Source organism: Sphaeramia orbicularis, chromosome 5, assembly GCF_902148855.1.
Source record: "Sphaeramia orbicularis chromosome 5, fSphaOr1.1, whole genome shotgun sequence".
Taxonomy (NCBI): domain Eukaryota; kingdom Metazoa; phylum Chordata; class Actinopteri; order Kurtiformes; family Apogonidae; genus Sphaeramia; species Sphaeramia orbicularis.
The window spans coordinates 56,196,144-56,268,232 of NC_043961.1; the positions used below are offsets into that span (position 1 = coordinate 56,196,144).

General features: G+C 34.6%; 1 protein-coding gene across 1 annotated transcript; it reads left to right on the forward strand.

Annotated features, from left to right (window-relative positions):
* Positions 1-4,528: 4,528 nt before the first annotated feature.
* On the forward strand, positions 4,529-58,100 carry lrrc38b (leucine rich repeat containing 38b). Its single transcript, XM_030134696.1, has 2 exons — positions 4,529-6,093; positions 57,333-58,100. The coding sequence occupies exons 1-2, from the start codon at positions 5,466-5,468 to the stop codon at positions 57,578-57,580; spliced, it is 876 nt and encodes a 291-aa protein (XP_029990556.1). The 5' UTR covers positions 4,529-5,465; the 3' UTR covers positions 57,581-58,100.
* Positions 58,101-72,089: the final 13,989 nt, after the last annotated feature.

Below are 72,089 nucleotides of genomic sequence, written 5' to 3' on the forward strand. Positions count from 1 at the left end.
AAAAGGAGGTGCAAATGGTTTGGATGCTTAATCGTGCACACATGGAAGTGGTTAGGAGACATCGAAATGATGAAACAAGATGCAGAGAACGCATGTTTCACCCTGGTGTGAACATTTTTGAAGTGACACACACACACCTTTAAAATGAAAAATAAATGAATGAACGAATGAGTCATGTAATACCTTCTTTGACTAAACTCCTCCAACTTTACATTTCCGTGCGTCTGGATCATTCAGTCACTGTTCCCATTAGCGCTGGCGTATCCCAGAGCAGTTTCTACAGCGTGTTGTCTCCAGTAACCCTCATTTAAACAGGGCGATCTCCAAGACTTTGCACCTGTTGTAATTTCCTCAAGCAATCTTGGTAAATCACCTGCAAACCGTGGTCACATCGCACATGCAAAATTCTAGATTGCTCAAGCAAATTACTACATGCAAATTAGGATCTTAATAGATCCGGCCCAGTGTGTTTATTTATAGTCTATATAAGACCATTTACAGCCATGTGTTCCAGATCAAATGCACTGACACCTAGTGTTTTTCCTGTCCCAGTTTTGGTCCTAATTTTGGCCCCAATATTTTATTAAAAATTCATTCATTTTGAGAGGGCTCAGAGCAAGAGTATATATTTTTTGCATTTATCTGAGGTCATCAGTAGGTATATACTGGGGGGGAATATGTCTAAATCTCTCTTTTATTATTGGGTCTTAAAAGCTGGAAAAGTGCCAGGTACCAAAATGAACCCAGTTTCATAGAAGCACCTATAAATGCATTTACTCATTTGCTGATAATTAGACAAATAAAGCTGAGGAAAGCTGCATTTTGTTGCAATTTCACAAAAAAAAAGAAACAAGATAGGATTTGTTTGCTTCTTCTTAATTTTAATAGAAGACAAAACACAATCATATTTCCTTACATTTATACATCACGCAATATATGACAGTTGCATTTTTTTTGTGTGCATGTTTTGCAAATTCATCTCACCTTCCATGACACTGCAGGAAAAGCATCTGAAACAGCAGAAGCACTGAAATGAATATCAACACCGAAACTGTCCTGTTTTCTGCTCTTAACAAAGACTCACTGATTAAAATCGTCCTTTTTGATGACTCGTGTTTCTCTTCCCTGTGGCGTATTATCGGTGACGCTGCAAACTTTCTTGGAAATTTCACACTTGCTGTGTCTCTACAGGACTAATTCACTCTCAACATGTAACAACCTTGGTCTAATTGCATTTACCGGTGGGAGCAAATCCCATCTGAGAGTCACTGCATATTTTGAATTAATCAGTCGTTCTCCATCATGGTTTGAGAAAAATACCATCTTCTGTTTTTAAGTGAAGCTGGTGCATGTATATGTAGAAATGGGCAGGTTATTCTTATTCTTCTTCTTATTTTTTATTTATTTATTCATTCCAATCTAAATGATTGGAAAGGAGCAGGATGAAGAAAACTTATAATACCTGCCCCTTTTCTTAAAACATCTGCTTACATCAGATAAGTTGCTGTTACAGCTAGTACAGTAAACAGGTTACATAACAGTCAATGAAAATAAAACAAATCCAACATCCATAAGTAAGACTATTTCATTACATGCTTTTATTAAGCTTCTCTATTCTTTCCTTATACAACCTTTTAAACTGGAAAAAAAAAAATTGTACAGCTCTTCTCTTCCATTGCCAAAGAATTCCACATCCTGACACCTACAGCACAAATACACATTTGCTTCACATTAGTCCGAACCCTTTGCTGTTTCAAATTAAACCTCCTTCTATGTTCTTCATCCTGTGATACTAAAACAAATTATCGCTGCAAATCTGAAGGCAAAAGTCCGTTTCTCGCTCTAAACATAATCAACTAGAAAAGCACTCGGAGAGCGCAGACCTCCGCCAAGTGCAAAAATTCCCCACATAATCGGTGATACAAATCCTACATTTATTTTTTAAAATAAAATCCGCCTTCTGGATCAGATCCGGATCAGCCTTTGAAATGTGATAGAGGACCCCATTGTCAATTCCTGAGTTAAATTTCATGAGTTTTGGTCAATAATTAAGCGAGATATTGGGAAACGAAAATTTTGGCCCCATTTACCACAATGTTAATGAAAATTTCAAAGTGATCCAGAATCCAGGATGTCTTCCGGATCACCCCCAAAAGTTAATCATTTCTTCCTTATCCCATTTCCAACAAACCCTGAAAATTTCATCAAAGTCTGTCCATAACTTTTTGAGTTATGTTGCACACTAATGGACAGACAAACAAACAGACAGACAAACAAACCCTGGCAAAAACATAACTTCCTTGGCGGAGGTAATAATGTCCTTAATTCAGCTAACTCTGTAAACTTAAACAATCCTGATTTAATAAACAACTCATTTGTATGTTCCCTGAAATTAACATTATACATGATTCTTATTGCTCTTTTTTGTAATGAAACCAATAACTTTGTGTTACTCATATATAGGGATGTAACAATTACCGGTATAATGATAAACCGCGGTAAAATTGCAGACGGTTAGTATTACTGTTTAAATTCTAATTATCTTGATAACCGTGTTTGATTACCGCACTTTTAGAGGAAAAAACCCCATGTAAAGATCTGATTTTATGTCAAATATTTGAGTATAGTTTTAATTTATTACAATTTTAATTGTATATACCTAATATTTGGAACCAATATTCACTTTTAAAGTCTTTGAAAAGGTTTGTTAAGCATCTGTGTGTTATTTATGCAATAAATTATATACATTTTTCAAATCAGATTTTATATATACAGGGTGACTCAAAAAAACGGGAACTTTTTGACAATCCAATAAAACCAAGAGTGATGGAAGAAAAATATTTTATTCATAGTAACTGAAACCTTAAAACATGCCATTTAAGAAACAATGATGGAATTTTCATTTTTTTAAAAATTACTTCCTGTAGATGGCGTCCTCCTGTACGAATGCATTCTTGAAATCTGCTGTTGAGATTCCTCATTGACCGCTGCAACATCTCAGCTGGGATACTGTGAATTTCATCCTGAATTCTCTGTTTTAACTCATCCAGAGTTCTCGGTCGAGTCGTGTACACTTTACTCTTCAGATAGCCCCACAAGAAAACATCACAAACGGACAAATCTGGTGATCTAGGGGGGCCAGGGAACGTTACCGAATCTTGAGATCACACAGTTACCGAACAATTCTCGCACAGTCGCCAACGGTTACTAAAATGGGGGTGTGTTTACTTGCTCAAGGTCACTGTCTCGCAGTGCTGCCACTTGCTCATGTCTGCCAATACGCACTTCAAAAATTCCCGTTTTTTTGGGTCACCCTGTAAGTTTTAAAAAATGAAAATTCCATCATTGTTTCTTAAATGGCATGTTTTAAGGTTTCAATTACTATGAATAAAATATTTTTCTTCCATCACTCTTGGTTTTATTGGATTGTTAAAAAGTTCCCGTTTTTTTGTGTCACCCTGTATTTTTTTGTATTTTCTGGCCTTTTATGTTTTCATAGTAGGTTAAAGTAAAAAAAAAAAAAATAGACAGATGATATAGATGAAGTTGTGCTGAAAAAACAAAACCCAAACACGGGTATAATAAATATTTGTTTGTATAGTATATAAAGGTGAAATCAAAAGGACTGAAAAACGGACAAAATAGGCTCAGACCACTAAGGGTTAATATTCGAATGTTTCTGCAACAGAAGGTACATTGTGCCAATTATTTTATTTGTTGGGTTTTTTTTTGTTTTTTTTTTTCAAAATACAACTTGGTTAAATTATTTTAGTGTGTGTATTAGTACTTTTTGAACATTTTGAGCACAATAATAATACAATTCAATAATATGAGGATAATAATAATAACCGTGATAATTCTGGTCACAATAACTGTGATATGAAATTTTCATATCGTAACATCCCTACTTATATATGTGTTGCCCCATACTTCAATACAATAACTCAAATATGGCAGAATAAGTGAACAGTATAAAATTTTCATTGCTTTATAATCCAACACATATTTTGCTTTACTCAATACTTTTTTTTTTTTTTTTTTTTTTTTACATAAGCAATCTGTGACTTCCATGATAATTTTGGTTGGTGGGTAAGGTGACCTGCACTATTTTTTTTAAATAGTAAATTAATTTAACAGCATCTGAGAGTAAAATAAGTTAATGGAAAAGGATGAAGGTTACTGCTGCATATTTAAAAGGTCACAGTTTTCTGTTTCTAGAAACCCATAATGAAGACATCTCAGTAAAACGAGACTGGATTATTCTGCTTCTGTTTAACAAGCTATTTGTCAAAGCAGTTAGCCTTGGTGTCAGTGCAATTGCATGTTATTCAGACTGCAAGAAAAGAGGTGAAATGAGGATCCAGGAAAAAGGAAAATATACAGAAATAAAACAGGTCGCTACATGACTTCCATTGTATTTTCCAGATGGATCTTTTCGTCATTTATTCACACACTATAGGAAGTGACATCACATGTTGACAGCGTGGTTCAGTCACGCCTCCCTGGAAATAAGGAGAGAGGGGAGAGGGCATGAGATAAACTGTGGTGGATTCACAGACAGACGTTGGATTGGCATGGCTGTGTGCAGCTCAGTACTGCGATCTGCATCCACGAGGCTCCTGCCTGGACATTTGGATTCTCTCTCCACGGCTCCACAGCCTTGACACGGTGCTGGACAGCAGTGTAACACTTGAGCTGTGCGGCGCTTTCACAGCATGTTGCAGGGCATTGGAAGGCAGAGAGGGAATAATAAGGGGGGATAACCTTACCACACATGAGCGATGTACCGTGGGCTTCTCTCTTCTGTCTCATTTCAGATCGTCCGGCTTTTCTACACAGAGACCTGGGACTAATGGAGGGATGCAACCATGTTATTCTTTGCTTGTCATGCTTGAATCACAACTCCTTCTCTCCTTTTGTGTCACAGACCTTATTGTCTTTGTCTGTCACTGCCGCCAGATCAACTGTGGGGTAACGTGGCGGACAGATCCCCCTCCTCAACCCCCCTCTCCCTTGTCTGTGCCCCTGGCTTCTCATCACTCCGAGTTCGCTCGTGTCTATTTACCTCTCTTAAGCTCCCCTCCCCTCTCTGTTAAGCTCAGTGTTTCTACATCTCCTGCTTCCCACTGCTTACTATCTCCCTCTCTTTGCTCCTTCAAGGCAGGCAGTCTGCTCTCCCGTCCAAGCAGCTTGTTACATGATCTCCTGAAAGACACTTTTCGCCGTCGCTCTGCCGCCTCACAATTCCCGAGCTCCTCCAGATTTCCCTCTCCACAACGACAGGATGTTCCCGCACGAGGATTGATCCACTTTCACCCCCTTTCATTCTCCCCTTCCCCTCCCTTGTCCTGATCTCCTGCCCTGTGACCCTTTCCCTCTCGTTTGCTACCCCCACCCACCCTCTACTATTCTATTCATCCTCGCCCTGAGCCTCTTTCCCCCTAACTCATTTCACCCCCTTGACCATGTTGCCATGTGTTAGCTGGCTCCAACTTATCCTCATCTTGCTGTCCTCTGTCTTATGGACCCGGGGGGAGAACTGCCCAGTAACCTGCCTGTGCCCAGACCCTCACACTGTGGACTGCAGCGGCCGCGGACTGACCCGTCTACCCGATGAGATCCCCTTGGATGTTCGTCGGCTTTTGCTGGCTGACAACTGGATACCCCGCATCCCCTCAGACTTCCTGGTTCTGTACAGTGACTTGGTCTACCTGGACCTCAGGAACAACACCCTGTCCCACATAGAACCAGGGACCCTAAGTACATCTTCCAGGCTGGTTTTCCTGGACCTGGGCAGCAACAACCTGACTGAAATCCCCAAGGGGACGTTTGGGGAGTCCCGAAGCTTGATCAAACTACGCCTTGGCAACAATCCATATCTTAGCTTGGTGAATGAGGATGCTTTCCTGGGCCTCACCTCTCTGAGAGAACTGGAACTGGAGCGTAATGCACTGTCTACCCTAAAGGTGGGGGCGCTGAGTCAGTTGCCCTCCCTAAGGGTCGTGAGGTTGGAGGGCAACCCTTGGGTGTGCAACTGCAACTTTGCAAACCTGTTTACCTGGCTCATGGAAAACAGCCACAAGCTTCCAAACGGTAAGAAAAAAAACCATTAAAGTGGCATTCACTTTCCGTGGGGTTGACCCAAATACTTCCCATCTGAGAACAACATACAACTGTATTATTGCAAATCCATTACCATAACACCACTCCTGTCTATTTATGTTGCGCCTGTAGGAGAGGAAACCCCCCCTCCCTCTGCCATGTTCTAATTTTGTCCCTTTCTTCTTCCACCCCCATAGCATATTATGTGTGAGACTGAGTGTGTAATATGAGACAATAGCACTTGTTTGAAAGGGAAAACTACAGGGATGCTTTTTAAGTTGAATCGTTTCATAATTAAAAACCACTCATAGTGACAATACGCAGCTTTGTCTACACGTAGTATTTACTTTGGCTTCCATACGTATTATACAAACCGAGCGTTGACCTTCATAACACGATGGATTCAAAGTGACTGATTTAGCTTCGGATCTACTTATTTAAAGCATTTCGCACAAATCTGTAATTGAGCAGGATTATGTTTTCGCACCTTCACCTGTCTTTTTGTGTTAATTCCGAGGCCTAGACTTGGATGTAGACTCTGCGACTGTGTTTTCTGCCCAGAGGGTTGAGTTAGGTAACAGGAAGAAGAAGTTTTTCGTGGATGTCTGAAGCAATCTTTATGTGCACACACTCATCTGAGGAAAAATAGACGTTACGGATTTTCATCTCTTCTCTTGTTTCTTTAAAAAGATGAGATCTGCTGAACTGGAGCTGATTGGTCTCTAGATCTACATACAGTGGCTTGGAAAGGTTCCTAAAATAAAGCATAGGAAGTAGGGATGTAACGATTACCGGTATAACGATAAACCGCGGTAAAATTGTAGACGGTTAGTATTACCGTTTAAATTCTAATTATCCTGATAACCGTGTTTGTTTGTTTTACCGCACTTCTCCGGAGAAAACGCCTATGTAAAGATCTGCTTTTATGTCAAATATTTGAGTATAGTTTTAATTTATTACAGTTTTACTTGTATATACCTAATATTTGGAACCAATATTCACTTTTAAAGGTTCATTAAGCATCTGTGTGTTATTTATGCAATAAATTATATACATTTTTCAAATCAGCGTTGCAGATTTTCATCTCTTGGGATGTAACGATTACCGGTATAACGATAAACCGCGGTAAAATTGTAGACGGTTAGTATTACCGTTTAAATTCTAATTATCCTGATAACCGTGTTTGTTTGTTTTACCGCACTTCTCCGGAGAAAACGCCTATGTAAAGATCTGCTTTTATGTCAAATATTTGAGTATAGTTTTAATTTATTACAGTTTTAATTGTATATACCTAATATTTGGAACCAATATTCAATTTTAAAATCTTTGAAAAGGTTCGTTAAGTATCTTTGTGTTATTTATGCAATAAATTAGATATATTTTTCGAATCAGCGTTGCGGATTTTTGTCTCTTGGGATGTAATGATTATTGGTATAACAATAAACCGTGGTAAAATTGTAGACGGTTAGTATTACTGTTTAAATTCTAATTATCATGTTAACCGTGTTTGATTACTGCACTTCTCCGGAGAAAACGCCTATGTACAGATCTGCTTTTATGTCAAATATTTGAGTAGTTTTAATTTATTAGAATTTTAATTGTATATACCTAATATTTGGAACCAATATTCACTTTTAAAGGTTCGTTAAGCATCTTTGTGTTATTTATGCAATTAATTATATACATTTTTCAAATCAGATTTAATTTTTTTTTTTTTTTTATGTTTTTTTTTGTCCTTTTATGTTGATATAGTAGGTTAACCCTTTCATGCATGAATTATTAGAACCTTTGTCGAGATCTTTTCTTGGGCGTTTTTATTCCTCATTAGGTATGAAAAAACAATGCGATTGAGTTTTTTTTTTTTTTTTTTTCATGGATTTACAAAAATGTCCACTTGGCTAAACCGTGCATTTTATTCTTGAAGCACAGAAACATGTATTTAAAACCCAATATCAGAAAGTGATATGAAAACAATGAAATAAAACCATTTTTAATGCTGCTATTCTGATGTTTTCTCACATTTTAACCTACTCTAATACTAGTTATGACTCACTTGATTGATTGATTGATGTATTTATTTCGAATATGAATGTCAAAACAGAAGAAAATAAATAAACAAAACACTTAAACATAAGACATATAATACAGATTCAAAAAGGAGTGAGAAGAACTACAACTTATAAACTCCCACCCCTTCTCCTTATATAATTAATAACAATAATAACCTTCCTCGTCTAATCATATCTATACACTATGCCATAATATGACTGATACTAGTAAATAATTAGGTTTCTGGCTTTATATTATTATGAACAAATATAATATGATTTACATAAACACATAATACAATAACACATACATGTAAATACATATTCATATACATATCTATACGCACATATACACCTACATATATACACACACATACACACCTATACATACACATACCACATACTTGTACATCTTTATATCACACAGTAATCCCCAAGCCCTCCCTCATCCCTGTACCTCTGAAAAATTGTGTCTTTGTACCTCTGTAACTCTATATTAAGTCTATAATTTATAGTAAACATTTCTTTGTATAATATATAAAAGCAAAATCAAAAGTATTGAAAAACTGACAAAATAGGCTCAGACCACTAAGGGTTAATACTTGAATGTTTCTGCCAACAGAAGGTACATTGTGCCAATTATTTTATTTGGCTTTTTTTTTTTTCAAAATACAACTTGGTTAAATTATTTCAGTATGTGCATAAGTACTTTTTGAACATTTTGAGCATGATTTCAACAATACCGCGATAATAACGATAACCGTGATAATTTTAGTCACAATAATCGTGATATGAAATTTTCATATCGTTACATCCTTAATAGCAAGTGATAGAAATAAAGCAAGTTCATGAATCAGCTGTGTTCTTATCCTACAAGAAGATCACACAATATATATAAAAAAAAAACATTAATCAGAAGCCTTTACTTCTTATAATTCTGTGTTTAATTCAGCAGTAACCATGTGTAACCAGCTGTATGTACTGTGCAGCATACTAACACATGTGTCCTTAACAATACAGCGGACACAGACAGCAGTTACCCAGTGCGTGGGAGCAGAGGAGGCAAAAATAAACAAATCTGTCAATTCAACCACACATGAGTAGTAGCTCACGCTGCTCTCATATTCAGATCAGTGTAGATTCTCTTCTCTGCACGCGTTGGCTTATCTGAAATAAAGGTTAGCACATTATTGTGGCATGACAATCCGTGTATAATATAGGGCTTTAAGGCTAATATGTAACATTTACAAATTAAAATCTATTTCCCCTTTTATTATCATTATGTTCAAGTAACATTTAATACATTATGCCATCTGCAAACATGATTTCACAGGGTACAGCATTCAAATAATATCATATACCAGGTCTTTTGAATTTGTGGCAAAAATGACACAGTGACAATATATTTAGAGCCATAATTCACTTCACCGATATCCTATTTGTTGTACATATCTGTCATCTGTAGTGTAGAGTTAGCTTTTGTATATTCTTTCTGTATATTTTGTTCATCTCAGGAGTTCTAGTATTACTTTAGTAGCACGTGTATTAATATTTTATTCTGAAGCCTTTGCACAGTCCTGCTTTTTTCTTAATAATCTGTGATATTTTTATTTTATTTTATTTTTCTTATACAATCCCTTCTGCACCAAGTGTTTTGCTGCTAAATTGAACTGAGCTGCTAAACTGATTTTCATTGTTCCTGTGACAGTGACAATAAAGATCTATTCTATTCTATTCTATTCTATTCTATTCTATTCTGTTCTGTTTTTTACGTAGTTATCTCTCATCTGTAGTATAGAGTTAGCGTTCGTATATTCTTTCTGTATATTTTGTTCGTCTCAGGCGTTCTAGTATTACTTTAGTAGCGCATGTGTATTAATATTTTATTCTGAAACCTTTGCACAGTCCTGCTTTTTTCTTAATACTCTGTGATATTTTTATTTTATTCTATTTTTCTTATACAGTCCCTTTGTGTTTTGCTGCTAAACTGAACTGAGCTGCTAAACTGATTTTCATTGTTCCTGTGACACAAATTTTCCATTGGACATCTGCTCAAAACTGTACCTATATTTAGTAAATGTCAAAAAAACAGAAGTGCGTAATGTCGGCTTTTCCATTAAATCACAAATGCGATGATTTCTTTATTTATTATCGCGAGATGACATGAGAAATCTTTCCATAAACATGGCGACGAATGTAAATATGGTGTTGATTTACAGACATATTCATTATTATTATTATTATTATTATTATTATTATTATTATTATTATTATTATATATTACCCCTCTATCTCATACTAAATTAAAAAATGATCGGGTTTCCTGGTGTGTCCACGCATACCGTGACATGTTTGTTCTTCTTCGCTTGTTGTAACGTACGTCAACATCTGTTTTTTTAATTCACCTGACTAGTTGCGAAAAAACGTCTTTCCATTGCAGTTTTTTGTGATATACCATTTGCACTACGCCCGAAAAACCACCTCTTGCCAGTGCAAAAACTTTAATTGAAAAATGAGACTTTTGGCGAAATTGCCATTTTTCCATTCAGTAAATTTTTATGCGCAAGTTAAATTTGCGCAATTTGAGGGTTAATGGAAAAGTGACTACAGACAATAAAGATCTGTTCTATTCTTTACATAGTCATGTAAGGTGTTATGACATTCTGCAGATAAATATGTTTTTGTCACTGTTCCGAGGTTGTTTTTTTGCTGTAAATTGTTGACCTGTACCACATTTTCTATAAAATACTAAAACACTGGTGTAAGACTGATTCTAGCCATTAAGAATATCATTTTAAAACTGTAACCAATATAAAAAATAGGCTAAAATTTCCTTGGGGGGGTCAAATGAGTGGCCATTTTTGTCAAAAAAAAAAAAAAAAAGTTGTAAGAAATGCATAGAACTGTGTTGAAATAATGCTAATCCATTTGTGCACAGACTACTGATATTATTTGACAGTGGAAGCTCTATTTTCAGAAATATTGGATTTTGAATAGCACGTGTATGTGAAAACTTTTACTGGTGGACGGACGTGACATTACCCATGATGCTCTGGTCAGTACCAGTACTTTATTAGTAATAAACTTATAGACTTACTATTGCTAATTCTCCTCTTATTCATAAATGTTAGTATTGTGGGTCTAAAACAATAACAGCTGACACAAAAACACTAAATGTGTCAGTGGACGGATGTGACATGGTTGTTGTGGATCCCATCATACTGATGCTCTGCAGCCATGTCACCGTTTCCACTAATGATCCCTGTGCAAAAACTAGGATCAGAATTATTTATTGTATAGTTTATCATCATACTAAAGAGGAAATGACAATATAGAATTGTTATTTCTGTATAAAAATGCTTATTATTAGAAAACTGTTGATTTAAAAAGTGACGTGTGACATTCTTAATGTATGTATTGGCGTAACATAAGCAGGATGGATCAGCACCATACTCCATATTGCAACCTGTAAAAATAAAACATGTGATATGTAGGAGAGAATCTTGTAAGAAAAATTGTGTAACCTAAAAGAATAGAATATTTGTTTTTCAGGAAAATTGAGTTCAAATATAACTTGGCCATTTGTGACATGAAAATATAGCATGAATTGTGATGAAATTGGACATTTTTGAGCTGAAAACATAGTTCATATGAGCATCAACATGTTGAACAGAACTGAAATCCTGTAAATTTGCATAACTTGCATTTACCAACACAAAGTTCCTTTGGGGATTCACTTACATTGATTTCTTATGAACAAAGACAGAAATAAGACCTCTAAGCACATTTTAGCTGAAATACAACCATAGTCCATTTATTTTACTTTCTACTTCATGACAATGACGAGGTTCTATATGTAACGTGAGCTGCAGATTTCATTACAGATATTTGTCCATTTGTGAGGTAATAAAACTGAAATCCTATTTGTGACCTGGCCTGCCAAAGCTTTAATTCAGCTCTCACATACAGGGGTTGGACAAAATAATGGAAACACCTTAAAAAAATCAACAAAATATAATTTAATATGGTGTAGGTCCGCCTTTTGCGGCAATTACAGCCTCAATTCTCCGAGGTATTGATTCATACAACTTGTGAATTGTTTCCAAAGGAATTTTAAGCCATTCTTCAGTTAGAATACCCTCCAACTCTTTTAGAGACGATGGCGGTGGAAATCGACGTCTTACTTGAATCTCTAAAACTGACCATAAATGCTCAATAATGTTGAGGTCTGGGGACTGTGCCGGCCATACGAGATGCTCGACTTCATTAGAATGTTCCTCATGCCATTCTTTAACAATTCTAGCTGTATGGATTGGGGCATTATCATCTTGAGGTGAAGGTGTTTCCATTATTTTGTCCAACCCCTGTATATACAGTGGCTGGACTAAACTGCTGACAACTCACAAAGGCAAAGTCTGTATACATTTAGGCCATGGTGTACTCTGCTATTGATATTACTCTCACTTTTTTCTCTGGTCTTCCAACATTTGCCCCAAAAACAGACAAGTTTGGACCTGCGAGGAAGCAAAGTTTATAAACTGGCAAGAGTCCCTAATTTTTCCCCAGTCAGAGTCTGCAAATGCATTAATCACAGGTTCTAAGTGTTGTCAACTGCAAGGCGTAATGAATTGCATTAGCCTGCTGGCCAGGCAGACATCAACAATAAAGAAGCCGGTGGCCTAGCCAAGCAGCCGCAGCGGTTGCCAACTGGCCCCAGTGTATACGCACTCCCAAATTAGGTTTGTAATGCATATCTCAGTTCATATGCTGCTCTTACATCCCCATCAGCGAGTGTTTGGCTTAGGGACCCAAGAGACCAAGTCACAAGCCTGGACCAAAAACAAACACTGAACATCACTGTGCAATGATCCAAGACTCTTACATTTATTTATTTATTTTTGTGTTTTTATTTGTCTTATCATCGCCCGGTTCCTGCAGTTTCAGGTGATGTGTGGAGTGGACTTTGTAATGCTAATAACACAAGAAGTCTGGACGACAAATCATAGTTTTAAAAAGGGAATAAAAATATGGGATCTTAAGATCTGTTCTTTTGAAGCAATGCAAATGAGCTCTGTAACGAGTCAAAAAGGATGAAAAATAGTCTCACAAACCCCATGATAATCTCAAAAAGACACCTTTGTGTTGAGTTTGTGGAAAAGTAGCTTTATTTTCCTAAATGCAAGGCAGCCAAATGTGAGATATTTACACATGGAGTACACAGCGAAACAGCTGATTCATCATGGATGTGTTTGTTTGGTATCTTTTTCCTCAGTTTGTACATTTGATCTGTCACAAGTACACTGTAAAAAAAAAAATCTGTCATTTAGCAGAATTTTCAGTTTATTTTACAGATTTTTTCTGTATTTTTAAGATACAGGAAACTATCAATGAAATGACAAAAATAGACTGTGATTTTACACGTCAAATGTAAAATAACACGAAAAACTGTAACTGTGAATAACCAAAATTTTTCAGTTTTCTAAAAGATTTTTTTTTCTTTTTTCACAGAAAAATACAGTTAAAGTACATTTGCAAATGTATCCTAATTTCACAAATATTTCTTTTATGAGATTAAACTGTTAATTTAAAGTTTAATACTGTAAAAAAAATAATAATAGAAAACAAGATAAAATTACTGACAATTAACCATAAAAGAAGTATTTGTTCTGTAAGTTTAACAAGACTTGTTTGTTAATTGACAAATATCTTGCGTAATTATGGGAGATTTCACAACAAAAATGTTGAATAAATGTATTTTTGTGAATGTATAACATGTATAAGCACTGATAAACTGTCCAAATACAGTTTTTATCAGTGGATTGTACAACTTAAGTCTCATTGAAAAGTATTTATATATATATTTATAGGTAATTTGATTGTTTTAATACATGAAAATATTCTTTATTGAACATTAAAAAGTAAAAAAAAAAAAAAAAAAAAAAAAGCAAAATCTCATGTAAAGTTAGGGCAAAAAAACCTATATTTGAATAATGGAAAATTACCGTATTTTTATGAGATGGTTATTTTCCGTTATTTTACAGTATTTTTTCGGCGCCCCTGCTGCCAGAATATTACCCTTTTTTTTTTTTTTTACAGTGTGGCAGGAATCAATCATGTTCTAAACTAGATAATAAAACTCTAAGCACACAATCTCATCATCAGTGTTCCTTCATTATGAGGTGCAGGGTAGTAGGTGTGTCAACATAATGTAGCAGGACTGATGGGTGACTTTGATTTGTAAACACAGCCGCTTCACACATGCAGTCATCATACTGCCAGACCTAATTAACGTAATGACTGAGCTCCTGATCACAGGAAAATGCAGTGACCTATTCTCCGGAATGTTGTATTGAAAGCAGTTACGCAATAACAGATGGACGGTCATTAGCGAATGAGGCTGACTTGATAAGCTTTTCAGTATGTAGAAGTCCAACAACCGTCACCACCATTTTTTTTTTTTTTCCTGTTTTTACTTAATTTTCTCTATAATGCATGTAAAATTAAGACGAAAATAACTTTATTTTATTGTCAGTGCTTTAACCAAATAACCAGATGTTGCATCCTCATGTGTCTGCCCTTATACACAAAACATACTGGTTACAAATTTCACACAATTGCAAAAAGACACAAAGTAGGGCTAAAGCGACAACATACACCTGGAAAAACCATTTATTTAACATATTCACACCGACACTTACCGGGATAATTAATACTGTTGTTAATCTTTTTTTTTTTTTTTTTATCAGTTTTTTTTATTTATTTTCATTGGGCATCTCAGAAATACAGTTCACATTTTATGATATAAGATTTTGTGACACACAAAGTATAAACCCCACCCCGCCAGAACCAATGGCGACCCCCAGACCAACCCAACCTGGATTTCAAAATACGAAAACCAACTAATAAAAACAAATACACATATATAGATGAAAGAGAATATAATTTATAGATATAAACAGAATAGTGATCAGGAAAGTCATAGACAATTATGTTGCGCTCTTTCTTTAACCATAATATAAACACTGTTGTTAAATTTCAGCTTTAACGATAAATATACAAGGGTAGATGTAATGTAACATACAGTGTATTTTAATAAAAATTGGAGAGGCCATTATTCTAACATCATAGACAGGAGTAGGGGTGTAAGAAAATATCGGTTCTGCAATATATTGCGATATTTCATTTCACAATACTGTACTGATATTAAAAAGTACTGTATCTATATTTTTAGGTTTTTATTCAAATGCAGGTATTGTAGGTTCATTTTTGTTTTTCTTTTTTGTTTACATTTTCTTTATTATTATTTAACACTCTTTTATTAAATAATGTTCGTACTTTTGTTGGGATTGAACTTAAATAATGTTCTGATGTTAGTTCTGAACCAACAGAACAGGGGTGTCAAACTCATTTTAGTTCAGGGGCCAGATTCAGCTAAATTTGATCTGAAGTGGGCCGGACCAGAAAAATAATAACATAATAACCTATAAATAATGACAACTCCAAATTTTTGTCTGTGTTTTAGTGTAAAAAAAAAAACCCCAAACATTAAATTATGAAAATCCTTACCTTTATAAACTATCCAAAAAAAAAAAAACCTGAAAAAACTGAAATTTAAATTAAGAAATGTAAGAAAATTTTGTGCAATTTTAACAATATTATTCCTCAACTTATTTCTACGTGTGCATTATGGATCAGATCTACAAAGATACCTAACACTTAGTAACAGGCAGAAAAATTGTTCAAATTGTGCTTAATTTTCTTTAGACATTTCAGGTTGTTCATATTTGTTCAGGTTATTCACATTTTATTGTTACAGGATAGTTTGTAAATGTAAATATTTTCACAATTTAATGTTATTTTTAGCACTAAAACAAAGAAAAAAAAAAAGTTGTTAATTCTAGATTTTTTTTGGCTTAATTCGAGATTTTTTTTACTTAACTGAAGTTTTTTTTTTTTTTTTTTGGCTTAATTCAAGGTTTTTTTTTCACACAATTGAAAATTTTTTTTTGTCTTAATTCAAGATTTTTTGCTAAATTTGAGATTTTTTTTTGGCATAATTGAAGATTTTTTCCTTAATTCAAGCAAAAATTTTTTTACTTAATTCAATTCAAGACTGTGGAATTTTTGCACTTGGCAAAAACATCCCAGGGGCTAAACTGGACCCTTTGGCGGGCTGCATTTGGCCTCCGGGCTGCATGTTTGACACCCCTGCAATAGAATATGAACATTTGAACAAGATCTTAAACTGTAATTTCTGTAAAACATAATTTAAGTTTTAACACAAACATTTTGTGATATAGCATTAGATCCTGTTGTGATCAAATAAAAATGTGTTCAGTATCTGTGCAGATTTCTGGTGTAATTCAATTCTTCAAAGAAATAATCATTTAAAAAAAGAAATGAACAAAAAACAGCCTTTTTAACAGTATCATGATATGTCGTGATATATCGTATCCAGATTCTAGTATTGTGGTTTGTATCGTATCGCCAGATTCTTGCCAATACACACCCCTAGACAGGAGAGCTGCAAGATTTCTCACAAAATCAGTATCACTAAAGACAAGTTCAGCTTAAGTTAATATTATTCTTGTTGCCACTTCAGCTCCTGAGGCAGATGTTATTCATGAGGTGTTCTCCTCCTACATTGAAATCATGTCAGAATCATGTGTGAGGTATCTTTGGTTCTGTCTGTGGCCTGCATAACACAGCAGCTGCAGAGCTCACGCTGTAAACCTAATTCCCTTCCCATTTTTCACATCTTGATTTCCCCTGTGATTTTTGAGTTCACAAAGCTGTGCACTTTTCTGTTTGCATAACTTTGATTACTGCAGGTCAGCAAGATGAGTGGGAGGGAGATGCTAAAAAATCTAGTTTTTGGATTGCGGAAAAACAAATCTCTTTCCTCATGGATGCATCTTTTTTTAATCACATGCAGCAGAGGAGATGATAATTGTTGTCAGATCACAGTTATTGACTTGGGTTGTTGCAGTATCTCCTTTAGGAAAACAGTCAATTGTTTATTTTCAGCTGCAGGACGTGATTTTACCGATAAACATTTGTCTGACGGCTAAAATTTGCTTAGAGGTCTTATTTATGTCTTTGTGCATAAGAAATCAATGTAAGTGAATCCCCAAAGGAACTTTGTGTTGGTAAATGCAAGTTATGCAGATTTACAGGATTTCAGTTCTGTTGCAACATGTTGATGCTCATAGGAACTATGTTTTCAGATCAAAAATGTCCAATTTCATCAAAATTAATGCTATATTTTCATGTCACAAATGGCCAAGTTATATTTGAACTGAATTTACCTGAAAAACAAATATTCTATCGTTTTAGATTCCCCAATTTTTCTTACCAGATTCTCTCCTACATATCACATATTTTATTTTTACAGGTTGCAATCTGGAGTATGGTGCTGATCCATCCTGTTTATGTTACGCCAATACATACATTAAGAATGTCACACGTCACTTTTTAAATCAACAATTTTCTAATAATAAGCATTTTTTATAAAGAAATAACAATTCTATATTATTATTTACTCTTTAGTATGATGATAAACTATACAATAAATAATTCTGATCCTAGTTTTTGCACAGGGATCATTAGTGTAAACGCTGACATGGCTGCAGAGCATCAGTATGATGGGATCCACAACAACCATGTCACATCCGTCCACTGCCACATTTAGTGTTTTTGTGTCAGCTGTTATTGTTTTAGATCCACAATACTAACATTTATGAATAAGAGCAGAATTAGCAATAGTAAGTCTATAAGTTTATTACTAATAAAGTACTGGTACTGACCAGAGCATCATGGGTAATGTCACGTCCGTCCACCAGCAAAAGTTTTCACATACATGTGCTATTCAAAATCCAATATTTCTAAAAATACAGCTTCCACTGTCAAATAATATCAGTAGTCTGTGCACAAATGGATTAGCATTATTTCAACACAGTTCTATGCATTTCTTACAACATTTTTTTTTTTTGTTTGACAAAAATGGCCACTCATTTGACCCCCCCTCCTAGGAAATTTTAGCCTATTTTTTTATATTGGTTACAGTTTTAAAATTATATTCTTAATGACTGGTTTCAGTCTTACACCAATGTTTTAGTATTTTGTAGAAAATGTGGTACAGGTCAACAATTTACAGCAAAAAAAAAAAAAAACAATCTCGGAACAGTGATAAAAACATAATTATCTGCAGAATATCATAACGCCTTATATGACTATGTAAAGAATAGAATAGATCTTTATTGTCAGTAGTTGCTTTTCCATTGACCCTCAAATTGCGCACATATAACTTGCGCATAAAAATTTACTGAATGGAAAAACGACAATTTCGCCAAAAGTCTCATTTTTCAATTAAAAGTTTTTGTGTCGCCAAGAGGTGGTTTTTCGGGCGTAGCGCAAGTGGTATATCACGCAAAACTGCAATGGGAAAACCTTTTTTCACAGCTAGAGTCAGGTGAATAAAAAAAAAAAAAACGGATGTTGACGTACGTTACAACAAGCAAAGATGAAGAAGAAGAAACATGTCGCGGTATATGTGGACACACCAGGAAACCCGCATAAAAGTTTACCGAATGGAAAATATAGCTTCCACTGTCAAATAATATCAGTAGTCTGTGCACAAATATATTTGCATTATTTCAACACAGTTCTATGCATTTCTTACAACTTTTTTTTTTTTTTTTTTGACAAAAATAGCCACTCATTTGACCCCCTAGGTAAATTTTAACCGCTGAGTACTTTGTGTTTTCGGTACTTATTGTACATTTTTTAGCTACCAGTCAGGTTCATACATGTTTTAATGGCGGGATGAGTGTAAACATGATCCACTGCTGTCACCAATGCTCTTGGGTTAAGGATGAACAAAGGCCATGTATAATTCAGAGTGACACAGTTCTACGGCACATTGGCCAGGGTAATTGGAGCCAGAGTTGCCTACAGGGCAGGGCAGGCCAACTCCCATGAGAAACCCAGGCCCGTCGTGGCATTGCTATCAACACTAGTCATGACCTGAACAGTTTCACTACAAAGTAGCAGTTCATGTGACAGGGTCAGAGTCTGAATTTTCCTTCACAGCCTATCGAGTTGCTCCCCAGAGACCTGTTACCACGCTGCATAAACAGCTCTGAAAATATAACGCCATTGACCAGCACTACGGAGCACACACCACCGCTGCCTAACATGACATTATTTGCTATCTTTACTTACCCATGGGCATGTGATGAGAAAATATCTATCCTATTAACACAGGCTGACAGCTTCTTTTATCTTGGCCTAATTTAATGTTTATTTAAAGTTTGGATGTGAGAGAGATAGTGCTGGCAAGGGAGAGCGGAGTGTGAAAAGGTGGACAGAATTACACGGTGTGATAGCATCAGCTGCTGCATGAACAGAAGCAGAAACAGATCTGTCTGTGTCAGAAATAAAAGGCGAAAAGCCAAAAGCTTTATTTCACTGGCAGTGTGCAGCATGGAGTGTGATGGATACTTTACTTTGTGCCTGTGTGTGGTCGGGTGTGAAGCATGAACTGCTAAGACCTGCATATTTAGCTGTTTCATCACTACGAACGAGGGGCCGACCCAACACTGACTCTGAAGTAAACAAGGAGACAATACCATATTTGGATATTTGGAACCAAAATACATTTACAGTCTGAATTCAAACCCTTAGACTGCAACATTTTCCACAATGCCTACGTAATATATAAGGTAATATTTAGACTAAATGATAGACTCTGTCATCTCATTTCAATTAGGGGTGTTAGAAAATATCGGTTCTGCAATATATCACGATATTTCTTTTATGTTTATGCATTTGGCACACACTTTTTTCCAAAGCGACTTACAGGGGAAAACCAATCAAATCACTCAATCAATCCAATTTTATTTATATAGCACCAGATCACAACAAAAAAGTTATCTCATGACACTTTATATACAGGGGTTGGACAAAATAATGGAAACACCTTCACCTCAAGATGATAATGCCCCAATCCATACAGCTAGAATTGTTAAAGAATGGCATGAGGAACATTCTAATGAAGTTGAGCATCTCGTATGGCCGGCACAGTCCCCAGACCTCAACATTATTGAGCATTTATGGTCAGTTTTAGAGATTCAAGTAAGACGTTGATTTCCACCGCCATCGTCTCTAAAAGAGTTGGAGGGTATTCTAACTGAAGAATGGCTTCAAATTCCTTTGGAAACAATTCACAAGTTGTATGAATCAATACCTCGGAGAATTGAGGCTGGCCTACGCCATATTAAATTATATTTTGTTGAATTTTTAAGGTGTTTCCATTATTTTGTCCAACCCCTGTATAGAGTTGGTCAAAACCAGACTCTAAGCCAATTTCACTGGTCTACAATTTTTTAGAAATGATTTGCTTCAGACATTAAATGTGCTAAATGTTACGTATTTTAATAAGATTAATTGGAAAACGTATGACAAAAGTGCCGGTTTGCTAATGTTTTCAAGGTATGTGATTAAGTGTTATTACACATATATATTGGTTTATGTACATTTATATAATAGTTTTAAAAATCTTCCACTAAATAGAACCTGTAAAGTGAATGTATTCTAATGTGCAGACAGTGTTTTGAAGTAGATCTTGTAACTCTGAGACAAATATTCCTTTTGAGTCAAACCCATTCTCTCGTTAATTCTTGAATTTCACATTTTGACCCAAGGCTGTATCTTGGAAAGTTCAGCCAACCAGCATTTTTGACTTGATTTTTCTTTATCAGTGACTCTCATGTGGTAAAATTTCACTACTTTTATTCTGGAAGCATTTTCCTTGTAGACCAGTGTTTACAGAAACCCAACAGAATCCAGAATCTTTTCACAATACTGCATCGATATTAAAAAAGTACTGTATCGATATTTTTACGTATTCACTCAAATGCAGATATGGTGAGGGTTCATTTTTGTTTTTTGGTTTTCTTTATTGTTTATATCTTATTTATTATTATTTAACACTGTTTTATTAAATAACGATTATTTCAATCATCATAAAAGCACTTTTTACTGTCTGAGAGGCAGAAGGTAGTTCCTTTGTTGGGACAAAAAAAATGCTCTGATGTTAGTTATGAACAAAAAGAATTTGAACATTTGAACAGGATCACTCATTCGAAAGATGTTAACCCTGCATTTCTTGTTTGCATTTCCAATAATCGTGTATCTTTCAATGAGATGTGCAGCGACCTGTCAATCAACTGGGGTGACACTGGCGCCTGAAGTGTCCAATCAGGTTCAAACAGAGCCCTGGCTCTGGCACTAAGTTAGCAATATTTTCCTCGTTATGACCCGCCCTACTCTGCCTCTGATTGGCTCATCAGTCCTCATGCCTAAAGTTAACCAATCTAATCCGTGAAGGTACCAAGTACTAGCCAATTAGAAGCAGAGTAGGGCGGGTCATGGCTTCACCATCCAAGGGGAAAAAATGGAAATCTGGCTGCAGATACTGCTGAATGATGCACATCAGGGGGATTTAGAAGTGGGTATACGCAACGCTGACTGAAAAATAAGTAGGTATATGTTGTCTACCAGCGTATACCCTGGACTAGATCTCTGCCTTATGGTTTTTTAGAGCAAGGGTTTTGTTTTAGTTTAGGTAGAAATAGGGATTGTATTCATAATCAGTTGTACTGTTTGGTTAATGTCTTGGGCCCCTGTTTATAAGCTGTGGATAGCTTCTGGGGTTACCCTTTTTACGTAGTCATATCTTGCTGTAAATTATGAATACAAGTTGCATGCATATTTTATTTTATTTTTTTTTTTCAACTTTTTTTTTATTGAACATCACCACAGAAAAACAGATGTTCCAGTTGTTACATTTGTTTTATTTTATTTTTTTTACATTCTGCTAGATCCTAAAACAAAAACAACAATGACAATGTACAAGGAACAATTTTTCACAGTTCCCATCCCAGATGTAACCTAACCCCATTCCTCACCTACCACCTCCACCTCCAGCCACGGTGCATATGTATTTTTAAATGATTTGTAAATAAAATGTGAACTAAACTGAACTGAAAGTGTCAAATTACATTAAACTCAACTCAGTATATTTCTAAAATCTTTATCGTCAGCTTTCACAATGAAATGAAGGAATTTAAAGTAAGTACAGTACAACCTAATGCATTATTCTTCTCTCATTTGATTGGTATTAGGTGCTTTTTTAAAAAAAAATTTAACTTATATTTTATTGTTTCATTTTTGAAATTTACAACACAAAAATTTAGAACATAGTGTCAGTTGTCGTCCTGTATATTCTCCATTTTTTCAGTCAGTCTTCACATGTTACTTGTTGTAGTTTTATGATATAAGTAAGTCTCTCCATGTTGTGAATTTCGTCCGCGATGTCTCTCCAGTTATTTAGGGTGTGTGTGGGGGGGTCCTCTTTATATCATTTTCATGTGATGGCAGTTTTAGACACTACCGAAATGATTTTAATCAAATATTTATCCTTACTTGGTTTGTTTTTTCCTGTTAAATGACCCAAATATAGCACAGAACCAGTATTTTCCCAAGATCTTGGCTGATATTATTCCAATATTGGGATAATTTTGAGCTGAGGTTGAGGTAATGATAGTGAAGCCTTTTTGATCTTTGGCGTTATAAAAAAATCTCGTTATGTTTTTCCAACAAAATATTTTCCGTTTTTTAGAATTAGATGTAATCACTTGAGTTTCACATATTTCATACCATGTGTCGTCACTGTATTAGGTGCTTCTTATTTATGATGCGTACTCAAATTATTATTATTTTTTTTTTACAACAAATACAAATATTCAAGAGAATTAGAATATCAGATCTGACAGTTATCATGTTAAGTAATATGTGCTTCTTATAAACTATGGCAAAAACCAATAATAGTCATGGTTTATGTGAAAATACAGCTAATATTGTTCATATTGTTATTTGGAACATACTGTTTTGTGCATTTCTGTCTGTGGGATCAAGTTATGGAATAAACTTGAGGATACTTTAAAGTCATGTAAGAGTATACTGCTATTTAAAAGACAATACAAACAAATGTTAATCGACTCATACAAATGCATTGAGTAATCAGACTACTTTCATATTTTGATATGTTTAATGGGAGATATTAATGAGGGGTTTCTATGTAGTTTGAGGCTTACATATTATACCCTGTATAGTTTAGTCTTTATTTGTTTATGCTTATTTCTGGCAGAATGGTTGTGCAATAGTGATATAACCAATATAGAGGTGCTATTACTAATTATTTCTTGTAATTTAATGTGATAAATAGACGATGAAGGAAATATATTTGGTTATGAATCTGACACTGAAAGTAAAGAAGGGGCAAGACTAGATAAGCTATTGCTTCTTTCTGTCCGTTCTCAAACTGTGTTAATGAGTTGATTCATATGTACATTTATGTTAAATTTATTGTATTTCGTTACTTTTTCTGGGATTAATGACCATTGATAGGTGCATATGTAACTGACTTCTTGATTTTATTGTTTTGTATCATTCTTGTTTCTTTTATAGTTCAAAGTTTGAGACAAATAAATAAATAAATAAATAAATAAATAAAACTTCATATAGGGTGACTTGAGGGGATCTTTTCATGAACAATACAATCATGGTATTTTCTTTTTTTTTTTCTTTTTTGACAAATTTCGCTGAATACTTTTCCAAATCCTCTAAAATCATATAATTCCAACTAATTTTCAGACCCTGGTGCTAAAAGTACTGAAATCACATTTTTGGACAATTCAAGTTGAGCATATAAACATGTTGTATTTGTTCAGCTAAGTCCACCCTATAAATGTTTTAACAGACTTTTTTTGTGACTTCAGTAGCACCAGGGTCTTCAGTTTGTGTTATATCTCATCTTATTCTCATGCTCATTTGTTCGTTTATTTCGAGCATTTACAGAATACATGCAAATTCAAAATTCCAAAATCATTCATCTACACTCGAAAAGGAGTGGGAAGAAGAAAAACTCATTTAATCCCACCCCCATTCTCATCATCAGATAACTTAACACAACGGAGTAGGTTTGATTTTGGCATTGGTGGGGACACAAAAGTGCTCGAAGGCAGTACTCCTGAAAGTTGGTGGTTTTTTTTGCATTTGCAATAATAATTTCATGTCATGTCAAGCTGATCAAACAAGCAAACAAAAAAAATTCAGTTAGTGACATGTTTATAATGCATTTCTGAATATCTAAAGATAATATAAGAATTTAATGCATTCTACAAATTCTCATGACTAACATATGCATTATTATTAGGGATGCTCCAATATCGATACGAGTATTGGCATCGGCTCCGATACTTAGTGTGTGTACTCGTACTCGTACTCGTACTCGTAAAAGATATCCGATACAAATGCACTGATACCACTTACGGCCGTGTGACATTCACAGTTCAGTGCAGCAGGTACAAGGAGGAGGAATAATGTGTGTGGAGTGTGAAGAGTGTGGAGATTTTTCAAAATAAATGACGGTGATAAAAGTAACGCTGACTGCAAGTAACGTTACAGACACAGACAGATGCGCAGGCAGCGTTCTGTCCGTCCTCTGCGTACATTCCATTTGTTTTCCAGGTGCTGGCGGATGAGTACCCAGAATGAGAAAACCAGCGGGGGTATGGAGTGGTGTGGACCCCCACCAGCGGAAGTGAAAACAAAACTTATCGCTCTTTTCTCTTCCTGCTGAAGCTAAGCTGTTAAACCTTACCAGCGAAAACGCTGCAATATTAGTATCACATTAGTGTTGCCTCTGTTGTCTCCATGTTTCTTATTACAGACTTTCTTCTTCTCAAAAAACGTTCCTCTTCTTCGTGGTATTTGTCCAGTATGGTTAATTCAGAGCAGCGCCCCCTGGTGGATTAATTGAGAAACGCTCATTTCAACACTTTAAATGTCAGTAGCAGCACTTTGTTCCAGTCAGACTAATGACAACGACAATAAAGCACATTTACAAAAGGAACTAACAACTGGAATGGGATTATTAAGGACTCGTATCGGTACTCGGTATCGGCAAGTACTCAAATGTAAGTACTCGTACTCGTACTCAGTCTGGAAAAAAGTGGTATCGGTGCATCCCTTGTTATTATTGTTTAACCTCACCTGTGAATTTCCAGCCTCTCCTCCCCTACCTCCTCCTCCTCTCTACTGTTTGTCACCTGACATAAATATGTTGATACATGACATATGAACAGATTAGGGATATAATGATCATACAGTTTGATGGTACAGTTATTGCCTGAACAAAAAAGGCTTTTACTTTTAATTATTACATGTAATTTATTCCCCAAAAATATGAATAAAATCACATCTAGAATCACATTTACAATCTGAGGTCTTATTGTATTTTCCCCACAAATTTTCTTTATTTGTGTTTTTTAAACAGTTGCTCTCTTCCATAGAAATACATGAAAATAATAAGTAAAATGACTTTTAAAAAGTGTTTCTGTTTGGCATTAAATAGTGTCTTTTATTACCTCCGCCAAGGAGGTTAAGTTTTTGCCAGGGTTTGTTTGTTTGTTTGTCTGTTTGTTTGTTTGTTTGTTTGTTTGTCTGTCCGTTAGTGTGCAACATAACTCAAAAAGTTACAGACAGATTTGGATGAAATTTTCAGGGTTTGTTGGAAATGGGATGAGGAAGAAATGATAAAATTTTGGTGGTGATCGGGGGTGGGGGGGCCCACGGGGGGGGGGCACTGATCAGCCTTGGCGGAGTTCTGCGCTCTCCGAGTGCTTCTAGTTCAGTATCTGTGTTGAGCCTCTACAGTTCTAGACCCTTAAACTAACTTACAGTTTGACTCCTAAAGAAGTGTCTTCTGTCCAGTGTTCTTTTCTTTGACATTCTTCAAATCCTATTTACCGGGCACACACACACACAGGGGCGCGCACGCAAACAAACACATGTACAAATGTACATGTAAATGACACCTCTGATATTCAAATCTGTCTAGCTAACGTGACTCAGACAGAACAAATGCCAAACATATTGAAAACGTAAGTTAGCAGTCCAACTAGCAGGTTCCTTTTACAAGTAGATGGAGTGACAGCAGGAATGGCCAATCACATGTATGTTAGTAAAACCACAGAGCGAATCAGAGAGCAATATTTATGTTAGAGGTGGGACTTCTAGCACAGACCGACTGTTAACCCTTTGTGTGCCATAATCATTGACTAAACACTACGGACAGTGGCTGGACTGATAGGGACTACACAGTAGTGGCTGGAGATTGGTAGGGACATGTCCGTAGTGTCCCTACACAATTCTACACCCCTGACTTAACATAATAACATCTTAAATTAGGGATGCACCGATACCACTTTTTTCCAGACCGAGTACAAGTACGAGTACTTACATTTGAGTACTTGCCGATACTGAGTACCGATACAAGTATTTAATAATCCCATTCCGGTTCTTAGTTCCTTTTGTAAATGTGCTTTATTGTCGTTGTCATTAGTCTGACTGGAACAAAGTGCTGCTACTGACATTTAATGTGTTGGAATGAGCGTTTCTCAATTAATCCACCAGGGGGCGCTGCTCTGAATTAACCATACTGGACAAATATCACGAAGAAGAGTAACGTTTTTTGAGAAGAAGAAAGTCAGTAACAACAAAAATGGAGACGACGGCGGCAACACTAATGTGATACTAATATTACAGCGTTTTCACTGGTAAGGTTTAAAAGCTTAACTTCAGCAGGAAGAGAAAAGAGAAAAGAGCGATAAGTTTCATTTTCACTTCTGTTGGCGGTGGTCCGCACCGCTACATACACCCGCTGGTATTCTCATTCTGTTCACGCATCCGTGAGCATATGGTAAACGGATGGAATGTACGCAGAGGACGGACAGAACGCTGCGTCCGTATCTGTCTGTGTCTGTAACGTTACTTGCAGTCAGCGTTACTTTTATCACCGTCATTTATTTTGAAAAATCTCCACACTCTTCACACTCCACACACATTATTCCAACGCCGCGTATCTACTGCAGTGAACTTTGAATGTCACACGACCATATGTGATATCGGTGCATTTGTATCGAATTACTTTTACGAGTACGAGTACACACAGTGAGTATCGGAGCCGATGCCGATACTCGTATCGGTATGGGTGCACCCCTATCTTAAATACTCACTCCTGTCCTTTGACTTCAAGCCAGAACAATGAACAAAATAGGCCTGTACCAAATTAGATATAAATAATATTGAACCGAACAGAATAGAACTAGTTTTTTCTGCTCTCGCCACTGAGCGCATTAGTCTTCTGCCTTCCGCTGTGATCCATTTTCTTTATTTCCCGTGGTACAGTGATGCCAGTGAGTGTCCACGCAGAAGGAATCCCCTCCTGAATGACTCACCCTCTCTCCACTGTCACATGACTGCTTGTCATTTTGTGCATTCGTTTCACACATTCTCCTCTGTGTTCCTCTCCAGCTCTTGGCCCTTTTTTTCTCCACCCATACTCTACTGCAAGCTTTAATATTGTTCACACTGGTCCGGTCTGCAGAGGCGAGGCCGGCTGTGGAGGTTTTGTCTGTGCCACTGGTGCAGAGATCAATCTGTGCAGTCAGTGTGGTGTTGAGGGAGGGAGGAGAAACAAGCCTCTGATATCAGTCTGTCACAGCTAGGTAGATCAATCACAGCGTAGACAGCAGATAGCCTATCCCCTCGGCTGGCTGTAATCCTAAATGTAATCCATCAACCGTCCGCGCCAGGAATGTAACATAGCTGCGCCTTCGTACCTGATAGTGTAACGGCGTGATTTGTGTTCTTTTACTGTACTGGAGTCAGTCCAGCCACACATTCTGGGATCACTGTGGTGTTAAGGTCATTTAGAAATACACTACTGATTAATATTGACTAATTGATTAATATTGGAATCTACTAACTGGATTTTCATGTCATTACCCCGCCCCCTGAAGGAGAGGCAAGGGGTATCATTTTTAGTTTTGTTTCTTTGTTTGTTTATTTGTTTGTTAACACTCTAGCAGCAGAACTATTGGTTGAATTCATACCAAATTTGGTTTATATATTACCAGTGACCCGGAATAGATCTCATTACATTTTGGGAACAGTAGGTCAACGTTCAAATTTTTTATGAATTTTTCAAATCTTTTTTTTTCCTCATTTACTTATAATGGGCAAAAATTTTAAATGCCTGTAGCAGCAGAACTATTGGTTGAATTCATACCAAATTGGGTTTATAGGTTTCCAGTGATCCAGAATAGTTGTGATTACATTTTGGGAAAAGTAGGTCAAAGTTTCAAATTTTTTATGATTTTTTTTTTTTTTTTTTTTTTCATTTTTTCCCCCACATTTATGTATAATTGGCGAAATGTCAAATATCTGTAGCAGCAAAACTATTGGTTGAATTCATACCAAATTGGGTTTATAGATTGCCAGTGATCCAGAATAGATGTGGTTACATTTTGGGAAAAGTAGGTCAAAGTTCAAATTTTTTATGAATTTTTCGACCCTTTTTTTCTCCCCATTTATTATAATGGGTGAAATTTCAAATGCATGTAGCCGCAAAACTATTGCTTGAATTCACACCAAATTTGGTTTATATATTACCAGTGACCCAGAATAGATCTCATTACATTTTGGGAACAGTAGGTCAACGTTCAAATTTTTTATGAATTTTTCAAATCTTTTTTTTCCTCATTTACTTATAATGGGCAAAAATTTTAAATGCCTGTAGCAGCAGAACTATTGGTTGAATTCATACCAAATTGGGTTTATAGGTTTCCAGTGATCCAGAATAGTTGTGATTACATTTTGGGAAAAGTAGGTCAAAGTTTAAATTTTTTATGATTTTTTTTTTTTTTTTTTTTCATTTTTCCCCCACATTTATGTATAATAGGCGAAATGTCAAATATCTGTAGCAGCAAAACTATTGGTTGAATTCATACCAAATTGGGTTTATAGATTGCCAGTGATCCAGAATAGATGTGGTTACATTTTGGGAAAAGTAGGTCAAAGTTCAAATTTTTTATGAAGTTTTCGACCCTTTTTTTCTCCCCATTTATTTATAATGGGTGAAATTTCAAATGCATGTAGCCGCAAAACTATTGCTTGAATTCACACCAAATTTGGTTTATATATTACCAGTGACCCAGAATAGATCTCATTACATTTTGGGAACAGTAGGTCAACGTTCAAATTTTTTATGAATTTTTCAAATCTTTTTTTTTCCTCATTTACTTATAATGGGCAAAAATTTTAAATGCCTGTAGCAGCAGAACTATTGGTTGAATTCATACCAAATTGGGTTTATAGGTTTCCAGTGATCCAGAATAGTTGTGATTACATTTTGGGAAAAGTAGGTCAAAGTTTAAATTTTTTATGATTTTTTTTTTTTTTTTTTTTCATTTTTCCCCCACATTTATGTATAATAGGCGAAATGTCAAATATCTGTAGCAGCAAAACTATTGGTTGAATTCATACCAAATTGGGTTTATAGATTGCCAGTGATCCAGAATAGATGTGGTTACATTTTGGGAAAAGTAGGTCAAAGTTCAAATTTTTTATGAATTTTTCGACCCTTTTTTTCTCCCCATTTATTTATAATGGGTGAAATTTCAAATGCATGTAGCCGCAAAACTATTGCTTGAATTCACACCAAATTTGGTTTATATATTACCAGTGACCCAGAATAGATCTCATTACATTTTGGGAACAGTAGGTCAACGTTCAAATTTTTTATGAATTTTTCAAATCTTTTTTTTTCCTCATTTACTTATAATGGGCAAAAATTTTAAATGCCTGTAGCAGCAGAACTATTGGTTGAATTCATACCAAATTGGGTTTGTAGGTTTCCAGTGATCCAGAATAGTTGTGATTACATTTTGGGAAAAGTAGGTCAAAGTTCAAATTTTTTATGATTTTTTTTTTTTTTTTTTCATTTTTTCCCCACATTTATGTATAATTGGCGAAATGTCAAATATCTGTAGCAGCAAAACTATTGGTTGAATTCATACCAAATTGGGTTTATAGATTGCCAGTGATCCAGAATAGATGTGGTTACATTTTGGGAAAAGTAGGTCAAAGTTCAAATTTTTTATGAATTTTTCGACCCTTTTTTTCTCCCCATTTATTTATAATGGGTGAAATTTCAAATGCATGTAGCCGCAAAACTATTGCTTGAATTCACACCAAATTTGGTTTATATATTACCAGTGACCCAGAATAGATCTCATTACATTTTGGGAACAGTAGGTCAACGTTCAAATTTTTTATGAATTTTTCAAATCTTTTTTTTTCCTCATTTACTTATAATGGGCAAAAATTTTAAATGCCTGTAGCAGCAGAACTATTGGTTGAATTCATACCAAATTGGGTTTATAGGTTTCCAGTGATCCAGAATAGTTGTGATTACATTTTGGGAAAAGTAGGTCAAAGTTCAAATTTTTTATGATTTTTTTTTTTTTTTTTTTTCATTTTTTCCCCACATTTATGTATAATAGGCGAAATGTCAAATATCTGTAGCAGCAAAACTATTGGTTGAATTCATACCAAATTGGGTTTGGGCCAGTGATCCAGAATAGATGTGGTTACATTTTGGGAAAAGCAGGTCAAAATTCAAATTTTTTATGAATTTTTCGACCCTTTTTTTCTCCCCATTTACTTATAATGGGTGAAATTTCAAATGCATGTAGCCGCAAAACTATTGCTTGAATTCACACCAAATTTGGTTTATATGTTACCAGTGACCCAGAATAGATCTCATTACATTTTGGGAACAGTAGGTCAACGTTCGGATTTTTTATTGAATTTTTCAAATCTTCTTTTTTCCCCATTTACTTATAATGGGCAAAAATTTTAAATGCCTGTAGCAGCAGAACTATTGGTTGAATTCATACCAAATTGGGTTTATAGGTTTCCAGTGATCCAGAATAGTTGTGATTACATTTTGGGAAAAGTAGGTCAAAGTTAAAATTTTTAATGATTTTTTTTTTACATTTTTTCCCCCACATTTACGTATAATGGGTGAAATGTCAAATATCTGTAGCAGCAAAACTATTGGTTGAATTCATACCAGATTTGGTTTATCGATTGCCAGTGACCCAGAATAGTTGTAATCATATTTTGGGAAAAGTAGGTCAAAGTTCAAATTTTTTATGATTTTTTTTTTTTTTTAATTTTTTTTCCCCACATTTACGTATAATGGGTAAAATGACAAATATCTGTAGCAGCAAAACCATGGGTTGAATTCATACCAAATTGGGTTCATAGATTGCCAGTGATTTAGAATAGATGTGGTTACATTTTGGGAAAAGTAGGTCAAAATTCAAATTTTTTATGAATTTTTCAAACCTTTTTTTCTTCCCATTTACTTATAATGGGTGAAATTTCAAATGCATGTAGCCAGAAAACAATTGCTTGAATTCACACCAAATTTGGTTTATATATTGGCAGTGACCCACAATAAATGTCATTACCTTTTGGGAAAAGTAAGTATAAGTTTACATTTTTTATGAATTTTTAAAATCTTTTTTTTTTCCATTTACTTATAATGGGTGAAATGTCAAATGCCTGTAGCAGCAGAACTATTGGTTGAATTCATACCAAATTGGGTTTATAGATTGCCAGTGACCCAGAATAGTTGTGATCATATTTTGGGAAAAGTAGGGCAAAGTTCAAATTTTTTATGATTTTTTTTTACATTTTTTCCCCCATATTTACGTATAATGGGTGAAATGTGAAATATCTGTAGCCGCAAAACTATTGCTTGAATTCACACCAAATCTGGTTTATATATTTGCAGTGACCCACAATAAATGTCATTACCTTTTGGGAAAAGTAAGTCAAAGTTTAAATTTTTTTATGAATTTTTAAAATCTTTTTTTTTTTTCCATTTATAATGGGCAAAATTTTCAAATGCCTGTAGCAGCAAAACTATTGGTTGAATTCATACTAAATCTGGTTTATAGATTGCCAGTGACTCAGAATAGTTGTGATCATATTTTGGAAAAAGTAGGTCAAAGTTAAAAATTTTTATGAATTTTTTACATCATTTTTTTCCTCCCATTTACATATAATGGGCGAGATTTCACATGTTTTTAAAAACATCAATTTTGTTTCAATTTACTTCAGACTTGGCACATATACAGAGGCAGTTCATGTGATGACATCAGCTGGATTGATGCCAAAATAAGATACACTTTGTGCGAGGGGCGGGGTTTGTTGTGCTGGAACCACTTGTTTGTTCTTATTAATATTAACCCTTTCATGCATAGTGGTCACAACAGTGGACAGCTATTCTACAGCTGTTCATTTGTATATGCATGGATTTTTTTCTTTTCGTTTTATATCAGCTAACACATTGGACGCTTATGCATCATCCCATACACTGCATTTGATAACATTACTGTAACTGTGCTGTTCTTGATGAACTGATCTACCATGTTTGAGTGTAAATCAATTCCTTGTTATTGTTATTAGACTGTAATTAACAACAAGAAGTTTTTTTTTTTAGTTTTTTCTTTACATATTATCTCCATGAAGTGAGTAATAATTAGTATTAGAGTATGTAAAAATCTGAGAAAACATCAGATCAGCAGCATTAAATGTTTTTATTTCATAGTTTTTGCACAGTATATCAGTAAATATGTGTTTCTTTGCTTCAAAACTTAAACGAATGGTGTCCAGCTTAGTGGACGTTTTTGCACCTTTATAAAGAAAAAAAACCAAAATTCAATTGCATTGTTTTTTTAATGCCTAAAGTGGAATACAATCATTCAGGAAAAAAATCTTGATTAAGGTTCTCATAATTCATGCGTGAAAGGGTTAAAAATGTGCATCAGTTTTCTCTGCTGTACAAATAAATTCTTAGCTTTGATTGCAGTTATTATTATTTTCTCTTTTGGATGGTAAGCCATCTCTGCTAAACAAATGAAAGTGTGTTCAACCTGATCTGCTCATTTGAGACATCAAATCTCAGAGGCTGCGTCTGCAGCTGGGGCTGTAACAGAGTTACACTCAATGAAACAGGAACCAAACTAAATTAAAGGTACAGAATCAAACAAAGGTACTTTCAGACACTCCATCTATTCTTTTGATTCTTTTTTTCAATTGCTCCATCAGTTTTTAGTTTTTGTTTTTTGCTATATTGGTTACATCATTATGTTGCATAAATATTCAAACATTAATTGTATCTGTTTATGTTCCATTTTCTGTAACAAATCAGAATTTATTTACCTGTTTTTAAAGACATGCAAAAGCTCTGAGGTGTAGATGATGATAAAGCACCTTGTGATGTTTCGTTATAGTATCTAATGCATTTTACACAACAGTTAAAGTGAACATGACTTTGTAAGACTGCAGTGGCTCGTACGTATCACATAGCAAATCTAGAAACAGGGTCATTTTCTGGCATTCAGCGGTAATATTAAACCATACAAAGGTAGTTATCAAAGTAGTTTCACAGATACCAGGAATTTATAAACATGGAGACTAAAAGCAACACAACAGCTGCAGCTGAAGACAGGAAGAAAAGAGATAAAATATAAGTGTCTGAGTTAATAATCTGACGTTCATAATTGCATAATTTTATTGATGATATGATATGGATTATAACAATTTTTTCAAGCTAGAGTCTAAATACTGTTAGATAAAGACAGTAGTCACTTTTTCATCGACCCTCAAATTGCATGAATATGACTTGTGCATAAAAATGTATATAATTTGTCAAAAGTCTTGTTTTTCGATTAAAAGTTTTTGCGCTGGCAAGAGGTGGTTTTTCAGGCATAGCGCAAATGGTATATCACTCAAAACTGCAATGGAAAGACCTTTTTCCACAACTAGAGTCACATGAATAATAAAAAAAATATATGTTGATGGACGTTACAAGCGAAGAAGAAGAGTTTTAAAAGAAACATTTTGTGGTACATGTGGACACACCAGGACACAGAATCATTTTTTAACATAGTACGGAATAGAGCGGTAATACGTAATAATAATGCATATATCTGTAAATCAACACGCTATTTACCAGTGGTGTAAGAAAATATCGGTTCTGCAATATATCATGATATTTCATTTCACAATACTGTATCGATATTAAAAAATACTGTATCGATACTTTTAGGTATTTATTCAAATGCAGATATTGTGGAGGTTCATTTTAGTTTTTTAGTTTTTCTTTTTTGCTTATACTTTTTGTATTATTATTTAACACTCTTTTTATTAAATAATGCTAGTTTCTTTGTTGGGATTGCACAAAAATAATGCCCTGATGTTAGTTCTGAACTAATAGAATATGAACATCTGAACAGGATCTTAAACTGTAATGTCTGTAAAACATAATTTCAGTTTGAACACAGGAACATTTTGTGATACAGTGATCCCTTGCCAATTCGCGCTTTAAGTGCCGCGGTTTTAGTTATTCGCGGATTTTTCAGAAATATTCATCAAAAAATAAAAAACCAAGAAAAAATCGCAGAAATTCCGCGAAAATCCACCCCACAGCAAACGAGAGGCCGCAGCTGCCAGCGAAACGTCAAACGATGACTCACAGCCTCCTGTAAGCAACACGAGAAACGCAGACGGCCCAGCAACCGCTTACCCCGAGCGAGAGAGAGAGAGAGAGAACTGATTCGTTTCTTGTGCGTATGAGAGGAAAAGAGAGCTGGGAGTAGATGTGCGTGTGTTCGTGTGTACGTATACGATGGATAAGCGTCACGAATGAAGAGAGGAGAGAGTACGTATCAGCTGTTAGTACGTACGCACGTGTGTGTTTTGTTTACTTTCTACATTCTTTTCTTTCAGATGTTTTACAGTACGTACATGTACATGTATCCGATCTATATATATATGCATGTATACATGTACTAATCATTGTTTTCTTTTATATATATCTCATTTATTTCATAATTATTACATTTGGAGTACTTATATACTATTTATAGATACATACGTACATATACCTAGGTCTGGGATAGGCTCGGGGGGCTCCGGCTCCAGTTCGCGGATTTTCGATTTTTGCAGGGGGCGCCGGTCCCCATTAACCGCGAAAAATAAGGGATCACTGTATAGCATTAGATCCTGTTGTAATCAAATAAAAATGTGTTTAGTATTTGTACATATTTATAGTGTAATTCCATTCTTCCAGGAAATAATCTTTTAAAACAGAAACAAAACTAATAAAAAATTGCCTTGCCTTTTTTTTTTTTTTTTTATCGTGATATATCGTATTGTGATCCTAGTATTGTGATTTGTATCATATCGCCAGATTCTTGTCAGTACACAGCCCTACTATTTACGTTTGTCGCCATGTTTATGGAATGACTTCTTGTGTCATTTCGCGATAATAAATAAACAAATCATTACATTTGTGATTTAATGGAAAAACCGACACTACGCACTTCTGTTTTTTCAACATTTAGTAAATATCGGTAAAATTTTGCGTATATGTCCAATGGAAAAGCGTCTTACGTTTGTTTGATAAAAATAGTTAACACACAAACACTGCCTGTTCCCATGGGTGCCCTTACATATGTTCCTCAGTATCTGTTTCCCATATTTGTGCTTGTTTTCTCTGAACACTCTAAAGCTTCTCTGTGATATATTTGCATATTTAGTCACAGACAAGCATATAAGTCTGAGAAGCAGCGTTGTGATGTTTGTTCCACAAGAATCCCCCCTTTAGTCTGATACAACAGCTGTTCAGTAATTCCTCCTCTTTTGAAGACTGCATAATAACTCTTTTCATTGTGTAATTTTAGTTTAGCAACTGCAGCCGTGTCGCTTCACTGTAAATCTGAGCAAATGCTTTGTATTTTGTAAAGTCTAAAGGAAAACATTTCTGTCTTTCATGTGTACATACTTAAATTTTGCATCTGAGGCCTTAATAGTCAAATTAACCCTTTCATGCATAGTGGTCACTACAGTGGACATCTGGTCTCTTTTATAGTCAGGGATTTTGTTGTTTTAGTTCCATATTAGCGAACACAGTGGACACTTATACTGCAAAAATCGAAATCTTACCAACTGCTTTTTTCTCATTTCTAGTCCAAATATCTCATCACACTTAAAATAAGACAGAATCACCTACAGAGGTGAGATATAAGAACTGATTTATCGACAATAGATCTAGAAAATCTGATTTCAACAAATCTTACCAAGATAATTTTCACTTGTTCCACTGGCAATTTTTTTGCTTGAATTAAGCAAAAAAAAATGTTACTCTTTAGGTGATTATGTCTCATTTTAAGTGTGATGAGATAGTTTGACTAGAAATGAGAAGAATACACTTGGTGAGCTTCAGATTTTTGCAGTGCATGCACCATCCCACACACTGGAATTCATACCGTTACTCTAACTTTGCTGTTCTTGATAAACCTGATCTGCACTAACATGTTTGAGTATAAATCAATTGCTTGTTGTTGTTATTAAACTGTAATTAACAGTTTTTTTTTTTTTTTTTTTTTTACATATTATCTCAATGAAGTGAGTAATGACCAGTGTTAGTGTATGTTAAAATGTAAGAAAACATCTGATTAGCTGCATTAAAAATGTTTTTATTTCATAGTTTTCACACAGTTTATCAGTAAATATGTTTCTTTACTTCAGAAATTAACTCTTTCATGCACGAATTATGAGAACCTTAATCAAAATTTTTTCCTGAGTGTTTTTATTCCTCTTTAGGCATGAAAAAAAAAAAATGCGATTAGAAATTTTCTTCTGAAAAATAAATAATAATAATTTAAAAAATAACAATAATAATTTTTAAAAAATTAAAAATACATAAAAAAATAATAATGAACAAAAAAAAAAAAAAAATCTTATGAACCTATTTTTCATGAAGTTGCAAAAATGTCCACTCAGCTGGACATCACATGTTTAATTTTTGACACACAGAAATATGCGTTTACTGATAAATTGTGTGAAAACTATGGGGAGGGCTTGTGATTCTGGGGCTTTATGCTCAGAAGAGATCTACATAATGTTACCAATTCATGCCAGAAAAGATATGTAGTGTTTTAAAACTTTAATAAAGATATGGGTAAAAAACAACAACAATAACAACAACAACGAAAAGAACAACAAAATCCATGAATATACAAGAGAACAGCTGTAGAATAGCTGTCCACTGTAGTGACCAGTGTGCATGAAAGGGTTAAATGCTTGGCGTCCAGCTGAGTGGACATTTTTGCAACTCCATAAAAAATGGGTTTATAAAAACTATTTCAATTTCATTATTTTTTAAATGCCTATAGCAGGGGTGTCAAATTCATTTTCTTTCAGGGGCCACATTCAGCTCAATTTGATCTCCAGTGGGCCGGACCAGTAAAATAATAACAGAATAACCTATAAATAATGACAACTCCAAATTTTTTATGTCCAAAAAATAACATTACATTATGAAAACATTTACATTTTACAAACTATCCAAACAAAAAAAGATGTGAATAACCTGAAAAAACAGAAATTTCTGAAGAAAAAAAAGAAGAAAAAATAATAATAATAAGAAAAATCTGATCAATATTCTGCCTCAACTTATGATTTCTACATGTGCGTTACAGATCAGATCTACCAAGACACAAAACGAGCAAAGTATTGTTAAAATTGCACTTATTTTTCTTTAGACATTGCAGGTTGTTCATATTGGTTCAGTTTATTGATGTTTTATTATTAAAGGGTACCAAAATTTAATGTTCTTTGCAGTAAATCAAAGAGAAAAAATTGGTGTTGCCATTATTTATAGGCATGATGTCATATTATTTTTTTCACATTAAACCAAGAGGAACATTTGGAGTCATTATTTCTAGGTTATTATGCTACAGTCTACTCTCGTTAAACCGCCTGCCGTTATACCGCCATTTTCGCTCACCGCTGAACAAAACCATTGCACAAAAATCCCCAATGCATTATTCCATTAGCTACCGCCATTTCCGCCTATCGCCATCCGCCAGCCCAGTTCCATGCACAAACAACACTTATACCATTGATTTCCCCACCGTTATACCGCCAGCGTGATTGCCATCGAGTACACATAAATTTTAACAATGCACTGAAACAAACGCGCCAGACGCTGATCGCGACAAGCTACGAGTAGGTCTACGGAACGGCCACCGTTCATTTATCGCAGAACACTCAGGATGTCGGGAAGAGGACGTGGGATTAAGCCAAAGCCTCAAGATGATGGGATGTCATTTCCCGACACGGTATAATAATGCTTAAAATGTTTCCCCACTTTAAATGATCCCTTACAACATAACAGAATCAAGATTTATTTAGAAACGCAATTAGAACGGGTTAACGGAGGCAGCATAGACATCATATAGTAAAGACATGCACATTATGGACGCAACCCGTTGTAACGCCATTTTCGCTATACCGCCAATTTGGCCATGAACGGAAGTTGGCGGTATAACGAGAGTAGACTGTATTATTTTCGAGTTTGACGCCCTTGACTGTTAATATCTTCTGCACTTTGTAAATTCATCCCGCGGGCCGGATCGGACCCTTTGGTGGGCCGGTTTTGGCCCCCGGGCCGCATGTTTGACACCTGTGGCCTAGAGGAATAAAAACACTCAGGAAAAAAAAAAAATCTTGATTAAGGCTCTTATAATTCATGCATGAAAGGGTAAAAAAAACCAGAAATACAAATAATCTGATTTGGTTTCTCTGTCCACCATTATCTTGTTCACTATCTCTGCTTTGATCATGATAAATGTGCTAATGCTAGAACTCCTGTGGGGGCCATGTGCTCACCTGGATAATTTCAGTCCGCAATGTTATTAATCAGACATCTCGGACAGGCAAGACCAGACAGAACTGTCTCAAAGGCAAAAGGCTGAGCCTCGGAGTCGATGGGTTACTTTACCATGCAATAAGTGTCCTGTGAATATAAATATGATCCATTCATCTCAGGCACAAACACACAAGACAGCCTCTCCAATATATTGGATTTTCAAATGTATTCAGTATTTTCTTTCTTTCTTAAAGTGTGTAATAATGTCAATAAAGGTGAACTGTGTGTTTTAGCACAAGGTCAGTGCATTCTGTTCTGTTAGTTTACTTTCCCAATATTAAACTGTGACATTTCTGTTGTTTATCTTGTGTAATTTAATAGTCAGACATGTATTAGAGGGGCTTGACTGATTCTGTACAAAGTCAGATAAATGGTGCTACATTATTTACCCGGCATTAAAATGCATCATTACTAATTTGCCATGCATAATACGGTGCTGCTCACTTGCAGATCGCATTCTCCACACTTAAACAGTTCTAGTTCCCTAAAAATATCAGCTGATGTAAGCATCATCATCACCATCATCATTTGCAAATGGAAACTTTTAAATCTTAGTAACGGCCTGATCACAGTCAAGGTGTACAAGTATTTTTGTAATCAGTTATAAATCAGTATTGCAAAAAGATACCCCCAAAACCATTCCCAAAATGTTTCTTCACTGTAAGCCCGGATAAGTAGAGTTTACTCCAAAAATCTGAGGCAAGTGATTGCACTTAAATGATTTCAGTAATGATCGACTAATCAGTTGGTTTAAGTAGGTTCAACTTTAATGCTAAAAGTATTGAACTTAAACTATTAAGTAGAAAACACTAAAAGACAAGTTATTTGTACTTTAAATCTGTTGTAAAATCAACCCCACTATCCAACCATTCAACTCAGCATTTTAGGTTACACTGACTAATTTACTCAATTGCAGCCAGATTAATCTATCACTGATTTAACAACTTTTTTTGAAGATAATCAAACTCAAAATCCTATTCCTGATCAACATAGTTATGAGATTATTCAACTTCATATATTGTAGTTTGAATGGCAGTTAGCTTGATGTCATTTGCCAGTGCAGAAAGTGCTTTTAATTTAATTAGATAGTAAGATTTCCATAGAACATAACATTCTTAGATGAACAGTAAAGCCATAGTTCTTCATAGTTCTTGACTCATGGTGCAGCTCTACAAAAATACAAAAACAAACACAAAAAGGCCAATAAACACTGCCATACATATATTAAATCCAAATTAACACTAACACCACAACCCCGCTGAACCCCTGCACAGAAAAAGAACACATTTTCAACAACATGCCCAATACCCACAATGCAAGACGAAGATAAAAACGTGTGGTCAGGACTAAAACTGAGTGATTTAATTCCATTCAACTTAAACTTTTTCATATTTTCAACTATGTCTACAAATTAGTAGAATATACTGAACATTTTATAGTAACATCACGAAACTTAAATAATTTAAATGCATTGTAATTAAATCATTTTAGTAAATACAAATTCCGGGCTTACAGTGTTTGGCCATCTTATTACTCGATCTTGCAATCTTCCAAATTTGAAGAAAATCAGATAAAAACTGATAAAATGGCGACCCAGTGAGTGTGAAAACGTGTGCACAATTTTATTGTTATAAGAGAGCAAAATTATTGTACATAATGTTTTGTAACAAAATAAATAATTACCACTCAACTCCTGTGTCTTTTTTATTACAAAATACACACATCACATTACTTTTCATTTATTAATCATTTTTGTTGAACAGCTGTTTGATAACACTGGGTTACAAAAAAAAATGTTTTTTGCAAGTTGTCTAGGTTTTTTCAACTGAATTAGGACCATTTTGCACTGCTAAATCCAAAAATGACATCTGTTTTTGTCAATCAGGTCAGGTTTTTTTGCTAATTTGATTTTGAAAAATTTGATCTTCTCACAAAATTGATTACATTTTTGTGACTTTATCAGTTGATTTTTTATATAGTTCTCACCCAAAATAGGTTTTAAGAGAAAAAAAAATCATTTTCTAACAGGATGTATTTATTAAACTTCAGAGAACTCTTCTTGCCTTTGGTCCACTGACGCAGATACACGGTGCATGACTTGTATACCTTGTGTGGCGCCCAAACTTTATCTTGGTCACCAAGTTTAATACCAAAATAAGATTGGTAAACACACTTTATGAAACATGTGACTTGATTCCTGTTAGGTACAATGGTGTATTCAGCGCAGATGTAGCAGAATACGTCAGGCTTATTTTTACAAGATCTTCATGTCGAAGCCATTTCATTCACCTGTAATATTAAAAAAAACATTAATCATAAATTGGCAAAAGTAAAATCTTCAGAACTTGTTTATTGCAAGAAATATGAAAGAATTTTGTATCATATGATGTGAAAATGCCCATAAATGTAAGCAAAAATGTTAAAAAGCCAATATGTAGCATAGTTCAGAAAGTTGACCTGATTGAGCAAAATTAATGTGATTTTTGGATTCAGCACACCAAAATTATCCTAAATCAGCTCAAAAAACTTAAACAATAAATTTGTTGTTGACCAGTGTTATCAGTTCTTATTTTCAGTATTAAGACAATCAACCATTTTGTTCTGAAAACCCTTCTTTTACAGCCCTTTAATTGTAATAATAGAATGGGAACCTGTTATTTCAGTATTATTATGACTAAATATGCACAACTAGACAGATTTTGGTCTGCTCCCTAGCTGCAGAAAATTTGGGAACAATGTGGCAAACGGATGTTTACGTCGAACCACATGTTTTCAATGGCGCATTGTCCACTAAAATTCATGTAGTGTCCGTACACCAATATACTTCCATCAATAATATCACATATATGCCTTATAGATATATTATTATAACTTGTTCACAAATGTTTATTTCCTCCTGTACCAGGAAGACTTAGTTACAGATCTGACAGAGATGCGACCATGTGGTAAACCAGATCTCCATTCCAACCTTGTAGAGTCTGTACACCAAGTAGTGTCCGTACACCATATCAAATGTGGGTCTAATTTTATTGTGTCTGTCAATATATGGAATTTTTCAGCACGCATGCTTTGGACACGACATCTATAGAATAAACAATGCATGATTATCCTGAGTGCTGAAACATTTGTATATTTTTGTAGGCATTAAATATGGAGGCTATTAGGCTGGAGTGTCCGTACACCCGATAATTTCTGATTTGACAGGGGTACAAGCCTGCGAAATTTTTAGTAGACACCATAATACAAAAATATTTTGGACTTCAAAAGAGAATTATCAGACAAATAAAGTGGCCTGTCTGATTTTTTGATAGAGCATTATTATTTTTTATCTGTATGTGCACCCTTTCTGGTACCCTTGACTGTGATCGGGTGGTAATGTCAGTTTTGCAACACAGTTAAAAAAAAACAAAAATTAACAGTGTTTTTTACTCATAATTGCTACAGATTGTTGTTCAGACAATGTGATGTGTTTACTCAGATGCAATAAGCTCTGAATTTAGTGTCTGACTCTGAGGACATGCAGATGGTGCCTTGGCCATGCTTTGGAATTAATCATGGAAGGAACCAGTGTGCTCTCAGTTGGCGTCACAAGTATTGTTGATATTACTAATGAGTTTGTAGCCTTCTTGACGCTGGCTTTGATCAGATCCACTTCCAGAGCTACTTGTGTTTTCTGTGGAGCATGTCCAGTGTGCACTTAATGGATTCTGTGGAAAAGCAAATCCGAATGATCTTACAACGGCTCTTATGTTGAACAACAACACAAAAAACATAGCGGTTAAAATATTCTTAGAGGTCTTATTTCTGTCTTTGTGCATAAGAAATCAATATAAGTGAATCCCCAAAAGAACTTTGTGTTGGTAAATGCAAGTTATGTAAATTTACAGGATTTCAGTTCTGTTCAACATGTTGATGCTCATATGAACTATGTTTTCAGCTCAAAAATGTCCAATTTCATCACAATTAATGCTATATTTTCATGTCACAAATGGCCAAGTTATATTTGAACTGAATTTACCTGAAAAACAAATATTCTATTCTTTTAGATTCCCCAATTTTTCTTACAAGATTCTATCTTAGATATCACATGTTTTATTTTTGCAGGTTCAGTCTGGAGTATGGTGCTGATCCATCCTGCTTATGTTACACCAATACATACATTAAGAATGTCACACGTCACTTTTTAAATCAACAGTTTTCTAATAATAAGCATTTTTATAAAGAAATAACAATTCTATATTGTTATTTACTCTTTAGTATGATGATAAACTATACAATAAAGAATTCTGATCCTAGTTTTTGCACAGGGATCATTAGTGTAAACGGTGACATGGCTGCAGAGCATCAGTATGATGGGATCCACAACAACCATGTCACATCCGTCCACTGACACATTTAGTGTTTTTGTGTCAGCTGTTATTGTTTTACATCCACAATACTAACATTTATGAATAAGAGGAGAATTAGCAATAGTAAGTCTATAAGTTTATTACTAATAAAGTACTGGTACTGACCAGAGCATCATGGGTAATGTCACGTCCGTCCACCAGCAAAAGTTTTCACATACACGTGCTATTCCAAATCCAATATTTCTGAAAATAGAGCTTCCACTGTCAAATAATATCAGTAGTCTGTACACAAATGTATTAGCATTATTTCTATGCATTTCTTACAACTTTTTTTTTTTTTTTTTTTGACAAAAATGGCCACTCATTTGACCCCCTAAGTAAATTTTAGCCGACAGATTCAACATACACTCAAAGGTAGCTGTAGAAGTGGTAGTACTCTTCTTTTTTTTTTCGGGTGTGTGTAATACCTGGCGTCATCTACATTTGCTAATTGACTGTTTGAGGAAATGGGAGATTTTGTATCTTGTATTAAAGGATTAGTGTCACTAAGTTTTTTCAAGCTCTTAAAGAGTTCAGTTACAAACCTAATTAATACTGTAGAGAGTCGGACGGAGGAGCATGGAAACTAATTCCATGCCATCACTAATTTCCATTATTTTGTTTCCACTGTCACTTAACACTGTTCAAGCTATTTTACACCTGCTTTACTTGTAGAATAAGGCCGTACACATGGACTTAGTCATCACCTAACTGTATTACAGTTATTGAAAGAGTAATAGAAACAAATGTGTCTGTGTTTGACATAATTTAACTAATTATCGGTGGAGTCTTTCGATTTCATTACAACAAAACATGATTCAATTGTGCTGACTCTTGAGCAAAACACCCAGAATGGATGCACTGCAGTGTGTGTGCATTTGCATTTGCAGCAGTATCAGTGGAAAGTATCCACCCACATTGTAAGGCTTTATATCTACCCACCTCTTCACATGGATGTGTCCAGTTTTTCACATACACTGCCAATATTAAGGGAGCTCAAAACTTTCTATTATCCTATGTATGTCCAGTAGAGTCATCTTTATGCCTCATGATGTTTGGTGAAGGCTGATACTAATATTCAGTTAAAAGGAAACAGTTAATTTAGTGTTTTGCCCTGAGATTCCATTTAAGAAACCACAGCATTAGACAGAAAACATGTACAATATCACTATGAAACAAAACAGTATATTCATTCATTCATTTCACTCATTTGTTTGTTTATTTCTGCATTCACGGAATACATGCAAATTCAAAATTCCAAAAAAAAAAAACAATAATAATAATTTATGCTCGAAAAGGAGTGGGAAGAAGAAAAACTTATTTAATCCCACCCCCATTCTCATCTTCAAATAACTTAACATAATAACTTTTAAATACTCACTCCTCACTATATAATAGTTTTACCTTGTTGCTTTTGTCAAATGTGTTCCCTCGTCGAAAACTGCCAAAAAAAAAAAAAGAATCAATCAATCAATAAATAAATAAATAAAAAAATAAGGAAAAACATAAAAGAAAATCAAAAACAGAAACCATAAATAATGATAAAGGAACTCAAATCGTAAAAGTAAAAAGGTAGTATAGTACACAGAAATAAGAGAAGAAAGGAAAAGACTACACATAATTTCTCATTCCGTCCTTTCCTCTCCTTTCCCCTCTTTCTCAATACAGTACTTTTTAATATCGATACAGTATTGTGACATGAAATATCGCGATATATTGCAGAACCGATGTTTTCTAACACCCCTAATAATTGTCTAGTTGTGCATAATTATTAAAATACCACCCCACTGTCTATGAAACGACACACATTTGCAGCGTTTGAGCTGTAAATTGCATCAGCGAACACCTCTGTGTGCGTTTTAAAGGTCCACCTGAGGGTCCATATGGTTGATCTTATTTGTAATCATGAAAACTGATAAGAACATACATATAAAACAGCACCATTATTTTAAAAAGGTACTAAAAGTATAACAACAATGTTCCTTAAAAGCATCTCAAAGCCGAACCTCAATTCAATCAATTGGAAAAACATCTCCACCCACATTTGTCCTTTTCCCATTGATTTAAAATGATGGAGTCACGCATTGATTTTAAACGTACCTTTTTGTCTGTTTGTTTGATTATTTATATGGTTTTATTTTGTATATATAGCCTGTAAAAAATCTCAAAAAACATGTTATTTACATTAAAAAAAAAAATCCCTCATTAACCTTTGTTTCTGGACACTTATCGTCCTGTTACATGGATTTTCCAAACCTCTTACCTTGTTATTACTTTAGTAACTGCTAGGGGTGTGTATTGGCAAGAATCTGGCGATACGATACAAATCACAATACTAGGATCACAATATGATATATCACGATATATCATGATTCTGTTAAAAAGGCAACATTTTTTAAGGATTATTTCCTGGAAGGATTGAATTACACCAGAAATATACACAAATACTAAACACATTTTTATTTGATCAGAACAGGATCTAATGCTATATCGCAACATTTTTCTAATTCTCCTAGTTTCCAAAGGAACAAACATCTGCCTTTTAGGATGCTTCGAAAAACCATTATTTAATAAAACAGTGTTAAATAATAATAAATAAGATAGAAACAATAAAGAAAACCAAATAACAAAAATGAACCTCCGCCATATCTGGATTTGAAAAAATACCTAAAAATATCCATACAGTACTTTTTAATATCGATACAGTATTGTGACATGAAATATCGCGATATATTGCAGAACCGATGTTTTCTAACACCCCTAATAATTGTCTAGTTGTGCATAATTATTAAAATACCACCCCACTGTTTATGAAACGACACACATTTGCAGCGTTTGAGCTGTAAATTGCATCAGCGAACACCTCTGTGTGCGTTTTAAAGGTCCACCTGAGGGTCCATATGGTTGATCTTATTTGTAATCAGGAGTCGCAAAAGACGACGCGCTAAAAAAACTCATACCCTTGAAATCCATTAAGCAGCTGTCAGTGTCCTTTTCCATTTAAATGATGTCTGAACAATAAACAGACAGAGACAAAGTGAGCACCACTCACAGATTCACCATGCTCTCATCTTAAGATGAGTTTGGTCAAGGTGCCCCTGTCACATTCGCTACCGTTCTCTGATGTATTAGTTTTTTTTTTTTTTTTTTTTTTGAGATATAACTCCGAGTCATTTTTAATGAGGATGTGTATTCATAGATTTGCTGCTGCTTTTCCTGCAGCTGGCAGCTAAATTATGATGATTAAAGTGAACGTTCATTCTATACTCAGTTAAATTAGTTTACTGGCATGTATAAATTTGTCTTATTGTCAGTGACTGAGTGATCCTGTAGACCTGTGCTCTGTCTCAGCAGATCTCATGACCTTCCTCTGCCTCTCACTTAGTTAGTGTTTGGACTTTGTTTCCACAGTCAACCTCCAGTCATGCTGTGGGTGGCTGAACTGTAGACACAGCGCAATCCCAATTTATAAGTGAAGACTTCTGATCGACCTTACAGTTATTAAATCAGCCTCCACTCTGAGGGAAAAACAAACTTTAGCCTCTTTTCCAACTGAACTCTGCCTGATACAAATACCTCAGAGTGGTATCTGATCATTTTATGCGCATTTTATCTAGAGCGGGCGGTGTGAGTGGAAGGGCAAACGATCCTAAATAATTACCTTAAATTTAATCCCTTATCTCTGTTTAAGAGTGGCAGACACACAACTACTAAAGGGGAGGTTTGAACTTTAACCCTTTCATGCACGAATTATGAGAACCTTAATCAAGATTTTTTTCCTGAGTGTTTTTATTCTTCTTTAGGCATGAAAAAAACAATGCAATTGAAAATTTTCTTATGAAAAATAAATAAATGAACAAAAAAAAATATATATAAAAAAACAAAAAATAAAGTTAAAAAAGACATACTACTACTACTTATAATAATAATAAAAATGATCTTATGAACCTATTTTACATGAAGTTGCAAGAATGTCCGCTCAGCTGGACACCTTGCATTTAATTTTTGAAATAAAGAAACATGTATTTACAGATAAATCGTGTGAAAACTGGGGGGTGGGAGGTGGGAGGGGGGGGTTGTAGTGTAGTTCTGGGGGTGAGAGTATGCTCAGGGGATATCTACACAGTGTTACCAATTCATGTCAGAAAAGATACGTAGTGTCTTAAAACTTTAATAAAGATATGTGCAAAAACAAACAAACAAACAAACAAACAAAAAAAATCCATGAATATATGAGAGAACAGCTGTAGAATAGCTGTCCCCTGTAGTGACCAGTATACATGAAAGGGTTAAACAGCTTGATAAGGAATCACTGAAATCATTCTCATCTGATAAATTACATGGTGTGTGTGTTGTTCAGTATTAAAGGTCCAGTGTGTGAGAGTCATAATTATGTTTGGATTTAGTATTTACTATTTATTTATTTGCACATCACAAACAAGACAAAAAAATTATCATGCAAGTAGGGTACCGGTGTTCTGTCGAGTTGAGCTGCTCCGTCGAAGTAAGCTACCAGTAGCTTACAGGGTGGGGAAGCAAAATTTACAATATTTTGAGGCAGGGATTGAAAGACAGTGTATGACCAATTAGTTTATTGAAAGTCATGAGAATTTATTTGCCAAGAGAAAATGTACATAATAGAAAATGTTTTTATTCTATGTGTCCTCCTTCTTTCTCAATAACTGCCTTCACACGCTTCCTGAAACTTGTGCAAGTGTTCCTCAAATATTCGGGTGACAACTTCTCTTCTCTTCTTCTTTAATAGTATCTTCCAGACTTTGTCGTAATAGTTTTGCTCATAGTCATTCTCTTCTTTCCATTATAAACAGTCTTTATGGACACTCCAACTATTTTTGAAATCTCCTTTGGTGTGACGAGTGCATTCAGCAAATCACACACTCTTTGACGTTTGCTTTCCTGATTACTCATATGGGCAAAAGTTTCTGAAAAGGTATGGATAATAGTGTTAGGTATGATTATGACATCAATATATGTTTGGTTTCAAAACAACTGACGTAGTGCCTGCTGAGAAAAAACAACTAAATGTTCATTGTAAATTTTACTTCCCCACCCTGTATATCGACAGCGACGTCAATCGATTGACGCTATCCCGTCGAAACATGCTACCTTACATTTCGACACGCCTGTTTGAAAATGAAATAATGCTTTGACTGTAGAAAAACACCGTTATTTACTTATTCATCTTAATATGGGTAGAGGAAGCTCATTTCGACAGGCTGATAACTTCTATTAAACTAGAAGCACTCGGAGAGCGCAGACCTCCGCCAAGGCTGATCAGTGGCGCCCCCCGTGGGCCCCCCCACCCCCGATCACCACCAAAATTTAATCATTTCTTCCTTATCCCATTTCCAACAAACCCTGAAAATTTCATCCAAATCTGTCCATAACTTTTTGAGTTATGTTGCACACTAACGGACAGACAAACAAACAAACAAACAAACCCTGGCAAAAACATAACATCCTTGGCGGAGGTAATAAAGCTCCTACTATAGGAACACCATTATTTGCGTTATCATCTCACGTCAATATTTTACGTCTATCCTTTGTGCATATGTAGTTGCTTACAGGAATTGTTAACATAGATTTAGTCAGTTAAATGGCAGGCTACCATTATTGGCATCTGTCGAACTAACTTAAGCAATAATCTAAACGCCATTAACACCCACCTGACCCACGCACTTAACGCTATATAATACAATGAGAACTTCCTTACGCTATTATCATTTCATGTCAATATTCTACGTCTATCTTCCGTGCACATAATTGCTTCCGTGCTTACTGCTCAAAAGGCACTATAAAAGAAATATACTCACAAACTATGACTCACTTCTGCCTGGGGTAGCACAAATCGATGGGCATTTAAACTGTGAAAACGCTTAGGGGCATGCGCATGCTCAGTAGCGCTAGGTAGCTCAACTTGACAGGTAGGGTGGCTCGACAGGACACCGGTATAGTGATAAACCGTGATAAAATTGCAGATGGTTAGTGTTACTGTTCAAATTCTAATTATCATGAAAACCGTGTTTGATTATCGCACTTTTAGGGGAAAAAAATGCCTATGTAAAGATCTGCTTTAATGTCAAATATTTGAGTATAGTTTTAATTTATTCCAATTTTGATTTTATATACCTAATATTTGGAACCAAAATTCCCTTTTAAAGTCTTTGAAAAGGTTCGTTAAGCATCTTTGTGTTATTTATGCAATAAATTATATACATTTTTCATATCGGATTTTTTTTTTTTTTTTTTGTGCTTTCTGGCCTTTTGTGTTGATATAGTAGGTTAAAGTGAAAAAATAATAGACAGATGAGATAGAAAAAAAGATACCAAACATGGGTATAGTAAACATTTGTTTATATAGTATATAAAGGCAAAATCAAAAGTACTGAAAAACGGACAAAATACGCTCAGACCACTAAGGGTTAATACTTGAATGTTTCTGCAACAGAAAGTACATTATGCCAATTATTTCTTTTTTTTTTATTGATTTTTTTTTTTTTTTTTTAATACAACTTGGTTATGTTATTTCAGTATGTATAAGTACTTCTTGAACATTTTGAGCACAATTTCAACAATACCACAATAATAATGATAACCATGATAATTTTGGTCACAATAACCTTGATATGAAATTTTCATATCGTTACATCCCTACATGCAAGTAACACCAATGTGCAAGAGAGGATAGAAGCCAAAAAAGCTTTTATAAATACCTCCCCAAAAATAAACAATACACAAAAAAGAAATAAAGAATAAAAATATAATATAATGCAGTGTTTGTCAATGTTGGGGTTAGGACCCCACGTGGTGTCGCATGGAATTCAAATGGGGTTGCCCGAAATTTCTAGTAATTGATAAATATAAAAATAAAAAGTTATTAATAAAAAATATATGGTGAGTTGAGAGAGTTAATCAGAATACATAAAAGACATGACAAACTGTGAGTCTGAAACTGCAGCACTGTGGTTCTGTTTATCTGTCAAATGTTCATTGTGGTCAGTTTCAGATGCTGCAGCTCTTTCATAATTCACAGTTTCAGTTCGTGTTTGTTCAGTATTAATTTACAACCTTGTAAATCCAAGCTGGACTGACTGTACATATCCTGACCAAGGAAAATAAAATTCTCCCTTTGTGCAGTAATCTACACCTGGTTTTACTGCCTCCGTCCATAATAATATACATTATATAGACTAAATATCATCTAAAATTAATGTTTATTTGCAACATAGTATAGCAAACTATTACATGATCAAAAGCAAATTAATTTTAGCAAAAAAAAAAAAAAAGGCTCCGTTTGGATGTCTGGGGTCGCCGGAAATTTGTGATGTTAAAATGGGGTCATGAGCCAAAAAAGGTTGGGAGCCACTGAAATAACTGAAATAATAATTAAAAGTAAAAAATTAAAAATACAAATCAAATGATATAAAGCCTTATTATTATTATTATTTTAATTAGAGTCCTTTTCAGATGCTTTTTAAATAATGATAAATAAGATGTTGATTGAAGTTCAGGTCATGGATTATTCCAAACATGTGGTCCACGATATTTTAGAGAATACGGACTGACAGAAGTCCGACAGTACGGAAGATAAAATTAGCTTGAGTATCGTGTAGGATAATTGTGAATAACAGAAGACAACATAACACATCGGTACGTAATCACCTGAAAATAAGAACCATTGTGTTTTTATTACCTTTTTATCTACAGAAAGTAGTGTCTGGCATGTTTCGACAGTCGATCAGAACTGCTTTTTTTTTTCCATTTTTTGGTAGGTTTCAGTGTTAAAGTGCATTACCATCACCTGCTATGTTTGAATGTAAACCAGAATAAATATGCTATGTTGCAAAAAAAAAAAAAAAAAAAAGACCCACAAATAATATTCTGTTAAATTGTCTTGACATTATAAATGCCACACTATGTTTATACCACATCTCCATATGAATGTTTTTGAATGAATGTTTTTATTATTGTGTCTTGCATAAAAAAAAAAAAAAAAGAAAAAAAAAAAAAAAAGAAAACATGCCCAGCCCTTACACGGGCTTATAAGACACCAAAAATACACACCAAAAATCAAACACCAGACAACAGGCACAATAGATATGAACAAAACAAAATACTGACCTATTTAAACAAACACATCTGCCGCTTTTTCCAGGCTTTACAAACAAATAATGCTAATTTATGTACATTAGAACTAAACAACCATTTCATCTTGTCATCATCAGTGCTCCAGAACATATCAGGATTTCGGAAACACATATTATCAAATAAAGGGGCTCTCAGTTCATCATATAGAGGACAATACAAAAGAAAATGTGATTCATTTTAAACTTCCCCCAAATCACACAGTCCACAAAGTCTGTTTTCTTCTGGGGTTTGGGTGAATCTCCCAGTTTCTAATAAATGTCCATAAATGTCACAACATTAACCCAATAACGCCAAACATATCATATTTGATACGTGAGTTTTGAAGCCCTCTACATGATCAGTGTGATATTTTTTGTCTTGAAAAACCTGATGTATACAATTAGATACATGCAATACACAGTTAATCCACCAGGGGGGAGGAATTCATTCACCAGAGGCCTTTCCAGTGACACTATAAGACTGTCATTAATAAGGGTGTAAGAAAATATTGGTTTCGCAATATATCGTGATATTTCATTTCACTATACTGTATCAATATTTTTAGGTATTTATTCAAATGCAGACATGGTAGAGGTTGTTTTTTCTTTTTTCTTTATTTTTTTGGTTATCCTGCAGCCTCTTTTATTTATATATTCACATGGGTACTTTTCTCTGTTGTTTGTAAACTAAAAAAGTAATTCCTTAAATTAATGTTAAAACTGTATTTCTCCAAATCCTGCATTTTGAGTTTTTATAGAGGGAAGTTTTGTGATAAAATTAGATCCTATTCTGATCAAATGCAAATTTGTTGAGTATTATAGTATATTATAGTAGTGCATATTTCTGGTGTAATTACATTTTCTGAGAAATAATCATTTAAAAAAACAAACAAAACAACCAAAAAAATATTGCCCTGGTAACAGTATCATGATGTATCGTGATATATCGTATCGTGATCCTAGTATTGTGATTTGTATCGTATCGCCAGATTCTTGCTAATACACACCCCTAGTCATTAATGAGGAAGGAGGCAGAACTTTGACAGTTTTGAAAAGGAATTACCAATTTGTTAGACATGTTTGTGTTATATTATGTTTTTGTTTGTTCAAAAATAACAATATTTGAGCATTGAGACCCGATGTATCAAATATGATACAAAATTGAAAATCATACATGGAAATTGATATTTGGAAAAAAAAAAAAAAAAAAAAATTTGGTCATTCAGAAGGACCAATAAAGGCTCCAGTTTCAAAGAACTGGAATTTTCTGTCAGTGATTTAATGTTCAGCCCTGTGATGAACTGGTGACATGTCCAGGGTGTACCCCGCCTTCACCCATAAGTAGCTGGGATAGGCTCCAGTGACCCCCGTGACCCTAGTGAGGGTAGAGCGGGTTCAGAGAATGAATGAATGAATGAATGAATGAATGAATGATTTAATGGTTCAGGCTTTACAGGGTTAAGTTCCATTCTTAATTACATACATTTTCTGCTGAGATCTTGAATCGATGAAGGGAGTTCAGGTCTATGATGGACATCCCATAATCCCTGAATCACTCTTTATCCATTTGAGTCTGATGAGTCCTGGCATTGTCATCTCTGTTTCATCAGAGTAGAAAAAACCCTGGTCATTCAGTTTATTCAGGTTCATCTGACCTCATTTAATGGACACAGAACGTGCTCATTAACCTCGTCCTGACCAACTGAATTAACCCAGAGCATAACACTGCCCCCACAGGCTGACACTGGAAGTACTGGGCATGATGGGTAATCACTTCATCTGCCTGTCTCCTACATCCATCACTCTGGAACAGGGTCGATCTGGACTCATCAGACCACATGACCTTTTTTCCACTGAAACACACTGTAACCTCTGCAATATATCGCGATATGTCATTTCACAATACTGTGTCGATATTAAAAAGTACTGTATCGATATTTTTAGGTATTTATTCAAATGCAGATAGGGCGGTGGTTCAGTTTTGTTTTTTGTTTTTCTTTTTTGTTTATATGTTATTTATTATTATTTAACACTGTTTTATTAAATAATGGTTATTTGAAGCACCCTAAAAGCACTTTTTACTGTCTGAGAGAAGAAGATCTTAGTTCCTTTGTTGGGATGGCACAAAAATGACCCTCAAATTGCACAAATGTAACTTGTGCATAAAAATTTACCTAATACGTCAAAAGTTTTGTTTTTCGATGCAAAGTTTTTGCGCTGGCAAGAGGTGGTTTTTCGGGTGTAGCGCAGATGGTATATCATGAAAAACTGCAATAGAAAGACATTTTTCTGCAACTAGAGTCACATGAATTAAAAAAATAATAATAATAACAATGTTGACGGATGGTACAAGTGAAGAAGAAGAGTTTTAAAAGAAACATGTCGCGGTATGTGTGGACACATGAGGAAACCCAATCATTTTTTTAATATAGTACGGGATAGAGGGGTAATATATAATAATAATGAATATATCTGTAAATCAACAGCATATTTACTAGGGGTGTAAGAAAATATCAAAAATATCGGTTCTGCAATATATCACGATATTTCATTCCACAATACTGTATCGATATTAAAAAGTACTGTATCGATATTTTTAGGTATTTATTCAAATGCAGATATTGTGGAGGTTCATTTTAGTTTTTTTTGGTTTTTCTTTTTTTGTTTATATTTTATTTATTATTATTCAACACTCTTTTATTAAATAATGTCAGTTCCTTTGTTGGGATTGCATAAAAATAATGTTCTGATGTTAGTTCTGAACTAATAGAATATGAACATTTGAACAGGATCTTAAACTGTAATGTCTGTAAAATATAATTTAAATTTTAACACAGGAAAATTTTGTGATATAACATAAGATCCTGTTGTGATCAAATAAAAATGGGTTTAGTATTTGTGCAGATTTCTGGTGTAATTCAATTCTTCCAGGAAATAATCATTTTTAAAAAAGAAAACAAAAAATTGCCTTTTTTACAGTATCATGATATATCGTGATACATCGTATCGTGATCCTAGTATTGTGATTTGTATCTTTATCGCCAGATTCTTGCCAATACACACCCCTACTCTCTATTAAACTGATGATTATTGAAGAAACAAAACGCTACTCACTGCATCAGTTAGGGTTAAAAAACGTGTTAACCCTTTCATGCGTAGTGGTCACTACAGTGGACAGTATTCTACAGCTGTTCTCTTGTATATTCATGGATTTTGTTCTTTTACTTGTGTATTATTTTGTTTATTTATTAGCTAGCACAACTAAGAAAGGCATTGGTAAAAGATTATATGTGTATTTGTATGTGTGTATATGTATAAACATATATATGTGTATATGGATGAATGAGTGTGTGTGTATGTGTGTTTGTGTGTGTGTGTGAATAGATATATAAATATAGAAGAGTAATGTAAAAGGAAAAGGGACATATATTATTAATAATATTGTAGAGAGAGGGGGTGGGATTATATAAATTATACTTCTTCCCACCCCTTTTCGGGCATGTAAATGGAATTATTGTGCTTTTCTTCTGACTAAGATTGTTATGATTCTTGATATTTGTATTATTATGTATGTTTAGCAAGTGCATATATGTTAAATTTCATTGCATGTTCGGAATAAATCACTAAATCACAAATCACAAATCATATATCAGCCAACTCAGTGGACACTTATTGGTCAAAACACAGTAATGTCCCATCAGAGAGCAAACTTTAATTGATTGTTATTCCAACATTTGTTTCGATATAAAGTAGCTCCTTGTTTTGGATAATCCCTTATGGTCCAACTAAAGCAAAAATGAATTTAAAAGTAAAAATGTGGGTCATTTAACAACACTAATCTGTCAAACTGTCTCAAAAATGTCCCTTCAGAGAGATTTTGAATACTGTGTTTTGACCCTTATGCAACATCCCACACACTGTAATTCAGACCATTACTGTAACTTTCCTGTTCTTGATAAACCTGATCTGCAGAAACACATTTGAGTGTAAAAAAATTGCTAATTGTTATTAGAGTGTAATTTTTTTTAAACAAAAAGTTTTTTTTTGTCGCGTATAATCTGAGTGAGTAATAACTAGTATTAGAGTATGTTAAAAATGTGAGAAAATATCAGATTAGCAGCATTTTAAGAAATTATTTCATAGTTTCAGTCAGTAAATGCATGTTTTTTGCTTCAAGAATTAAACGCATGGTGTCCAGCTGAATGGACATTTTTGTAACTCCATGAAAAAATAAGTTCATAAAAATAAATAAATAAATAAATAATTCAATCACATTGTTATTTATATGCATAAAGAGGAATAAAAACACTCAGAAAAAAAAAAGAAAAAAATCCTGAACAAGATTGTCATAATTCATGCATGAAAGGGTTAAACATATTAACCCTTTCATACATAGTGGTCACTACAGTGGACAGTTACTCTACAGCTGTTCTCTTATATATTCATGGATTTTGATGTTTCAGTTTCATATCAGACAACACAATACACTGCAATTGATAACATTACTATAACTTGGCTGTTCTTGATAAACCAAATCTAACATATTTGAGTGTAAATCAATTCCTTGTTATCGTTATTAGACTGTAATCAACAACAATTTTTTTTTTTTTTTGGCATATTATCTCCATGAAGTGACTCGTATTGGAGGACACTACAAACAAAAAGTTAAGGATATTTGGGGTTTTTTTTGGTCATTTTTTTAAAAATCATTTTTGCCATTTGTAATTAAAACTATGTTTCGTCATTAAAAAAATGTGTTTCAATTCAGTTCACACACAAAAGAGTAAAAAGCATTGTGCAAAAATCCCAACTGAAAAAAAATAGCCCAAAAATTTTAAATATCCATAACATTTTGTTTGTAGTGTATGTTAAAATATGAGAAAACATCAAATTAGGAGCATTAAATGTTTTTATTTCATAGTTTTCACACAGTATATCAGTAAATACATGTTTTGTTGCTTCAAAAATGAAACGCATGGTGTCCAGCTGAATGGACATTTTTGTAACTCCATGAAAAAATAGTCTCATATTTTTTTTTTTTTTTCAATCACATTGTTATTTTTATGCATAAAGAGGAATAAAAACAATCCCATACACTACAATTGATAACATTACTGTAACTTTGCTGTTCTAGATAAACTTCATCTAACATATTTGAGTGTAAATCAATTCCTTGTTATCGTTATTAGACTGTAATCAACAACAAAAGTTTTTTTTTTTTTTTTTGTTTTTTTTTTTGCATATTATCTCCATGAAGTGACTCATATTGGAGGACACTACAAACAAAAAGTTAAGGATATTTGTTTGTTTGTTTTTTTTGCCTTTTTTTTTTTTTTTTTTATCATTTTTGCCATTTGTAAATAAAACTATGTCTGGTCATTAAAAAAATATGTTATAATTCAATTCACACACAAAAGAGTAAAAAGCATTGTGCAAAAATCCCAACTGAAAAAAATAGCCCAAAATTTTAAATATCCATAACATTTTGTTTGTAGTGTATGTTAAAATATGAGAAAACATCAAATTAGGAGCATTAAATGTTTTTATTTCATAGTTTTCACACAGTATATCAGTAAATACATGTTTTGTTGCTTCAAAAATGAAACGCAGGGTGTCCAGTTTAGTGGACATTTTTGTAACTCCATGAAAAATAGCTTCATAAAAAAAAAAAAAAAAAAAAAAAAAAAAAAAAAAAAAAAAAATAATAATAATAATAATAATAATAATAATTGCATTGTTTTTTTTAATTCCTAAGGAGGAATGAAGAAAAAAATCTTGATTAACGTTCTCATAATTCATGCATGAAAGGGTTAATAAAACGATAGTAATGTGTGTTTACCAGTTCCAGTAAATCTGTCTAACCTTATATCCTGTTTCAATGCAGGGGTGGAAGGCATGGAATGCTCCCTCCCCATGGACGGCAGACGCGTATCCCTCACCCAACTCTCAAAGGACAGTTTCCGTGAGTGCCAGGCCACCCTGACTCTGACAGACCTGCTCATCATCATTTTCTCAGGCATCTCAGTGTCTGTGGTGGCCATCATGACAAGCTTCTTCCTGGCTTCAACTGTTCATTGCTTCCAGCGCTGGAGTAAAGGCACCAAGGGGGATGAGGAAGAGAGTGAGGAGTGATTCAGGAGGGATTTATTTTTTAAGACCCTCGTTCTTCACACAGTAAGAGGACATCGCAGACAGTGAGCACTACATGTGACAAATTCCACGCTGCCTCCTTCCTGGAGAACATCCAAAAGACTGTTTGACGATGGGATTTAGCCCTGACTCGGCTGCGGTTGATTTCAACGCACATGGACATCTGACATGAGATGGAAACAAGAGGAGGGACATTCCCGAGGAATGAGTTAAAAAGTCTGAATAAAATTAGTGAGTGCCCTGCTCCACTTGCAAAATGATATTATAGAGTTTGTATTTTTGGCTGTGGGAGCCTCTGCTCATCTTATATGGCCAATGGGTTTTTGGCTTAGTGTAATAGGCCTATGAAAATACAGCACGTCTAACACCATTGTGATGAAAGTGATAGATTAGATAAAGAAGTAACGCTGCAGTGCTGTCACGTTAGTCTTAGAAAAGCCAAAACTTTCTCAGCATCGAACCGGTGCTGGATTCTGAATCCTGTAAATGACATCAAACTTAACCTCCTAAGACCCGGCTATGGGTTTTCTGTCCACATTTGTGAACAAGAGTTTCACAACTTTATACAAAAAAAAAAAAAAAAAAGAAACGAAAACTGTCCACCACAAAGGACATTCCATAAAAATTTTAAAAACTGCATCTGAAAAAACTGTTGCATCATGATGTTTCCAATATAGGCACTTATTTCATAAAAAACAAAAAAAAGCTTGTACTTTACTGACATTTCCTGGGTCTTAGGAGGTTAAAACAACCTCCTAGGTGACTTCATGAGGTCTTTGGACAGAATGTTTAATTCCACTAAAAAAAAAAAAAGATCCTTAACAGACTAATGACCTCAGTGTTGAACTGCCTGTAACATGATATGCTGGCATATCCTGCCATTAACAATGTCTCTTTTGGACAGCCACGGTCGCTAACATTAAACAGTGGTTAACAAGCAACAATGAAGGCAAAAACACTGTCCTCTGTGTTTAATTAATGACGAGGGAAAAAAATGAGGGATTTGGAAGTGTTATCTAGCGGATAAGCTATAGGCCAGGGGTCTCAAACACATTTTTTTTCAGCCCGATTTGATCTCCAGTAGTTCGGACCAGTAAAATAATAGCAGAATAACCTATAAATAATGACAACTCCAAACTTTTGTCTGTTTTTTAGGCAAGGCAACTTTATTTATATAGCACATTTCAGCAACAAGGCAATTGAAGGTGCTTCACACAGGACATTGAAATACAACAACAGGGAAAAAGAAACACATTTAAAACATTATAAAAGAAACATGTAAAAGGTGATTTAAAAACAGCAAGTAAGAAAATAACACATGAAATCCAAAAATATAAAAACACACACATATTAAAGTAAGAGTTGCAGTGCAGCGTTTCGAAAGAGAATGTAAAATTTAAAAAGTCAAAAGCCTTTTAGTCAAAGGCAGCAGTGAACAGGTGAGTCTTTAACCTGGACTTAAAAGAAGTCAGACTCTCAGCAGACCTGAGATTTTCTGGTAGTTTGTTCCACATATACGGAGCATAGAAACTGAACGCTGGTTCTCCATGTTTAGTTCTGACTTTTGGAACACAGAGCAGACCTGCACCAAAGTGCAAAAAAAAACCCCATTAAATTATGAAAATACTTACTTTTATAAACTATCCAAACAAAAAAAAAGATGTGAATAACCTGAAAAAACTGAAATTTCTTTAGAAAAATAAGAGCAGTTTTAACAGTATTATCCCTCAACTTCTCATTTCTACATGTGCATTATGGATCAGATCTACAAAGACAGTAAACGCTTAACATGCAGAAAATGGTAAAAATTGTGCTTAATTTTCTTTAGACGTTTCAGGTTATTCATATTTGTTTAGGTTAGTCACATTTTATTGTTAAAGGATAATTTGGAAATCTAAATATTTTCATAATTTAACCCTTTCAAGCACGAATTATGAGAACCTTAATCAAGATTTTTTTCCTGAGTGTTTTTATTCCTCTTTAGGCATGAAAAAAACAATGCAATTGAAAAATTTATTATGAAAAATAAATAAATAAATAAATAAATAAACAAAAACTATATGAAAAACAAAAAATAAAGTTAAAAAAGGAGATACTACTATTACTACTAATAATAAAATTGATTTTATGAACCTATTTTACATGAAGTTGCAAAAATGTCCATTCAGCTGGACACCTTGCATTTAATTTTTGAAACGAAGAAACATGTATTTACAGATAAATTGTGTGAAAACTGGCGGGGGGGGGCTTGTAGTTCTGGGAATGCACAGGGTAGATCTACACAATGTTACCAATTCATGTCAGAAAAGATATGTAGTGTCTTAAAACTTTAATAAAGATATGTGTAAAAACAAACAAACAAACAAACAAAATCCATGAATATATAAGAGAACAGCTGTAGAATAGCTGTCCACTATAGTGACCAGTATACATGAAAGGATTAATGTTATTTTTTGCACTAAAACAAAGACAAAAATTTGAAGTTTATCAGCATAATGTAATTTTTTTTTTTTTTCACATCAAACCAAGAACAAAATATGGAGTCATAATTTTTTGTAGGTTATTGTGTTATGATGTTATTATGTGGAACCTGAACTAAAATGAGTTCGACAGCCTTGACAGTGGAACGGGCCAGATTGGAACCTTGGGCGGGCCGCATTTGGCCCCCGGGCCGTATGTTTGAGACCCCTGCTATAGATATTATTTCAGCAGTATACATTATATAATCACAAATTTATGTACAAAACTCTGTACAGTCAAACAGCCATAAATTAAAGGGATACGCTGTATGTTCCTTAGATTGATAACTGTGATCTGTGTAGGAAGATGTCCATAAATTATCACAAGTATAATCTTGATAATTAAGAAAGATATGCTATTACAATAGTCTATGTAGAACTACTGTGTCAAATATTGCACTTTAATGATCGACTTAATTTTGGCGAGCCCCTAATTATAACCATGGACTGTTATTTATTTGTTTATTTATGGATTGATTGATTTTTTTTTTTCATCTGCCAAAGGTTAAGTATGGAGATTACTGACAGAGACACATTGCAGACTTTCCTGTGGGTGATGTGCTATAGAGTGAGGGACAGATGGTCCATGAAGGCAGCACCACAGCCAAATCACAGCCTTTATACACATATTCTACTCAGTTAAATCACCAGAGTCTCCAAAGATTTATATTCTATGTAGCTGAACCAGGTTGGCTTCTCTTAAGCGACAATAACATAAAAACTCAGTGTGACAGTTGCAGGCAGGTTTAGTTCAGTGATGGAAAAGGAAGAGACGTTAGGGTGGTCCAACAATTGTGATAAAAAAATAAAGTTTCAGATAGCCTCAATTACAACTAGGGCTGAAAGATATATCGTTATCGTATCGATATCGAGATATGAACATTCAAGATATTAATGTCGAAAAAGCGAAATATAAACGATATAAATTTCCCCCGTGCTCGCCCTGCATGTACAGCTCTGGAAGTCACAACAAATTTAATCTATTTGTACTTTATGTTAATGTTGATGACTGGCAGTGAGTTCTTATAAATAAAACTGCACATTTCACATTCTTTTATATTATAATGTTAGTATTTTTCTGAAAAATGTGTGGTTTTCACCGAACCCCTAGTCATATCGTATCATATCAATATCGAGATATCTGGCATGAATATTGAGATATGAAATTTTTTTCCTCTCCGCGTCGAGAGGGGCCAGCTGAGGTGGCCCGGGCATCTGTTTCAGATGCCTCCTGAACGCCTCCCTGGGGAGGTGTTCCGGGCATGTCCCACCGGGAGGAGACCTCGGGGAAGACCCAGGATACGTTGGAGAGACTATGTCTCTTGGCTGGCCTGGGAACGCCTTGGGGTCCACCCCGGAAGAGCTGGAGGAGGAGTCTGGGGAGAGGGAAGTCTGGGCATCCCTGCTTAGACTGTTACCCCCGCGACCCGGCCCCGGATAAAGCAGAAGAAAATGGATGGATGGATGGAAATTTTTGCCCATATCGTTCAGCCCTAATTAGAACCCTGCAGTAGGTTTTGACATTCAAAAGATGATTTAGGAAAAAATTTGGAAGATAAAGGAGATGTTTTAGAGGTTGCACAAGTTGCTGGAAGTTTCCTGGAAACTGACTAATTTTGCATTTTCAGCATAGCCCAGCTGACCTGCTAAGACAGTGTTTTTCAACCTTGGGGTCGGGACCCCACGTGGGGTCGCCTGGAATTCAAATGGGGTCGCCTGAAATTTCTTGTAATTGATAGAAAATTAAAACTTACTAATAAAAATTTACATTATATAGCAGTGGTTCCCAACCTTTTGTGACTCGTGACCCCATTTTAACATCACAAATGTCTGGTGACCCCAGACATTCAAAACTGAGACTTTTTTGTTTTGGCTAAAATTAATTTGTTTTTGATCATGTAATAGTTTGCCATACTATGTTGCAAATAAACGTTAATTTTAGGCAACATTTAAGCTATATAATGTACATTTTTCTTCATAAGTTAAAATTTTTTATCAATTACTAAAAATTTTAGTTGCCTAAAATTAATTTTTATTTTCAACATATTATAGCAAACTATTACACAATCAAAAACAAATTAATTTTAGCAAATAAAATGTCTCCATTGTGAATGTCTCAGGTCGCCTGAAATTTCTAATAATTTATCCCAAAAAAAAAAAAAAAAAAAAAAAAAAGAAAATTAAAACTTACTAATAAAAATTTACATTATATAGCAGTTGTTCCCAACCTTTTTTGACTCGTGACCCCATTTTAACATCACAAATGTCTGGTGACCCCAGACATTCAAAACTGAGACTTTTTTTTTAGCTAAAATTAATTTGTTTTTGATCATGCAATTGTTTGCTATACTATGTTGCAAATAAACATCAATTTTAGACAACATTTAGACTGTATAAAGTAAATTTTAAATAGTAAGTTTTCATTTTTAATTTTTTATAAATTATTAGAAATTTCAGGCGACCCCAGACATTCAAAATGGAGACATTTTTTTGCTAAAATTAATTTGTTTTTGATCATGCAATTGTTTGCTATACTATGTTGCAAATAAACATTAATTTTAGGCAACATTTAGGCTATATAATGTACATTTTTCTTCGTAAGTTTAAATTTTTTATCAATTACTAGAAATTTTAGTTGCCTAAAATTAACATTTATTTGCAACATATCATAGCAAGCTATTACATGATCAAAAACAAATTAATTTTTAGCAAATAAAATGTCTCCGTTGTGAATGTCTGGGGTCGCCTGAAATTTCTAATAATTTATTTTAAAAAAATAAAATAAAAATTAAAACTTCCTAATAAAAAATTACATTATATAGTCTAAATGTTGTCTAAAATTAACATTTATTTGCAACATAGTATAGCAAACTATTACATGTTCAAAAACAAATTAATTTTAGCCCCAAAAAAAGTCTCCATTTTGAATGTCTGGGGTCAGCAGAAATTTGTGATGTTAAAATGGGGTCACGGGCCAAAAAATTTTGGGAACCACTGTTTTATAGTATATAGAGTAATCTTCACATGTCTTGTGCAACCTCTAAATATTAATTAATTTGCATAAAATTTGGACTGAAGTAATTTGGCCAGATATGGAACCAAATGCAGGGTTCTAATCCAGAGAATCTTTAAAAAAATTTATTTTGGACCACCCTAATAGACATCTTTATAAACCTGTTTATGTTATCCACACTGGATAACTCATAAAGAAATAAATATCATGGACTCACAGAACAGACAGCCTGTTGTGCTTTTTACTGCAGCTCTTCCATTACTCAACCTTAGTAACATAGAAACGTGAGAGTACAGTATAATCCAAATAAAATAGAGCAGATTTTTTGTGGGTTTTCTGTTTCCTGTTGTTATATTTGCATTATTAGGATTTGGAATGCACAGCGCTTAAGTCCTTGTATTCTCTCCCCACACTCCGAGGCTAAGGTACATACATTGCATTGCTTCTCACATCTTTGCAAGGCATGAATAATTCAGCAAAATTGAGATACGAAGCAGAAAGAATGTCATGCCTCTAAACGCAAACAAAACAAAGGAATACAAAAAAAAAAAAAAAAAAAAGAGCCACGACCAAATAACAGTCGTCGCTTCTGTGCGGTTAATGAAACATAAAAAGGAATTCTAAATGCCCGAGAAGAGGAAGATGTCCTAACCCCAAATGTGCAGCATTCTGAAGCACATTGCACAGAAGTGACAGAAATGTGGCCTTATTTATTTTTATTTACCCCCTAGTGTCAACTTCAACAGAAGCACAATGATTTCACAGGAAAATTAAAGTCATCCTTGCGCACTCCTTTGAATGATCCTGTCATACAGTATTATATTTATACCCACCTCTTTATTAATATGCAACGTCACACATGTCAAAAATGCCACATCTTTATAAACAGTGTTGATTTCTATTGTATGAATTTAATGTATTAACCAGGATTTACATTATTAAGGGTAATATTCATCCACGCACCACAGAAATTCACAAGTAAACTGTGCTAATATGATCATTAATAGGGATGGGAATCGAGAGTCGGTTCTTTTTGAGAACCGGATCCCAGTAGCTCGATTCCTTGGAATCGTTTGCCTGCCTGCTTAACGATTCTGCTTATCGATTCCGCCTTCGTTGTGCATGCGCGATGATGTGACGTGTATGCTGCATTGTTTTGGTTAGAACGTAGCCAACATGGTGTTGTGGCAGAAACGGTCTAAAATGACGACACTTGCAAAGCTTCCACGTCTTCAAAAGGGTGGAATACCTCCAATATGTTCAAACATTTCATTTATCAGCTAAAATTTGCTTAGAGGTCTTATTTCTGTCTTTGTGCATAAGAAATCAATATGAGTGAATCCCCAAAGGAACTTTGTGTTGGTAAATACAAGTTCTGCAAATTTACAGGATTTCAGTTCTGTTCAACATGTCGATGCTCATATGAACTATGTTTTCAGCTCAAAAATGTACAATTTCATCACAGTTAATGCTATATTTTCATGTCACAAATGGCCAAGTTACATTTTAACTGAATTTACCTGAAAAACAAATATTCTATTCTGTTAGATTCCCCATTTTTTCTTAAAAGATTCTATCCTACATATCACGTTTTATTTTTACATGTTTAATATGGAGTATGGTGCTGATCCATCCTGCTTATGTTACACCAATACATACATGAAGAATGTCACACGTCACTTTAAATCAACAGTTTTCTAATAATAAGCATTTTTATAAAGAAATAACAATTCTATATTGTTATTTACTCTTTAGTCTGATGATAAACTATACAATAAATAATTCTGATCCTAGTTTTTGCACAGGGATCATTAGTGTAAACGGTGACATGGCTGCAGAGCATCAGTATGATGGGATCCACAACAACCATGTCACATCCGTCCACTGACACATTTAGTGTTTTTGTGTCAGCTGTTATTGTTTTAGATCCACAATACTAACATTTATGAATAAGAGGAGAATTAGCAATAGTAAGTCTAAGTTTATTACTAATAAAGTACTGGTACTGACCAGAGCATCATGGGTAATGTCAAGTCCGTCCACTAGCAAAAGTTTTCACATACACGTGCTATTCAAAATCCAATATTTCTGAAAATAGAGCTTCCACTGTCAAATAATATCAGTAGTCTGTGCACAAATGGCATTATTATTATTATTATTATTAGTATAGCATTATTTCAACACAGTTCTATGTATTTCTTACAACTTTTTTTTGGACAAAAATGGCCACTCATTTGACCCCCTAAGTAAATTTTAGCCGTTGGAGGAATGTTACGTATTTGATACGCTACTTAGCGACGCTTGTGAATATAGCGGAAGAGTGAACGCTGGGCCCAGTTCCGGTTCCAGTACGGGCAACAAACGTCGTAGCCCCTCAAATACAAGTTTCCGAAGGCAGGGGAAAGGAAATGAGGCGCACAACAACAGGAGCCGAGCCGAACTGGTTTCAACTGGTATTGACATGCGGCAATAGAGGAATTACCGTAGTAAAGCGTGTTAAGTTTCACTTTCACTGAACCCCCCCCCCCGAACCAGGCCTGCCGTCATTTGTTAACACCCGTTTGTACTCTTTTATTCCCTCACCCAATGAGAATTGATAAGAGAATCGATAAGGAATCGAATTGATAAGGACAATCGATAATGGAATCGGAATCACTAAATTCTTATCAATTCCCATCCCTAATCATTACAAGTAAAGAGAGGTGCGTTAAAGCTCAGTGAAGAAAATGAAAGAAAAGATGTGGCTTTCAGTGAACTCAGTTGTCGATCACAAGCAACGTTCTTATTTGTTGACACATCAAAAAAACATCCAACTTTCATGTTAACAGCCAAATGTACTGGATGAGTTTCAGCCGTTTCCCCTTTAAGAACTTATTTCTTAATTCATATCTGAAAGTTCAGGAATCCAAGAGTTTTTATACATATCATTAACATTTCCAACTACTGTGTAGTTACTGTATAATAATTATTATTTTAGCTTAGTTGTTGGCTTAAAGCATACATTAGCATGACATTCTTTTCTGTTACTCATTTGATTAGGTATTTCAGCACATTAGAGCATGCACTGTTGAGTTACCTACAGTATAGAGTTCAGAGTTCAGATTCATGTCTATTTTTCTATTAAACGTTTCAGAATGAAGCATTGATTTACTCTGTCAGTCCCTCAAGTAATCTCTGGCATTGCATCCTGAAAAGCAGGGACAGTGGTGGCTGCTTTCATACAGTTTGTTTTGACATAGCTTAACATACAAAAAAAAAAAAAAAAAGAAAAAAAAAAAGTTCCGTTTTGTCACATAAACGTCAGAATGGCTCAAATCGAAATGAAGTGACAGGGGGAGAGAAAGCATTTCACAATGTCAAACAGACCGTATGTGTAGCTGTATGTTAATGTTTGGTAAAAAAATAAAATCCCTTTTTTTTCTGTCCTCTGGTCTGAATGTGTTTCTATGGTTGCATACAGCTGTGGTAGATCTGAGTGGAAAAGAGTCTGAATGTGTTTAAAAGCTACGGTATCCCGTCCAGCAAGGCCCTTACTAAGCACCAAGTGTGCCTTTTTGGCACACTTGTGGAATAATGTCAAAAAAAATTTCATACACTTTGTTTTTAATTCTTTTACACTTTTTTCTATTTTATCAACTTCAGCCATAAATAAAAATACCAAATACTCAATAATTGTCACATTTTTTAACCGTTTAAATGCCGTGTTTGTAATGTAAACAAACCATTTTTTTGGATGCAAAAAACACAAAAAAATATTTTTTTCCAATAACTACATAAAAAGTGGATCACATATTATTTGATTTTTTCATCCTGGCATATGTCAATGATTAACTCCAACACTGGTTAATTTGCATTATTATTTTTGGCGCTGGGTCAAATGTTCAAAAATACTAGCATCTGTCACCAAGTGTGCGTAAAATGCACACCTATAAATCAAACTGTTAAATATTATATATTGATTTATTTTTCTGCTCTAATTTGATTTTATTTTTATAAATCAAGGTCAGCCCTAATCATACATATCAAATAATCATTCATTTTAGATTTTTTTTGACCCGTTAAACGATCTCTTTTCATCATGATGCCTCTACATTTTTTGATGCAAAAAAACACAAAATATGTTTTTTTTTTTTTTTTTTTTTTTTTCAAAATACTACACAAAAATTGGATTACATATTATTAGATTTTTGCAGCCTGGCATATGTCAATGATTAACAGCAACATAAACAACGTTAATAAATTAATTTAGACCCTCACCTCTCAAATGAAGCCCAGATATCAGTAAAAACATGATTTATGCCTTAATGGCTTTCGGATCAAATACAGTGGTTATAATGGAAGAAATAGTGCGTTTTAGGCACACTTGGGAGACAGATGCTAGTCTTGTAATTGTCTTTTGTTTACAATGTGCAAATTTTAGTTGGTGGCCAGAATTTGAAAGATCATACACAAATGAACAACTTTTGAATTCTAACCTTATTTAAATTGTGAAAAATAATATGAAGTTTTTTAACACAAAGTGCAAAGTGTGCCTCACCCGGATACCGGAGGGTTAATAACAGCTCGGTGTGGACAGATTTTGTCACAGCGGCAATGAAAGTGGCACATCTGTAAACACTGCGCAGGGTGTTACTTCACACAGCTCTGTCATCACGTCGCAGGTAGGCAAATGGATGCACTATTTTTGGAAAGGGTGTTAGAGAAATTAGAGACTTAAAAGAAAAACAAACCCTTCACTTACGCAACTTGGTTATAATATCACTGGAGGATAAATGAGATGAACTGACAAGAAATCACGTCCCAGCATAACCGGGTTTTCATCTTCAATCTAGAGTCGAGCTCTTCAGCTAATGTGCAGAGTTACCTCACAAAAACATCTAATCCACCGACAAAGAGCTGTGTTTCCTTTGACACCCTTCGTTCTGAGGCTTTAACCCTTTCATGCATGAACTACGAGAACCTTAGCCAAGATATTTTTCCTGTGTGTTTTTATTCCTCTATAGCAGGGATCAGCAACCCTGGTCCTAGAGAGCCACTATCCTGCATGTTTTAGATGTATCCCTCTTCCAACACACCTAATTCAAATGATAAGCCTATCATCAAGCTCTGCAGAAGCCCAGTAACGACCATCAGGTGTGCTGGAAGAGGGAAACATCTAAAACATGCAGGATAGTGGCTCTCTAGGACCAGGGTTGCTGACCCCTGCTCTATAGGCATGAAAAAAACAATGCAATCGAGTGCATTGTCCACTCAGCTGAACACCATGCATTAAATTTTTGAAGCAAAGAAACATGTATTTAAAAACTAATATCGGAAAGTGATATGGAAAACTATGCAATACAAACATCTTTAATGCAGCTAATCAGATGTTTTCTCACATTTTATCATACTCTAATGCAGTGTTTTTCAACCTTGGGGTCAGGACCCGACGTGGGGTTGCCTGAAATTTCTAGCGACTGATAAAAAAATTAAAACTTACTAATAAAAATTTACATTATATAGTCTAAATGTTGCCTAAAATTAGCGTTTATTTGCAACATATTATGGCAAACTGTTACACGATCAAAAACAAATTAATTTCAGCAAATAAAATGTCTCTGTTTTGAATGTCTGGGGTTGCCTGAAATTTCTAGTAATTTATGAAAAGAAATTTAAAAAATTAAAACTTACTAATAAAAATTTACATTATATAGTCAAAGTGTCCTCTAAAATTAACGTTTATTTGCAACATAGTATAGCAAACTATTACATGATCTAAAACAAATTAATTTTAGCCAATAAAATGTGTCTGTTTTGAATGTCTGGGGTCACCAGAAATTTGTGCTGTTAAAATGGGGTCACAAGCCAAAAAAGGTTGGGAACCACTGCTCTAATCCTAGTTATTATTCACTTCATGGAGATAATATGCAAAAATAATACTTTTTGTTTAAAAAAAAAAGCCCCTGTTAATTACAGTCTAATAACAATTAGCACTAAAACATGTTACTGCAGATCAGGTTTATCAAGAACAGCAAGGTTGCAGTAACAGTACAAATTGCACTGTATGGGGTGATGCATTAGTGTCCACTGTGTTGGCTGATATGGAACGAAAACAACAAAACCCATGAATATACAAGAGAACAGCTGTAGAAGAACTGTCCACTGTAGTAATTATACTTTTCTTTTTTCTTTTGTTCAGACGAGGTATAGTTTTTAGATGTTTCCTGCTTGACAGTTTCGACTGTGACTCCAGTCTTCCTTGGAAGGGTCATCCGACGTGTCATTTATCAGCCGGTCACAGTCAAAACTGTCAAGCAGGTAACGTCTAAAACAGGGGTGTCAAACACGCGGCCCGGGGGCAAAAACCGGCCCACCAAAGGGTCCAATCTGGCCCGCAGGATGAATTAGCAAAGCGTAAAAATTACAGTTATGAAATTAACAATCAAGGATGTTGAAGTTGTTTTTGTTCAGGTTCCACATACAGATCAATGTGATCTCAACTAAAATAATAATAGCATAATAACCGATAAATAATGACTCCAAATTTTCTTAGTTTAATGCGAAAAAAATAATATTGCATTACCTCTATAAATAAGTACTGACAACTCCAAATTTTTCTCTTTGTTTTCGTGTAAAAACTTACAGTAAATGATAAAATTATTAACATTTACAAACTATCCTTTAACAATAAAATGCGAAAAACCAGAAATTTTGAAAGTGAAATTTTAACATTATTCTTCCTGTTATTAAATATTTTGTGTCTTTGTAGATCCAATCCGTTAATATGCATGTATAAATGGTAAGTTGAGGTGTAATATTATTAAAATTGCATTTATTTTTCTGAAGAAATTTCAGTTTTTTTTCAGGTTATTCACATCATTTTTGTTTGGATAGTTTGCAAATGTACATATTTTTATAATTTAATTTTGATTGCACTAAAACAAAGAGAAAAATTTGGAGTCGTCATTATTTACAGGTTATTATGCTATTGTTTTACTGGTCAGACCCGCTTAAGTTCAATTTGGGCTGAATGTGTAGGGTAGCCCAGAGGTGCAACAGCCCAAAAAATTATCCACAATAAGAAAAACAAGAGAACAACCCAAAAAATTATCCATTATAAGAAAAAAAGATAACAGCCCAAAAAATTATCCACTACAAGAAAAAAAAGAGAACAGCCTAAGAAATTATCCACTATTTTTAAATAACTTTATTTTTAGCACACCAACCTCCACTTCCGGTGGGTTACTTCCTAAGCATTAGCCGCATGTAAACACGGGTAAACAGCGCCCCCTTAATTGGGGGATGATATTTTTTGTTTTTTTTTAGTTGATAATTTTTTGGGCTGTTCTCTTTTTTTTCTTATAGTGGATACTTGTTTGGGCTGTTTTCTTTTCTTTTCTTATAGTGGATACTTGCTTGGGCTGTTTTCGTTTTTTTCTTATAGTGGATACTTTTTTGGGCTGTTCTCTTTTTTTTTTCTTATAGTGGATAATTTTTTGGGCTGTTCACTTTATTTTCTTATAGTGGATAATTGTTTGGGCTGTTCTCTTTTTTTTCTTATAGAGGATAATTTTTTGGGCTGTTCTCTTTTTTTTCTTATAGTGGATACTTTTTTGGGCTGTTCTCTTTTTTTCTTATAGTGGATAATTTTTTGGGCTGTTCTCTTTTTTTTTCTTATAGTGGATACTTGTTTGGGCTGTTTTCTTTTTTTTCTTATATTGGATATTTTTTTGGGCTGTTCTCTTTTTTTTTCTTATAGTGCATAATTTTTTGGGCTGTTCTGTTTATTTTCTTATAGTGGATAATTTTTTGGGCTGTTCTCTTTTTTTTCTTATAGTGGATACTTGTTTGGGCTGTTCTCTTTTTTTCTTGTAGTGGATAACTTTTTGGGCTGTCCTCTTTTTTTTTCTTATAGTGGATAATTGTTTGGGCTGTTTTCTTTTTTTTTTTATATTGGATACTTTTTTGGGCTGTTCTCTTTTTTTTTCTTATAGTGGATAATTGTTCGGGCTGTTCTCTTTTTTTTCTTATAGAGGATAATTTTTTGGGCTGTTCTCTCTTTTTTCTTATAGTGGATAATTTTTTGGGCTGCTCTCTGTTTTTTTCTTATAGAGGATACTTGTTTGGGCTGTTCTCTTTTTTTTTCTTATAGAGGATAATTTTTTGGGCTGTTCTCTTTTTTTTCTTGTAGTGGATAATTTTTTGGGCTGTTCTCTTTTTTTTCTTATTGTGGATAATTTTTTGGGCTGTTGCACCTCTGGGCCACCGTAAATGTGGCCCCTGAACTAAAATGAGTTCGACACCCCTGATCTAAAAACTATACCTTGTCTGAACTAAAGAAAAAAGAAAAATATCATTACATTAACAGAAGACAAAATGAACGTCATTAGCCTTGTCCACTGTAGTGACCAGTATGCATGAAAGGGTTAAATACATATACGTTTTTATCTGCGTGTCCCTTTGTCGAGTCCTCTTGTGAGTTTATATGTTCATTCTCGCATGATAGGGTGCTTTTCTGAAATAAACTGAAGACAAAGGACTAGAGAATGAGAACAATCCCCACCCTCGGGGCACTTTATGTTGGTGAGACAGAAAGCAGAATAATAGTACACACAAGAAAAAGGCTGAGAAAAGAAGTCATTTGCAATTTCAAACACAAACTGCCATGTGATGGTGTGTGTAGTGAGTCCGACAGATTTACACACACTATAATCTGCTGTAAAAGGGGCCTGTGAGGAAGGTGGTCGTGATGAGGATTCTCCTGCTACCATTTACCTCATTTGGTTGTCATGGCTACACAGCCAGAGGCCTGAGCTCTTGGACGCCGAGGCGGTTACAAGGAGAAGGGGAGGATGCTGGGATGCATGGCCCTCTGTGTGGCTGCCTCGCTTCTCTGTACATGCATCAACTAACAGGACCTGGCATTTGAGAAGAAAAAAAAACAAACAAAAAAACAAAATGTGGTCACAGCGCTGAGGTC

Coding starts and splice junctions, on each gene's coding strand:
- lrrc38b (XM_030134696.1), top strand. CDS start 5,466: ATGTTGCCATGTGTTAGCTGGCTCCAACTTATCCTCATCTTGCTGTCC. Junction 6,094..57,332: donor CAGCCACAAGCTTCCAAACG/GTAAGAAAAAAA, acceptor GTTTCAATGCAG/GGGTGGAAGGCATGGAATGC.